The sequence below is a fragment of the Rhipicephalus sanguineus genome, chromosome 9 (genome assembly GCF_013339695.2).
Source record: "Rhipicephalus sanguineus isolate Rsan-2018 chromosome 9, BIME_Rsan_1.4, whole genome shotgun sequence".
Classification (NCBI taxonomy): domain Eukaryota; kingdom Metazoa; phylum Arthropoda; class Arachnida; order Ixodida; family Ixodidae; genus Rhipicephalus; species Rhipicephalus sanguineus.
Window position 1 is genome coordinate 108750824 of NC_051184.2, and position 72089 is coordinate 108822912.

The following is a 72089-nucleotide window of genomic DNA, read 5'->3' on the forward strand; positions in this document are numbered from 1 at the left end:
CGCAGTATGTACAGACGTAGTCTGCTTTGAAGGGTTTCTCTCTGTTTTCCAGTGCTTTCCTGAGAAAGTAGCCTTTATACAGTTATTTTTTTCTAAACCATAGAGCAGTATTACTGGCGCAATGGCTGCTCGAGGTGTTCGCACCAAATTGAAGCACGGGAACAGCGCACGCGCGTGCGCTCACCGCGGTACAGTGCGGCCGGTCGTCTGAGTGCGAGCGGCGCGGAGGCCATGCGAGCGGTTGAGTTACGTCGCTACTCCCTGCCGGGCGCCCTTTTACGGCGCGCCACCTAATCAGCGCTGGTCTCCCATTCTAGGTCACTCTAGCTTCCGTAGCCCAACGGCCCCGATTCAGTAACAGCCCCGTGTAAAAGCGGGCAGCATTTGTAGTGGTAGTTTAGGCTTTGTGACGGCGCCTGTTCATAACAATCCAGAATTTTATAGAAAGTTTCGCGTTCCTTACGGAAAAACCTTCGTTGCTTTACAGAGTCGAGCGCACTTTCAACCTGGACGCATATTCTGAGGAAAACGTTATGCAGCAAGCTTGCGCTGCAGTTACTGCTGAAATGGAAGACCAGTATTTGGTCGCTTCTACTTATCGACTCCATTGACGTTCAGTTAACTCTGTCGGTCAGCGTACTGCTCTTCCAAAGTTGAGCACGCAGTGCTGTAAATAGATATCCATTTTCGTAAAAAAAATAGAAAAGGGAAATTTTCAATGACAAATGTACTATCTATTTCTCAGCTTAGCAAGACTGCTTACCGCAGACCCGTAAGAGACCACATATCATTTTAAAGGAAATGACACCTGTATGCTAGCTAATGTTGCTGCATTGCATTTAGCATCTAGTGCACAAGACAAGAAACGAGCGAAAACCGACGAACACAGCGCCTGCCTTCGTCCTTTGTCACTTTGGGTTTGGTGTAGTGTCATAGATGGTGAAAACACTCTATATGGATTATATTTTAGATGCGAAGTATCTTAAAGGGCCCCTCACCAGGTTTGACAATTTTGAGCTAACGAGCGCAATGCATACACTGGGCGTTCACGATCACGTCTGCCAAAATTTGCAACGCTACGCGCCGCGGAAATGGGTCAAATTTCAAGGTCAACGCTGCTTGCCCTTCCTCTCGCGGGCGCGCGCTTTAGAGAATGAGGGGATGACGTACATGAGAAAATGGCCCTACGTAGATGGTAGTGCCGTGACGTCGCTCCTCTACGTAGACGACTGTGCTCTGACGTCGCCAACAGTAGCACGTGACACTGCGATAATTATTTGACACGACATGCGTAGTTTGTTTAATTTGTTGCTTGAATAGATTAGTAAAACTTGAGAGAAATAATGAAACACACAAAGGGAATGTGCGCGTCTTTTTCATTTTTTTTTCGTGAATTGCAGCGAGATGCGGGGCTGATGTGCGTCCCTTTTCCATGCGTTCCTGTCCCCGCGGTTAGCGCATCGAGCAGACGCCAGCCCTGGAAACGAAATTAATGCTCTGGCGCGTTCGAGCACTCATTATGCTCATTTATTCTAGCGCGTCCAAGTAAACGTTAATGCGGCACTGGTTCATGATACCGCCACTCTCGTGCCCGTACAAATGTCTCAACTTTCATGCCCGTCCCGCAGAAACAGGCAGTACACCACAGAGAACGCCGACAAAACGCCCATGGTCGCTACATAAAAAAAAAGGTAGCGGCCGTGCGACGCCGCTCGCGTGCTCGGGCTGGCTCGGGCACGTCATGCGCACGTGACCATGCATGCGCATGACGTGTTCATGCGTATATGACAAGTGAAGAGGGCAGGGAAGGGATTTGGCTTGCGAAGGCCACACGGGGCGAGTGGCAAGGGTTTCAAACTCGCCTCCTCGCATCATGGTTTCGCGCCGTTACAAATTATTGTTTTTCTCAGCTCGTAATGAACCGATTTGAAAAATTCTTGCGGCATACTGCTCTTCATTCGGCACAGAACAACTTCCAGCGTCTAACTAAAATTTGCTATGTGGCCTGGTGAGGGGCCCTTTAAGGTCGAGCTCAATCCGGCGGTGGTGGTGGTGGTGGTGTGCGGCGTGACCACCCTCACTGCGCATGCGCATACCCTCTCCACATACCTCCTCTCCACTTCCCCTCACCATTCCCCTTCCCCTCTACCCCTCTCCACTCACCCTCTCCCTTCCCCCTCTCCACATTCCCTTTCCACTTTCCCTCGCCACTTTCTCTTTCCATTTTCCTTTTCCACTTTCCCTCTCCCATCCCCATTTCCACTCTTCCTCTGAAACGCGGGCTAGACATGCCGAAATTCTCTCCTGCACAACGCCGCGATGAGCTCGAGCGCATGCGCGTCCCCTCCCCTTCTCTCTCCTCTCCTACGCTGCCCCCCCCCCTCTCGCGCGCCTGTCGACCGCGTTCCCCGCTCGCCCTGTGAGAATTAACGGCCAGGCTAGATGGAAGACACGACGCGCGTAGCGTTCCTCTTCGAGTTCCACGACGCGAGGTCGGTAGCCTGCCCAAAGAACGCCTCATGGTCGCCTCATGGTCTCCTTTAGCGGGAAATGGTGTAATTTTTGTAGCGTTAGCTACACTTGCCTAGCCGGAGCCGATTTCGCGTGGGTCATCATGAGCCGTGCTGCGCATGCGCGAGGATGAGTGCGGAGCCGGCATCTCACACGCTCTCCGCCAGCGCCACGCGCGGCTCGCCGCTGCTGGTGGCGGAGCGTGGGAGGAGTGGCGTCGTAGCCGGGCAGACAGACTGGCGCCGGCGCGCGCGGTTCGCCGCTGCTGCTCTGTGCATTAAAGAGGGGTGACGTCGTAGCCATGGCGCGCGCAGCTATTCGTCTTCGCTGTGTAGTCGCCGTCTGACAATGCGCTGGTGCCGCGTTATCCCCTCTGACTGGCAGGTGGGTAACGCCATGGAGAAGGAGAGCGCAAATGCTGCTCAACAGCGCAGAAGAGCCGAGAAGCTTATGTCATCGGATCCCGAAGTAGTTGCCTGGCAATTAGCGGTTCAGCGTACGAAGAATGAAAAGATGAAGGCTAGACGTGCTGCGGAGACACTGGAGGGAGGGGAGGAACGTCTAGCAAAGCGGCGTCGCCAGGATGCTGCGCGACGTGCCCGACCACCTCTGCAGCAGCAACAACAAGACGCCGTCGATGACGTCAAGGCTCGCCGATCGACTGTCTATACTGTGAAACTTAGCGAAAGCGCCAGTGCGACTCAGACCTTCGAGACGGACTTCGTAAACAATCCGTTTGGATACGTGTGCGACGTGTGAGAAAGACTATAACACATGAAAGACTTGACGCCGCTAAGAAGTGCCCTGCGTGAAACGTTGAGTTTAGTGGTGGCGCCTGAGTGGGGCGAAACCGTGGCGCGGGTTTGTAGAACGTGCAAGAACCTTCTTGTTAAGCAGAACAATCCGCTCTTTAGCGTACCAATCGGTATAGTTACCCGGCCATGCCGCCAGGTCTACCGGTTCTGAACGATGTGGCCGAATGTGTGTCATTGGAGCAGCAGCTAAGCATGACAATCAAGCTAATCCTAGACAATCTGGAAAGCTCAGAATAATCAGCTGAATCTTTGCTAACGCTACGTATATCCTGGCATAGCCGAGCTAAGCCACTGCAAATTTTTTGATGTCTACTTAAGGACGGTTTCTGTAGCAGCACAGCGAGCTTTGCGGAGCCTAAGCACACAGTATTTCACTACGCTGCTGCATGTAGTTCTCGGAAGTTGACCTGTGTCGATTACGAAGCACAAAAGAAAATATATTTCAAATTTACGTTCTTTTTATGTCTAAGATATTCTGCATTCTGAGAATGCATACCCCGTGAAAGGATGTTTGTTTCTTGCTGCTCTTAACTTTGGGGTGTCGATTTCGTGTTCTCCTTCCACCTTAAACTGGTGATGGCGAGGATGCGTTGCAGCGGGCACACATCGAAGCTTTCAAGCCAAGATGAGCGATTGGTAATTAGTTGATGTGTAATTAGCGAACAGGGATAAACGAAGACAGCGGTGCACTTCGCAACATTTTTTTTCCGTAAACAATTACGAAGAAATCACTAGTACAGATTGACACCACCAGTGCATATAGATGTCTCTCATCGCGATAGCCCCATTGGCGCTGGCAAGAAAATGCAATCGCAAACAGTACGCGAGAGAAAGGAGACATTTGGTAAGTTGCTTTGCGTACATGGTCGATATTTTCAGGTTGCTTATGGCGACTTATACAAAGACGTCCCAGATGGCGTAATGTGAAATCGGATGAATGAGCTTATGAAGGGAAGCGTTGCTATGAGAGTGATGAGAGCGCTTTACCGTGATACAATTACGAGTGCGATGCTTGCCTGTGCAAACCATGCACTCTTTTTTGTCATAGTGGAGGGGGCGCCGGCTACAGCACCAGACGCGTTCTTGTCGATTATGCGCTCGGCTACGTGTTCTAATCGTGCAAAACGAGAGTTTTTGACCACTGCAGAAATGACACACGTTATAAGCTGCCTCGCATAGATTGTCGGTATTTTCGGTTGCTCATTGTCGCGAATACAGAAATTTCGAAGACCTTTTTCTGTATACCGTCGAACGCGTCAGCATTTATTAGAGGAAGCTTTAATAAGTGAGCGATGAGAGCGCCCTTTACGAAGAATCTATTACCAATAGGATGCGTTGCCGGTGCAACGCGTCCTGTATTTATTTGAATTAGATAAGGTGCTGGCTCGTGGCACCTCGCACTTCCATGTCGATTATACGATAAGCAGAGTTCTCGTCACAGTGCAAGAACAGCGTTCTTGAACACCAGAGAGGTGGAGTGGGTTTTTCTTGCTTGGAATGCCGAACGCGAGACGCCCGCTCCCTACCGGCCGTAGCCAACGTTGCTTCTCCTGTCGTTGCCGACGCGTCGCCTGCAAACATAACGTGAGAATCTCGAGAATGTTATTGCAGCTACAATAGCCGATAAACGACAATACTGACCCTCTATGCAAAGAAATTCAGGAAACGGTTTGTTGCATTTACATAGAATTTTCCCGTGTGCAATTTATGCTTCGCGATCTTTTTTAGAGACACAAACACGGAGTGGCACTCTTCTTTTTCTTTTAAACACTTCTGGTCGAGAAGTTATCTGAGGCTTTCGATCTCGCACGAAAAGTCCTCTGAAAAATAAACGTAGGAGCTTCTAGTTCAAGTTCGGGAGAAGAATGAAAATAGAAAGGCAGGGAGGTTAGCGAGGACTGAAGACGGTCGGCAACCCTGACCCACGAAGGTGGAAATGTACGAAAAGTCACTGTTAGAGCCAACGTAACAACAGTTCCGCTTTTGCTATCATCTAGGCTAAATCAGCCCGGTATATCTGATATCGCAGCAGCGCTTTTGCTGCTTTCGGAAGTTTGATGAGCAGTCCCATGGCCCCAATATTTTCTCGATGGGGAAAGCGTTTTCGTCCACGTAATTGAGAGCAGTACGGATGTGAAGTGAAGGTTCTTGTTTGCGTGCTTCGGCAGTGCATTCGTTGGATTCAGGGCTGTCGGTCATCTCGATCTTAAATGAGTAGGCGTTGGTGAATGTGACGCCGAGACACAGGCGGTAAGGCACTATATGTTTCTTCCAGTAAGGACCAGCTAGCAGCCGCATTTGTAAAGAAAGGTCTAGAGAACAAAGTCGATGGTATGTGAACACCGATGTTTGCTACTTCTGCTGCGCTCCTCTGTGAGCTGCCTTAGGTTAACCAGCGTCAATTTTCGGCAAGGCCTAAAACAATGTTCCATTCTGCCTGTTTTTTTTTTCTGCTCGCTTCATTGGGGAGGTAGTTGCTGGAGATACCGCAGTGACTTCGCAGCCACTCAAACATTATGTCGTGTCGTTTTTTTTCAGTCGCACAGTGTCTCGTTCCTCGTATTTCTGACAAAAGTTGTTCAGAGGATGTGCGACAAAGTGCTGACGAAAGACATTGCAGAGGCGCGATTGAGTCGCGGAATACTGCCCATCGATTAGCCGGTTGTTGGTTGATGTAGTCGACTGCACCTTGCAGGACAATAAATTCCGAACCAGTCAATGTGCTCGCATGACGAATCTTGTAAGTTAGGTTGTTGTGTGGTGGTGCGATAACGGCCGCGCCGATGGAGGTGGTCTGGGTAACAAAGCCATTTGTGTAGACGGAAACTCTGCCAGCATAAAAGTGTGCAAACAGTACAGAGCTGCTTGCATGAAGGCCAAGAGCAAAAAGTCTTTCTGCATGTAACGTGCTTGTACGCTCAGTCCAGGATCGAAGGCACTGCAAGCTTTCTTCACCTCATCTACTTTCTCACTGCTTCCCAGAGCGGCCCATCTTTAAACACTGGACGAAGATGTATGAAGGTGTCATCACTTCACGTTATGTGACGCCATATGGTGCCGTCATCACGTGGTGAAGATGATTTTTTTTTCAACACTTATATTCACACTGACGCCGAGGAAGACCGACGCCGTCGGATAATTTTCGCGTTTGATGACCGGCCAAAGGCTTTCCTTTTAGAAATATTTTCCCGAAAACAGCCTCCCGGGCAGGCCATGGAGGACGGAGTAGGCCAGCGCGCGTAGAAGTTTAGCAGGGGAGCGAACTTGGGCGTGTTGGTTGAGCATGATGAAGCCACAGCGCAAGTAAGCAACAGGGACACAGGAAGGGAACACACACAGTGCTGACTTACAACAACATTTATTGAAGACACATTTCACATATATAAAGAGGATCAGCCAACCACTGCGCATGTCACGGCAGATAACCCTCTGGTCAACTTGGAAAATCAGAACGAAGAAATTGCAATTCCTTATTTGATAAAAAGATCGATGCCGAACAAACACATTTGTCACCCAACCTTTGAATCATCTCTGCCTCTATTATTTATCGGATTCTATGGTTACAAACGACGTCAGCTTCCTGAAAGACTGGTTTGCACGTGCAGTCATTACAAGGCAGAGCGAGAAGGCCTCCCTGTTCTTTCGTGACATTGCTGGCATGCTCTCGGGACCATTTTGTGATGCATCGGCCAGTTTGGCCAATGTAATGTTTACCACAACTTGGCGGTATAGAATAAACTACGCCTACTGCGCAATCTTGAAAAGGCGCTCGGTGTTTCTTTGCGCAAGAATCTTCTTCGTCGATAGCTCTGTCTCGTTGAGTTGACCTACACAAAGAGGCCAACGTAAGCGGCGCCGAGAAAGCAGTTGGAACGTGTGACTTCTGAGTGATTCGTTTGAGGTTGTGTGCCACCTTATGAATGTAAGGGATGGCCACTTTCTTCTTCCTGTTACTTGGTCGCGCCTGAGGTGGTCGCACCACTTTTTATAGTAGTCCTTCAACCACTGAAACTTGCAAATGCATGAGATTGCCCGCTAGAGATAATCGTTCAGATTGGAGCTGCACTGCATCTATCATTAAATTGGCGCGTGACTTTGACACAGCATTCTGAAACAAAAAAAAAAACGAGCTACACTTCAAGCGAGGCGTGTGTATTGGGTCGGCCATGCACCAGTTCTAAATGATTTACTTTTTGCAATTGTTGACAATGACCTGTTCAGAAGGATTGAACAGAGTTCTGTTAAAGAAATTTTTAGTTTGGTAGAGGACTACTGGATTTTATTTCAGTCTAACTGCGCCTCGCTTGAATGAGATGTTGCCGACATTCCTCATATGACTCGGGATTCCTTCATTCTTTTAAACATTACCCATGAACTTCCGGTTGTTGGAAAACTGCGTTTTCTTGATTTGATGTTGAATTTTGGAGCTGAGCGCGTATATCGGCGGTACGATCCTAGGCTCGGTAAGCCGCTACTAAGTTTTCGGTCAGTTCACTCCAAATTGTTGAAGTGTGGCTTGTTTTTGTTTCAGAAATGCTGTGTAAAAGTCATGTACCCATCTAATGATAGAGGCAGTGCAGCTCCAATTTGTACGCTTATCTCTAGCGGGCTATCCGATGCATCTGCAAGTTTCAGTAGCTGAAGGACTACTAAAAAACTGGGGCGACCACCTCAGGCGCGACCAAGTAATACGAATCAGAAAGTGGCCATCCCCTGCATTCATAAGGTGGCAGACATTCTCAAACGAATCGCTCAGAAGTCCCATGTTCCAACTGCTTTTTTGGCGCCGCTTAAGTTGGCCTCTTTGTGTAGGTCAACTCAACCAGACAGAGCTATCGACGTAGAAGATTCTTGCGCAAAGAAACACCGAGCGCCTTTTCAAGACTGCACAGTAGGCGTAGTTTATCCTATACCACTAAGTTGTCGTAAACATTACACCGGTCAAACGGGCCGACGTATCACTGAAAGGCCCCGAGAGCATGTCAACAATGTCACGAAAGAACAGGGAGGCCTTCTCGCTGTGCCTTGTAATGACTGCACGTGCAAACCAGTCTTTCAGGAAGCTGACGTGGTTTGTACACATAAATAAATATGTCCAAGAAATAAGTGAAGCAGAGATGATTCAAAGTTTGGGTGACAATTGAGTTAGTTCGGCGCCGAACTTTTTATCAATTAGTGATTGAAATTTCTTCCTTTTGCTTTTCCAAGTTGATCAGAAGGTTATATGCTATGACATGCGCAGTGGTTGGCTGATCCCTTGTATATATGTGAAATATTGTTTCAATAAATTTTGTTGTAAATCAGCGCTGTGTGTGTTCCCTTCCTGTGTCCCTTTTTTTACTTGCGCTGTGTGTTTCATCAAACTTTAGCAGCGATCGTGAGCTGATGACAGCGGCGCTTGCTTGAGCAGGCACGCTAATTTTTGTGGTGTATTGCCTTTTCAGTAACAGCCGGTGGTAACAGCTCAGGTCAGCGTCGGTTAGAGGGCTGTTATAACGCTGCTGCGCACAGTATGCTCTTCGGCATTTGCTATCCTAAGATGGGACGCAGGTATTTTGTTGAAACCTGCAAAAGCGGGCGCAAGTCTTGCACGGAAAAGGTGGAGCAAGAAATGAACGCACCCCACGTCCCCGCTCCGTGACTGCGATGCAGCGGGAGCGACGCGCGTCCCCGATTCCTTCGGAAACCGAAACGGCGGCAATTCGCTTGCCTGCTGCTAGACGCCGCCAGCTTGAAGTGGCTCTCCGTCAGCGTGATGTCGTCTGGTTGACTTTAGTGGCAGAATTGCACCTCCTAAGTGTTTCTGCCCGCGTGGTTTATAAGCAAGGAAAAGTAGCTGCAGCTCCTCAAAAAAATTGGGGGACCCTTAAGCTTCGCCTTTAATAGTTGAACGCGATAGCGAAATCCGGCCCCTAGTGCGCACTTCAACCACTAGGTGCATACTTATTAATTTGCATTGTTACACACACACGCACACAGACACACACACGCGCGCGCGCGCGAATGATACAGGTTTTCGATATAAATCACTTCCCTGTGCAAGAGTCGCATGGCTTCCGAGATATACGTCGCGCGCCCGCCATCTCGGAGGCAATGAAGAGTCGAGACATATTTCTCACAATGCCTCACAGATGGCAGCACAAGAGGGGGGGGAGGCGTGCACGCGTCTGCTTTTTGCGTGCCCCTGACGGCCAATGTCAGCGAACTTGGGACGGGCCACTGCGAGCAACGACGCTGCCTCTGGTCAGTGGACGGTGCGAATAATGGGGGTTCCTTTTCACAGGAGCTCGTGGAGGAGCTGGAGGAAGGCTCGCGTCGAAAAGCCGAATCTGCTCAGGAACACACCGTTGCCGAACTCCTCCATTGAATTCTGACGGTTCCCGAGAACTCGCAGCGTTCATTGCACATATAAACGCCCATCGCGTATGTCACAATTACCTAAAGGTGCGTCAAAAGCAATCGGGTCTGTAAGGCAGCTTGCGTGATCAACCATAAGGCGCTGCACAAGTGATACCTTGAAGGTCCCCTCCCTAGACCACATAGCGAATTTTAGTTAGACTCTGGAAGCTGTTGTGTGCCGAATGAAGAGCATTTTGCCGTAAGACTTATTCAAATCGGTTCATTATGAGCTGAGAAAAAAATCACAGCATATCAACGTGGTGAATGATGATGAGTGGGGCGAAGCTCCGGAGAGAATCATCGGTAAACCGTGAATGTTCTGTGTAACGCCCCATCAATCATCATATGAAGAGTGAGAAACACTGGGTGTATATTACAAACATGAAACTTTTATTTTTCTTCATTAGATGGTGCTCGGCTTGCATTGTCCCTTTATTATCACGGCTTTATGGTCCGTGAAGTGAAGGAACAGCGGTTCTTGTACGGGTTGCAACTGGAAATTAGAAAATACGAGGTCTATACACGTTCCTCGGATGGTCTTCTCTCCGCAGCCGTGCAGCTTGTCGAGCAGCTTCGGCTTCGCGGGCTCAAACGGCGGAATATGCTTCGCGGCGTCGACGTGGAGCTTCGGCCTCGCGGGCTCTCACCTCAGGATTCTGTCTGCGAGCGCGTGCTGCTGCCGCCTTCCGTGCCCTCCGTTCCGCAGCCTTCTCTTCCATCTGGCAACTCCGAGCTAAAGAGAAAGGGCGCCAAGAGGGAGACTCATGGCGCGTTACTTCTGAAATGTTGTCTTCGGGTGTCGTTGAAAACACGAGACGTAGTAAAGAAGAAAGAACGCCACACAGGCGAATACGCACGAGAGTGTCACTCGTCAACGTCGTCTTCTCCTTCTACTGCATACCAGAACGCGCGCAGTAAAGAAGAAAGAATGCCACACAGGCGAACACACACGAGAATCTCACTCGTCAACGTCTTCTTCTTGTTCTACTGCATACCAGAACGCGCGCTTCTCACGAACTAGAGGTGTCTACTACAAGCCTACAAACCTACAAACGGAGGATGGACAGACGCACGGCATAAGGAGCTTCGCTCTAAAACGATCATCTGTAGTGGCGCGAAACCATGATGCGAGGAGGCGAGCTGCAAATCCTTGGCACTCGCCCCGTGTAGCCTTCGTAAGCCAAATCCTTCCTTGTCCTCTTCGGCAGCGGAGCCAGAGGATAACATGATGCACACGCATGAACACGTCATGCGCATGCATGGTCTCATGTGCACGACGTGCCCGAGCAAGCCCGAGCACACGAGCGGCGTTGCACGGCCACTACCTTTCTTTTGATGTCGCGGCCGTGGGCGTTGTGTCGGCGTTCTCTGTGGAGTACTGCCTCTTTCTGCGGGATGGGTATGAAAGCTGCGACATTTGTACGGGCACGAAACTAGCGGTATTAAGAGCCAGTGCCGTATGAACATTTAGGTTAGACGCGGGAGAATAAATGAGCATAATGAGTGCTCGAACGCTCTAGAATATTACTTTCATTTTCAGGGATGGCGTCTGCACCATAGAGTTTCCTACAATACTTACTAGAGGGAACTCTGGCGCTAGTGTCTATGGGAGCTGCAACGCATGGCGCTTCAGCCAGCATGGGAATGATGGGTAGTACACGGATTTGTCTAAACTTCGTACTTTCGGCTCATTTGGCTGGGCGTCGCCTGCATCCGCTTTGTCGCAAGATAAAGTTCAGCAAACGTTCAACAGTTCCACTTCACCACTTAACATTTTAGGCTCACCAATTCAAATCTGGTCACGAAGTTCACAACGATCCATTCTTTTATCTGAAAGAAAACCAAAACACAGCAATAAACAAAGCCACAAGTGCGTTCGAAGCCCGCATGTACATAGACTAGGCAAATCCGTGTACTACCCCTCATTCCCATGGGGGCTGAACGATCGCAGCGCCAGAGTTCCCTCTAGTTAATTTTAGGAAACTCCATGGTCTGCTCGACGCGCTAACCGCCCAGACACGAACGCATGCGAAAGGAAGGCCCATTAGCCCCGCATCTCGCTGCAATTCACGGAAAAAAAAACGAAAAAGACGCAGACATTTCCTTTGTGTCTCATTATTTCTCTAAAGTTTTATTCATCTATTGAAGCAACAAATTGCACAAACCACACATGTGTTAAATAGCTATCGCAGTATCATGTGCTACTGTTGGCGACGTCAGAGCGCAGTCGAGTGCACAGCACTGCACTCTACGTAGGGCCATTCCATCGTGTACGGCATGCCCCCATTCTCTGGGCGCGCGCACGCGTGAAGAAGGGCAAGCAGCATTCAGCTTGAAATTTAAGGCATTTCCGCGGCGCGTAGCGTTGCAAAGTTTGGCAGACGTGATCGTGAAGGCCCAGTGTATGTTTCGCGCTCGTGATCTAAAAAATGTCAAACCTCGTGAGGGGCCCTTTTTATACCTGCCGGGCTGCGTTAGGAAGCGCTTCCTTTTCGCGGCGATAAGGTTAAGGAACGATTGCATTAAAGCATAGGGTTCGTTGGCAAAACACGGTAAGGTGCCGAAAAGCTAAGGGGGGGCAAATGATAAGTATACGATTAGTTTATGAATACAGGTGTAAATCCCGCGGAGAAGGAAACCTCGAGCGGCGATTAGACCAAGGAGGTCAACGCTCGTGCCATGGACGCACAAAGAGTGTTCGCTGCACAAACTCACGCGTCTGTGGCGGCGCAGCAAGGCTGTGCTTGCGTTCCAACGTGGTCGTTGCGTGGCTATGTTCAGACATGTTTCTGGGCTTGCGTTCCCTGCACGCTGACTGCCGCGATCCTCCTCTGTCACAGTGGTACAAAGAAAGTGACGTGGCCCTTCCTTAGCAATTTTTCGCAGTGAATAAAGAATCATGGGTGGCTCTTCTAACGCAAACGCCAAAGATCAGCGCATCTGGGGGAGGCGGAGCAAAAGGTTAGATAAAGCAAGAGCGGCCAACCTAACTCCGCTGGTCTTTGCCGTTTGCAATAGCAGACCCACGCTTAACTTTTTTAACATGAAAATGTTTTATGCCGAGGTCCACCAAGACTTTCATGACGTATTTTCGTCAGGAAATACGTCAGCAAAATAAGTGCCGTCAAATGGCAAAGAAAAAAATCTAAGAGAGAGTTCCGTTGATACGAGTCGAACTCATGAACTCTCGGTCGGCGACGATGGCTGCCTGGCGTTTAGCCCAGTGAGCGACCGCCAAACACATAACAGAGTCTACATGAACGTGCCTTTTATCTTTAACACTTTCCTCTCACAATGCTCTTGGACGGATGGATAGATGGGTGGATGGATGGATGGATGGATGGATGGATGGATGCTATGAGCGTCCCCTTTATAACGGTGCGGTGACATGTGTGCCACCAGGCTCGAAAAAAACAGAAAAAACGCGCCGTTGCTACGACTGTCCCGTTCACGCGTTTCCAATAAAAAGTATTTTCTTCAACGCTTTAACATACCGCGAGGTTGTGCCTTCAGCCCAGGCCTCGCTCATACCATCCATACATATAGAAAAACAGCTCTCTGACGTTGGCATGGCTGTCGCACTGCATTCCCCTCTCGGCCTGTGAGAATTAGCGGCCAGACTAGAGGGAAGACACGACGCGTGTAGCGTTTCTCTTGGCATTTAACGACGCTTTGAAGGAGAGCATATCGATTATCGGTGTTTACTATGTACTTCCTTATGACATATTTGCGCGGGATTCACCATATGCGGTGTCCATGTATGTGTGAAGAACATCAGCTACTGCAGGCTTAAATCATGATCATGGGCGTTAGTCGTTGGTATGGAGATGTGGCACTAGGTGTCAACGTGAGTGCGTCCACCATCAAGCGGTGTTATATCTGCCAAACAACAGTAGACATTGTAGAAGCTCTCATATACGAATGCTCTATAAACAATCAACTACTTCTGTGACGACACGTTTCGCTTTCGTGTTTTGCAGATTCCTATGACAGAGGAATAAGCCATCTTTTTTTCGGCAAGCCTGCCCGACCTAACGTGGTAGGAGGCCACCGGGCGCTAGATGCGTCTTTTAGAACTGTACATTCAGTTTTACCAAACAACCAAACCCCCCCTGTCATTTCTGTTGCTAAGATGTCCCGAGTCAAGAACAGCTGCCTAACTCGGGCGCAGGCGTGCAGGGTTTCTTGCGGTAGTCCCAGCCTTGTAGCTGCTGTCACCGCAATAATCGAGAGTCTTAGATAAGGCTTGGAATTTCTTATGCAAGATAGCCTCGTTTCATGTTTAAGTCAACAGCACTTTCAGTTTAAGAGTATAATCTCATAAAAAATTATCTCAGAAACTCGCGAAACAGTCGGTGCTAAAAACGAAGACCATTGTTCTGTGGGTCTTACTTATTCGGATCCAATGACTGTGATTAGGCTGCATTTTCATTCTGCCATTATGGCAAGAGATGACCGAGAAAAAAAATCACACCATATCCACGTGGTGAATGATGATGAGTGGGGCGAAGCGAACACGCGCTGCAGCACGGCGATGGCATTGGCGCGACCGTGGTCCTTCTTGATGGAAGATATTGTGACTAGATTGTTTGAGAACCACAATCTATTGCACACACCGCAACTATGGCCGAAACTGTTATCAAGGAAGCCCCGCTGGAAGCCCCGCTTCGGAAGCCCCGCTTCGGCCTCGGGGGCTCGAACGGTGGGGTCTTCTCGCCGCAGCCGTGCAGCTTGTCGAGCAGCTTCGGCTTCGCGGGCTCGAACGGTGGGGTCTTCTGGCCGCAGCCGTGCAGCTTGTTGAGCAGCTTCGGCCTCGGGGGCTCGGACGGCGGGGTCTTCTCGCCGCAGCCGTGCAGCTTGTCGAGCAGCTTCGGCTTCGCGGGCTCGAACGGCGGGGTCTTCTGGCCGCAGCCGTGCAGCTTGTTGAGCAGCTTCGGCCTCGGGGGCTCGGACGGCGGGGTCTTCTCGCCGCAGCCGTGCAGCTTGTCGAACAGCTTCGTCTTCGCGGGCTCGAACGGCGGGGTCTTCTCGCCGCAGCCGTGCAGCTTGTCGAGCAGCTTCGGCTTCGCGGGCTCGAACGGCCGGGTCTTCTCGCCGCAGCTGTACAGCTTTTGGAGCACCTTCAGCCTCACGGGCTCGAACGGCGGGGTCTTCTCGCCGCAGCCGTGCTTGTTGAGCAGCTTCGACCTCGCGGGCTCGAACGGCGGGGTCTTCTCGCCACAGCCGTGCAGCTTGTCGAGCACCTTCGGCCTCGCGCGCTCGAACGGCGGGGTCTTCTCGCCGCAGCCGTGCAGCTTGTCGAGCAGCTTCGGCCTCGCGGGCTCGAACGTGGGGTCTTCTCACCGCAGCCGTGCAGCTTGTCGAGCACCTTCGGCCTCGCGGGCTCGAACGGCGGGGTCTTCTCGCCGCAGCCGTGCAGCTTGTCGAGCAGCTTCGACTTCGCGGGCTCGAACGGCGGAATCTGCTTCGCGGCGTCGACGTGCAGTTTTAGCCTCGCGGGCTTTCACCTCAGGATTCTGTCTGCGAGCGCGCACTGCCGCCGCCTTCCGTGCCCTCCGTACCTTCCGTGCCTTGTCTTCCATCTGGCGACTCCGAGCTAAAGAGAAAGCGCGCCAAGAGGGAGCCTCATGGCGCGTTACTTCTGAAATGTTGTCTTCAGGTGTCGTTGAAAACACGAGGCGTAGTAAAGAAGAAAGAACGCCACAAAGGCGAATACGCACGAGAGTGTCAGTCGTCAACGTCGTCTTCTCCTTCTACTGCATACCAGAACGCGCGCAGTAAAGAAGAAAAAATGCCACACAGGCGAACACGTTCGAGAGTCCCACTCGTGAACGCCGTCTTCTTCTTCTACTGCATACCAGAACGCGCGCTTCTCACGAGCTAGAGGTGGCTACTACAACGCTAAAAACAAACGGAGGATGGACAGACCCACGGCGTAAGGAGCTTCGCCCCTAAATCTACTCTAAGGCGTCGCCCACGCAACCAAATCAAATATAAAATATACACCATCTCCCGTTAAAGGGAACCATGTGTGGATGCGCAGCAGCGTGGAGATGGTTAGCTTGAGCCTCTCTGCAGTCCGTGCCATTGGTGTCATCGTGGGATTCTTCAGCGAGGGAAGGAGAGCACGAGTGCCCCGCGTCTAGAGCCACAGAAGCAGAGGTGGCCATCGGCCGCTCGTGACGAGTCAAGACGCCGCAGGCGTGGCTGCTGCCTACTCATCGCAGGACAGAAGCGCGCGAGAGGGGGAGTGGAGAAAAAGAGGGGGAGAGGAGAGGAGGTGCGTGGAGAGGGCTTGCGCATGCGCACTAAGGGTGGTCACACTGCGCGCCACCACCACCACCGGTTTGAACTCCGCCATAAGATGCTTCGCATCTATAAAAACAAAGCAAGAATTGGGTAATGACCAGGGCACTATCTAATTTCCTTGGTAAGCAAAACGGCTTACAGTTCTCACATGAAGTAGCACTATGTGCTTCGTGCCCACAGAGGAAGACGTGTGTGCTCACTCCGCCACCATGCAACGCGGACAAGGGGTCTATCTGCATACTCTGCGGTTGACCGTCTTCCCGCTAACGCAATTCGTTGTTCTCATCTCACACCCCTTTAGGTCAAACCTTCTCTCCTTGGTGGATTACGTGTCCTCCTTCCCTTTCACCCTCTCACGAGGCTCCAGCCTTCCGCCTGGCCTCATGATCGTGGGTACAACACATTCACACGCTTACCATAAATTCATGTATTGCAAGTATGTGTGCGTAGCCTAGCGGTTATGACACTTGTATCCCTGGCCACGTGACCTGTTGTAGCGAACTACACTGGCACAGGATTCGCCAAGAGAGCTTCGCTATAAGAACAGACTTCATGTTCACTACAGATGTGCAGTGTGTTTCGCTAGCTTCGAATTCGGAACTCGAGACGCACCCTCCTGATAGGCCCTAGGGAAGATTGCTGCTGCCCGTGACGCCATCGCGTTCCCTGCCAAAATATTGTGAGTGTCTCGTGGAAGTTATTGCGCCTACGAAAGATGAACAAAGTCAATAGCGACTGTGTGTGCAACAAAATGTAGGAAGATGCTTGTTGCGTTGACGTAGGTTTTCCAGTTGAGCAATTACCGCTTGGCCATCCTTTTACTTTTAGCGATGAAACCCCTGGCTTCAATAAACCAGCTTCCTACGTACCTTTGGAATACAGAATATTCTATCGCTCTGGAATAAGTGAAAGCGTTACTTTAAAGTGCACCTTTGCACGCTGACTTGAACTGCTGCTAGGCTGGGGCTATAATAAGAGATGAACTTGTTTGCTTTGCAGGATAACTGAGCAAAGATTCGAGGTATTTCTTCCTGTATTATTTCCTTCATAAAATATGAAGAGTTTTCTTAAGAGGTATAGATGGGCAATTTCTGATAACCCTATTTCACAAATATCTGTATAAGCCGAAGGCGTTACTAGGAAAAGGTACATTGGAAAAGCACGTGTTGGATGCTCTAGCAAGGCTAAACGCGAAATAGCCTGTAAACTGACCACTTGCGATAGAAACATACGTGCAGAAGCTCTGCCCCTGTAGATTTCATTGTGCCGCCACAGAGACTTGTCACAGCTGTAGGCATATTATTACAGCCGCATCTGCAGCTTATTAGTGGACGGCACGTTATGTCAGTCGCTGTAGCCGGAAAAACGGACGCGCGGAAAGCATGCCATGGCAAACGCTATCATCACGCTTGCAGTAAAAGCAGTGTTCTACTTGGACGGCTACACAATGGCACTCGGAAAGTTTACTTCGACGTCGATTTATTTATTATTAATTTTTGTTTACATATACTGCTGTCTAATGTTTGAGACATTGCAGGAGTGGTTACAAGAAACGCGCAAAGAACAAAAAAAATTCGGCCGATCCCACGTACCGTGGGAGTCGATGTTATGCGAAGCATGCGGTGGGAAGGTCACTGTGGCGTAATTTTTTTACTGAACGAAACGTTACAAAATGACGCTAAAGATTTGTATAAACTTTATATGCACAGATATATGTTGAAGAGCCGCATATGTATTATATAACCAGTTGTTTACACCTGGATAACGCTGCCAACGGCAACGTGGGTACTACCAACACCAGAAGCGGTAAGCTGAAGTGCTAATACTTTTCCCTTGTGATGGAGAACGGAAGCACGTTTCACGAACCCGTGTGCATGTGTGGAAGAGGTTCTTGACAGTTCTTGAACAAGGTCATCATAATCGTTATCAGTGAGCACCAGTCATGACTTGTTATCGGATCTGATGGCGATCGCGGTAATGAGGGGGTCTATGTGTAGTCAAGTATGAGGTGAAAAGTGTTGCTTGTTGGGCAAGTTGGTACATGCTTAAATTCGACAAAAGCCACTAAAACGTCGAAAAAGGAAGAAAACTGAGAGGCAGGCGCAGAGACACAGTGAACACAGGGGTTGGCTCTAACAACTGACGTTTATTTCGAAAAAAACGCCTTCTCCTAAATCCGTACAGCGCATGCGCAAAAGCACCTCACTGAATCGCATCCCCAATCTTACCTACGCAAATCAGTTCTGTTCAGGAAATCGCACTCTTTCTTCGTCAAAAACACAGAAGCTGCGCTTATACATTTATCTGTACCAAGCTTCCAAATATTATACGCCTCAATGATTTCCTTTTGAAGTTGCGTCTTAGCCTTACCTAAAATGGAAACATTTTCAAATCGTCGTGTGCACCCGCAAAGCCTACAATGTATAGGAAGGTTTCCACCCGTGCCAGTGGGTAGAAGATTAGCATGCTCACGCAAACGAACCTTTATACATCGACCAGATTGTCCAATGTATAGCCTATCGCAACTCAAACGAACGCTATAAACCACACATGTGACACATGCGCAGTATTTTTTTTACATGTTTGATGTCGCATGTTCTGCTTTGCGTGCCGAGCTGCGCAGCTCTCCTACAAAGAGCTGCAAATTTGCTAGGTGCGAAACAGACCAACCTGATATCGTTTCTGGCAGCAACCTTTTTTCAATCTGTGCGAAATACCATGGACGTATGGCATAACCACAAAGGTTATTTTGCTTTTTGTCTTGAACATCACACTCACTCCTGTGTTTCAACTTTAAGCGCTTAAACAAAAATTCAGCTACAGTGGTGATGAAACTGTTAGGATAGCCTGCCGCCAAAAGCCTATTTTTCTGCTCAACAATGCTATCCTGCATTTTATGGATGGAACTCTTAGCCACGGCATTAGATAAGCAATAATTGGCAATAGCCCCTTTAACTAGTTTAGAGTGGGAACAATCATAGGGCAAAAGCGTCTTTTTAGTCCTTGGACTATACAACCAGCACACATGACCATGAGGATGAAAATATTACACCATTTGCCGCTAAAGGGAAGCATTAGGCGATGCGAAGCCGGAGCACTTGCACGACCGCGTTCCGTGGCGTTCTTTGGGCATGCTACCGACCTCGCGTTTTGGAACCCGAAGAGGAACGCTACGCGCATCTTGTCTTCCCTCTAGCCTGGCCGTTAATTCTCACAGGGCGAGCGGGGAACGCAGTCGGCAGGCGTGTGAGAGGGGGGCAGCCTAGGAGAGGAGAGAGAGGGGGAAGGGACGGGCATGCGCTGGTGTTCATCGCGTCGTTGCGCAGGACAGAATTTCGGCATGTCTAGCCCGCGTTTCAGAGGAAGAGTGGAAAGGGGAGGGGAGAGGAAAAGTGGAGAGGGGAAAGGGAGAGGGGATGTGGAGAGGGGGTGGGCAGAGGGTATGCGCATGCGCAGTAAGGGTGGTCACGCCGCACACCACCACCACCACCACCGGATTGAACTCCGCCATAAGATACTTCGCATCTAAAAAAGTGAGAGTCAAGTCTAGAAATGTAATGGAATTTTCTTGTGGTGCTTCGTGAGTGAAACGAAAATGTGTGCAGCATGATTGAAACACTGACAAGATGTCATTAATGACGCCCCAGAGAAAATCACTGTTCTTAATATTTAGAAGAACTAGAGAATCATCAACATATCTAAACACACGGGCAACTCGTTCATCATCAAGGCTGTCGCACAAGCGTCTGTCGAAATTAGCTAAGAAAATACTGCAAAGTACCGGAGCAACACACGCGGCCAGCTGCATCGTAGGAGTACAGTAAGCATGAGGTATAGTACAGCTGTTGGAAATCGTGAATGCCTTGGTCATTTCGCCGACAAATTATCTGTCGAGAGCTGCTGCTGAAAAACATATATTTACAGATGTTATTTACAGGGAGGGTGGGAGCGGTTCTTAAGGGGCCGCCTCGTACAAGCACTAGGTGGGCCGCGGCCCGGGCCCGCTCGACCAAGGCCCATTGGGCCGTCAGGTCAAAGTAGTCGAGCAGGGCTGCCTCCCAGTCCTCCCGCGAAGGGTTGGGTAGTGGGGTAAGGTCTGGGTTTTTTTGGTAAGCCCACACCATTTGGAAAATGTCACAGGAATTTTCCTCACAATGCGGGCACTTCGCCGTGCAAGCGGGGTCGAAGTGTTTGATAATTGCCGGGCACAATAAAGTTTTGGTATAAAGGCGAAGGAGGATTTGCTCCTCCGCCTTCGTGAGGCCTTTACAGGGTTTTGGATAGATATTATGGCCGGATTTATAAAATTGTGTGACCTCCTTAAAGGTGTAGGCGGGATTGGGTTCGAGGTCCGGATCGGTAGGGGGCGAGGATGGTGCCCGGAGAGTGAGTGCGCGGGCAGCGGCGTCGGCCGTCTCATTACCATCGAGGCCCGTGTGAGCCGAAGCCCATATGATCGTTCGGTGCGCGGGGGCACCTAGGTAGCTGCTGTTCTGCAAAATTTTATAGGCAAAGCACAGAATGTATCCCTGTTCTATATTGCGACAGGCACCCCTTGAGTCGGTGATGACGACCGTTGAGTCCTGATCTGCGGCGGCTAGTGTGATGGCAATCTCCTACGCGTGCGTAATGTTATGTGCACGGAAGGTGAGTCCGTTTACAGCGGTGTTTTGGTGGACGACCGCAGCCGTGTACCAACCCCCGTGGTGTGGGCCGGAGGCGTCCACGTAGAATACTCTGAATTTGTGGCCGTAGTGTCGGCGAAGGCTTCCGCCCGCGCGAGGCGTCGGCCACTGTGGCCGTCTCGGGTCATGTTAGCCGGAAGAGGGCGCGCATGCAGGGAGTATCGCCAAATTTCTGGAATCTGTACGCGCTCTTCCGTATGTATTGAATGATTGATGTTTAGTCGGGCAAGGACGCGGCGACCCGACGGTGTTTTAGAAAGTCTAGTATATTGTTTAGTCAAGTGCGCCTCTCGAAGCCCCTTGAAGGTGTTCACCATTCCCAGGTCCAGAAGGCGCTGGTTAGAGGTGCTGACAGGAAGGTCGAGGGCGCGCTTGTACATTTTGCGGAGAATGACTTCGAGTGCATTCTCGTCGAATTTGCGTAGGTGGAGGTATGGAACCGAGTACAGGACTCGGCTGGTTACGAATGCATGCGCCAGCCGCAAGGCGTCTTTGCATCGTAACCCCCCGCGCTTGTTGGAAACCCGGCGGACCATCCGGCCCACCTGGTCCCCCACCTCACACAATTTGGCCAATGTTGTGTCTGCTCTGCGATTTTTATGTATAAAGAGCCCCAGTACTCTAATCTCGTCGCGTTCGGGTATGGGTCCGCTGTGAAGGGAGAGGTCAATTTTTGTGGTGCACTTTCGGGATGGGCGTATGTGCACGAATTCCGATTTGGACGGGGAGCACTGAAGGCCGCAGCGACGGGCATAGTTATCCACGATGTTTCCACGTTTGACGCCCATATGGTGATGTCGTCGGCATAGAGCGCATGCTGTATGCCTTCGACTTTCGCCAGCTGAGCGGGGAGTCTCATCATTGCCAGATTGAATAGGAAGGGCGAGAGGACCGCTCCCTGCGGGGTCCCTCTCGTGCCTAATCGGTAAGGGCCGTGCTCAGTGTCCTGAATCCGAATGTATGATTGTCGGTCAGTGAGGAATTGTTTATTATAGTTGAAGGTGTTGTGGCCGCAATCCACCTGTGAGAGATGCGTTAGAATAATTTCGTGGGTCACGTTATCAAAGGCCCCCTTCAGATCCAAAGCGAGCACAACTTTGTCATTCAGGGGATACTCGAGTGGATCGAGGATCTCATGATCGAGTTGAAGCAAGACATCCTGCGCGGACCGGTGTGGGCGGAACCCGAACATGATGTCTGCAAATGCATTTTTGGTCTCCAGGAACGCGGACAACCTGTCGCGCACCATCGTCTCCATTAATTTTCCCACACAAGAAGTAAGGGAGATGGGGCGGAGGTTGTCCGTGTTAATGGCTTTGCCCGCTTTGGGTATGAAGGTGACCAGGGCGGTCTTCCACTCAATTGGTAGGGTTGTTTCCCCGATCCAAATGGAGTTGATGTAGGCAAGGAGCATGGTGTAGGCCGAGTCAGGAAGATTGGCAAGTAATTTCACGGCAATTTTATCCCGTCGCGGTGCCGTACCTCGCCTCATTTTTGCTAGGGCCGCCTTCAGGTCGTGTAACTGGACCAGTTGATCCAGCTCCGCGTTCTCGGTACCTGCATGCGAGTACGCCGGCCCTCGCTAGTCTTGCTGTGTGCATCGATATTGGTCTCGGAGTGTACATGCCAATTTTGCCGTGTCTCCGTCGAAGCTGTGAAACGCTCGTTGCAGATGTTTTTGTGTCTCTGTTCGAGTTTGCGTCGGATCAATTAAGGCGCGGAAGAGGCGCCACGTACTCCGGCTGGACATTTGTCGAGCGGCCGTGTTGCAACGGTCCACCCAGTTAGAGTCAGCGAGCTGGGCCGCGTACTCTGCTGCTGGCTGGGTGAGCTCAGCGATGCGAATTTTGAGCTGCCGATTGTGTTTTTGCCGGCGCCATCGGCGGACGAGGCTGCGCCGGGCCGCCCAGAGGTGAAGGAGGTGGTTATCCACCGCCGGAGTCGCCTCCGAGAGTTTAATTTGTGTTTCTGTGGAGCGAAGAGTGGAAACCAGTTGCTGGGACCAAGCATGGTATCCTTGCTCCTCAATGGGTGTCGAATTGGCGTATATTTGCCGAAACTTCGGGTAATCGGGTAATTTTGCCTCTCCGTAGGGTCTTGCCAAAGGATGAGTGCGAATGGTGGTGTTGAGTATGCAGTGGTCGCTGCCGAGGGTCTCCTCGGTGTTGACCCAATCCGCATACTGGATGTGATTTGTTAGGGTAAGGTCCGGACAGGTGTCCCGGGTCACGGAGTTAGCCACGCGAGTTGGGTAGGCAGGGTCGGTGTGAAGAGTTAGGCCCAGCGTGGACATAAGTTCCGCCAGCTTACGTCCACGTCTCTCCTCACGCGCATACCCCCAAAGTGTGCTGGGGGCATTAAAATCACCCACGATCACCAGAGGATCCCTGCCTGCAGCCTTTAAGGCGCGGCTAAAAAGGTCTGCGAATGTGATGTTGGTTAGTCTTGGTGAACAATAAATGTTTAGCATGTGCAGTGGCGGGTCCTGTTTACGCAGCGGAAGGAGTGTCACCATCACGTACGAGAAATCTGGCTTAAGGTCAAGATCAACTACGTTGGCCGTATAACTTTTGTGAACGCAGATGCAGGATAAAGGGTCCTGCTGAAACGTAGTATAATATGTGAGTGTGGCAGCACTCCCTGGCTCCTGGAGGGCTACCACAGCAGGAAGGTTTTGAAATGCTGCGAGGAAAAGCCGGAGGTTGGCCCGCTTGGTGTGAGCCTTAAAGCCCCGACAATTCGACTGGGTGATTTGGATGGCGGTGACCGTATTGGATCGCGGGGGTTTCCGACTTCTAAGGGTGCCCGCCATGGTCAGTGGTGTTAACGATCGATTGTGGTGGCGGCGCTCCCGAGCCAGCACTCGCGGGGAGGGGGGTGTCCTCAAATCCGGAGATGGAGCAGCTGTCGTCATCCTCAAATTCGATTTGTCGTCGAGGCGTCTTAAGGTACCGGCCAGACACGTCCTTAATTGGGCCGGCTCGTTTGGTGAAGCGAGCAACTTGTTGGGCTATCAGGGTTAGGATGGTCTCTGTCATTTTAGCAATGGCGGCATTTACGGCCGCTGAGATTTGAGTTTCGAGGACAGTTATACGGCTGTCCATACGGACCTCAAGGGTGTTAACACGAGCCTCGAGTGCGGCTACCGCGTCCGTTGGCGCCGCCCCGGTCTCACTCTCCATTACCTCTACTGCGGGGGGAGGGGGAGAGGAGACTAGTTGGGTCTGTTTGGCCTCGACTGCCGCTAGTCTTTTCTGTAACGCTTCGATTTGTGCCTGGAGCTTGGCAATAATATTTTGGTCAGCGTTAGGTGATGAAGATGGGATGATAGGGGGGGATGAGGAGGCAGCTCTACCCGTACCACCCACCTTGTTTCCATTTTTGACGGCGTTGGCCCATGACCCGGCCTCGCCGCACGGTTGCGCCATCGGCTGCTTCCCGGTTCCGCCATGCGGTGGGGTCGACGGCTGCTTCCCGATTCCTCCAGTATGAGAAGCAGGCTTGTCTGTCTTGGCGACCTCCCGGTGCGGTGGCTCACTGGGAGTCTGATGTTTGCGTCGTTTCTTGGACGCCCTTTTGGACTTTCCGCCCTGGTGTGCGGCCACCTTGGAATTACGGTACTTGGCCGTACACGCACGAGAGTTTGTGGCGTGTGCTCCACCACACACAGAACAAGCGGGTACACATTCATGAGGGGCCCGCATCCCCTCCTCCACAAGCGGAACCTGCTGTCCACACAGGCCACATGTATCCGGTCTTGGGTTGGGACAAGTGTCCATCCGATGGCCGACGGCACCGCACTTTCCGCAGGCCGGGATGGTCCGGTAGTAGGGTTTGACGGGGATCAGCATTGTGTCGTAGTGAGCAAAGCGTGGCTTCTCCTTTCCAGCGAAGGTCACACGCGCCTTGTTCGACGTTCAAAATTTACGCACCTCGACGATGGTGCCAGACCTCCAGCGTTAGCTCTCTCGGAGCGTCTCCGTCGTGTCTGTGTTGCGGACTACGATGACTCCATGGCAGACATTGCTACCATCTTGTCGCAGGTACCCGTTGAGCAGAACCTGCCTGTGCTCGATGTTTACCGCGAAGTCCCCGATGATTTTGTCCGCCGTGTCAGAGTCCGGGGTGTGAATAACGATCAAATTTTGCTCTCTCGATGGAATAACTGTCAACGTCTCAGCTCGCTCGGGCCCGAGGTATGCCTTAAACGCGGTCCCGTACCAGTTCTCTGAGAAAGCATCATGCAATGAGATGCACTCTCGTGGCTTTACGACAATTACATAGTCGCCAGGATTCGGTTTTGGAAACGGGCGAGGCTTCCATTTAGTGAGAACCTTGCCCTTGCGTCCCACAGCGCGCGAAGCGAGAGGCTGCGTCTCGTCAGCTGGCGTACCGGATGCCGGGGCAGCGGCGGACGTCGTCTTCTTGGCGTTGGCTTGCAAGCGGCGTTCAACCGCGTCATTGAGAGCTTGGCTCCGAAACCTTGGTGAAGAAGCAGAATTTGGCGTTTCGGAAGTCGTAATCGTCTCCCACGTCATGGCATGTGGGTCGTATCCACGCTGGGTGAGCGTAGCGTCCATGTTGCCTCGGAAAGCCGGCCCCACGCCACCCGGCGTCGGCGTCGCCGTTTGGCTTAACGGCGTCGCCTACGTGGTCGGGTGTTGATCGGCCGTAAAGTTGTTAAAAACTGGCCCACCTGGATGACACTGGTATCCACGTGTTGCCTGCGAGTCGCCGAAACGATTGATGCTGGTATTGACGGGGTACCGTGAAATTGCCCGTGGTTCCAGCCGAAAATCAGCGGAGCCGAAGCGCAGCACGTCCTACATCATCGCGCGCTTGCAGCGCCCTCCCTGCGGTAGCCCGGCCGCAATTTTTCTTCCGGCGAGCGCGTAGGTGGGGAACGCGGTGTTCCAGGCAGGTGACCCAGGCGCGCGTCGCAGAGCTATTTTAGGGGCGAAGCTCCTTAAGGCGGCACCCGTTCGTCCCTCGTACTCGTAGTCGTTGTAGTCGTAGTGCGTAACCAGTCTTACGCTTTGACCTCCAAGGTGGTGCCGGTGGGAGAATTTTCCTGTGCGTTGTTGAACAATAAAAAATTAGCAGCGTGCGCGTTAACTAAAAGCCGAATTCTTCTGTCTCTCATTCCCATTAGCAGCTATTGTTTACCTCCAAGGTAGTGCCTGGTGAGATTTCTCCTGTGCGTGATTAAACAATAAAAATTTTGTTCAAAACGCCATTGATTGATGAAATAAACCAACGAAAGACGCCAGATGTTTTGTAAAAGCAAAACGAAAGAACGCCAGATGTTTCTAAAGCAAAACGAAAAGACGCCAGCTGCTTAACGAAAGACGCCAGATGTTTTCTAAAGCAATGGTTTTCTAAACAATTAAAATTCACAGCGTACATGTAAAATTAAGTTAGCTGCAAGTCGTCATAATTCATCGAACCTTTAGTATAAACGCGCCCGATCTCACGTCGGTGATGATGTACTGGGCAGAATTCACGGAAGATTCACGGTTTACCGAGGAACCTCCGCAGCATCGCCCACTCATCATCATTCACTCCGTGGATATGCTGTGATTTTTGGTTCGATTAGCGTGATGCTATGAGCGAGGCCGACGCTTTTACGACGCTTGCGTTAAGGTCTCCACCTCGCGGTGTGTTAAGGCATTGACAAAATTGCACTTCTATTGAAAACGCGCCGAATGGGACGAACGTGTAACGCGTTGCAGGTACTAATCGCGAAAGCCCCAATAATGACGAATTATTATACTTTGCCGCTCTTAGAGGGCAACACCACCCCGCCGACCGGGAGAGTGGTAGATATAAAAGGCGCGTTTGTAAAGCCTCCAGAGTCTGCGACTGTGGCGCAGTGGATAGGGCGCCCGGCATCTGTTGTGGCGGACCGAGCGGTCGTTGTTTCGATGCCCGTTGACGGAACTTTTTGAACACGAAAGTGTTTTATGCCGGGGTCCACCAAGTACATCCGTCACGGATATGACGCTGATAAAATGGACGCCAACGAGGTGAGAAAAAAACCAAGTAAAGGATACGCCGCTGGGAATCGAACCCACGACGTTGCGGCTGCGACGGCAAGCGCCCGAGGCCCTACCGATTAAGCTAACTCGGGAGACGCTATGCACGGCGCGAACGCGCCTTATATCTTTCACACATTCTCTTTCGCGGTGGGCGGAGCTAAAGACTTTAGGCGGAGCGGGGCGGTGCCGCCGTCTGTGAGATGTGAAAAGAAGTAATGCTTCACGACCGACACTAGCGCTTACTCCGAGATTGCACGCGACATCGGAGGTCATGGTTAAAGCGTCTGGATACCAGAGAGGTAGACTGGCCGCGCTGGCGTCGCCGAGGCACCCTTGACGCAGTTACGTTAAGTTGCGTTCTTTGCCTTTGACTTCGCGTTAGCGTGCGTCCGCCCATCGGAGTAGTGCAGCTTCCACGTGCACCAACGGGATTTCTCTGCCGCCGACTGCTTCAATTGCGAGAGCACCGACTAACAAAACTGCTGCAATATGCGTTGCAGAAAGGACGCAATTTCGACGGGCGAATGTCGTGCCTTGGTGGAGCGAGAGCAGCGCCTGCGAGACAGAGGCCAGCGGGACGCACGCGTTTGCGGCTCAGGCTACGATCCTCTACCTCCCGTGTTGCTGAAGAGCAGTGTGTGTTATGTATGCATGAGCACAGGCGTCGGCTACCCATTACTAGAAAGCGCACACCGTGCCGTTTCTCTCCTTAATTCACGACGCTTTGAAGAAGTGCACACCGGGTACCAGTGTTGATTATGAGCGTTTTGATATCATCCTTACGCGGGATTCACGATTCGCTGTGTCCAAATATATGTTCACACCGTCAGCTACCACAACGGTTTAATCATGATCATGGGCGTTAGTCGTCGCGATAGAGACATGCTGTCAACATGGATGCATCCACGTCAAACGGTGCTATAGCTGCCAAACACGAATAGACAATGTACAAGCTCTCATATATCACTACACAATAAGCACTACTTCTGTGAAGCTACGTTTCTCTTTTGTGTTATACCGATTCCTATGATGGAGGGATCAGCTAAGTTTTTTCTTTGGCATCTGAACGTGTACATTTTTTCGACGTCATTTCCGTGACGGAAATACGTCACTGAAGTCTTGGTGGACCCCGGCATAAAACACTTTCGCGTTAAAGGATGCCTCTCGTTTGAAGGCACCACCAAAACTTGTCGACCGCCCTTGACGAGCCGCCGCGTTTCATCGTACCCAATGGAACGCATCGCGCGCTGAGGGATGGATTTCACCTTTTATAACAATAATAATTGTTGGGGCTTAGCGTCCCAGTTCCACGATTTGATTATGAAAGACGCCGTAGTAGAGGGCTCCGGTAATTTTGACCATCTGGGAATCATTAACGTGACCTAAATCTGAGTACACGGGCCGCAAACAAAAGAAAGAAAGCACAGTAGTACATCCAGCGCGCACAGGCCCAGCTTCCATTGCCTCCAATTAGTCGATAGGGTGAGAGCTGCTGTACTTTAAAGCGAAGCTTGTGCTCACCCGCTATGGAAGTAGAGTAGCATGCCAGCGGTACACAGACGCCGGCGAAAATCTCTGTTTTCCTAATAGAGAGTATATTTCTCTCTCTCTCTCTCTCTCTCTCTCTAGTGATGGCGATGTTCTAGGCAACCCTCCTCACCAACAAACTCTCCGCTCCCACACCTGGCGCGTATCAAAGAAAGTATAGGTAAAACAAAATAAACGTTCTTACTAATGCTGCGGTTTCGACCCGGTTCCCCCCGGTTCTAAAGCGAGTGTCTTGACCACTATGCCACGCGCCCATGCTTGTTCAGTGCAAGCTGAACTGAAGCATACGAATGCAATGTACCGAAGGTGCAAAAAGAACAACAACAAATGGGAATCAGTAAACTGGATGTGGGCGCTTCATTGATATATTTCTTGGACTTAAAGCTATATCCTGGACTACGCGTAAAGTCGATATCAGAAATTGCACATTTGAGGAAGACTCTGACTTCGATAAAATTTAATTCCTAACCCGCGTTCCCGTGATTGCGCGGTGATCCTTTCGTTGGACCGTTCAGGATGCTCACGAACGCTGTAAGGAACACGAAAGACGCCACGCCGATTCCACCCGACGACAACATTCCGGGGACGGGCGCTACCTATAAAGAAAGAAAGAAAGAAAGAATGAAAGGAGGAAAGAAAGAAGGGCACTACATCAGGCGCGCATTCGCCAAGGTTCGCTTGCAGCCATTTGACCGATAGGTCAAAGGTTTCTGATTTTATTTTTTATCTCAAACATTCCCTGTCGCCTTAAATTTCGAATGACTCCACATTAAGGTCGTAATATGTGGGTTAGGGCTCTCAGAAAAAATTGCCCCCACCTCCCCGAAGGGAATCGTGAGGAAATGCGAATGCATTTCTTGCGCCGAGAGTACACGGCGTAGTCATTTTAATGGCGTAAAGCTGGACACATCGACGCGCTCAAGTGTCTTCCTTTTGGGCGCCTCTTTCAACGAACGCTTCCTACGTGCGTTCGTAATCACCTCAGGGATGTTGCCACCGCCTTCAATGCAGCACAAACGGGTTTACAACGCGCTGTTTTCAGGCTGTGCCAAGGCAGCACAAACGCTACAAACACGTTTCAAACGCACTGCATTGAGGATGTGGCGCAGGGAGGAGAGAGAGCGAACGGCGAGAGAACGAGCGGCGAAGCGCTGCACCTACCCTCTCCTACACTCTCTCCACACACGCGGGAGCTCAGCCGACCTCCCGGTATGCGAGCGCCCTCATACGACAGAGCGCGCTCCTCCTCTCCACTCGTTCTCCGCTACTCCGCCCGCACCACCTGTTCCGGTTGCTACGGGCGAGGATAAGCGCGCGCGTCCGCAGCTGTTGCTATGGGAGAGGGAGTGAGAGCAGAGAGGCGCGCGGACACCGACCAACGCCTGACATAGCCCGACTAAGAAATGCATTCGCATTTAAAAAAAAAATTGGGGGACCCTTAAGCTTCGCCTTTAACAGTTGAACGCGATAGCGAAATCCGGCACCTAGTGCGCACTTCAACCACTAAGTGCATACTTATTAATGTGTATTGTTACACACACACACGCACGCACGCGCGCGAATTTTACAGGCTTTCGATCTAAAGCAAGTGTCGCATGGCCTCCAAGATATACGCCGCGCGCCGGCCCTCTCGGATGTTATGAAAAGTCGAGACATATTTCTCACAATGACTCACAGATGGCAGCACATTATCTAGCGTTTGCTGCGTTGGCTTGATATGTTTTCCTCTAGATGGACATCATCATCATCATCAGCCTGTCTACGCCCACTGCAGGGCAAAGGCCTCTCCCATGTTCCGCCAATCAACCCGGCCCTGTGCTTTCTGCTGCCACGTAATACCTGCAAACTTCTTAATCTCATCTACCCACCTAATTTTCTGTCTCCCCCTCACGCGTTTGCCATCTCTTGGAATCCAGTCAGTTACCCTTAATGACCACCGGTTATCCTGCCGACGTGCTACGTGCCCGGCCCATATCCATTTTTTTGGCAGCTGTGGTGGCGGAACCGACGGTCGCTACAACTTTCATCTTGTGCATTTCGCAGGAAGGCGGTTCCGGGTTTGTTGAAGATTGCGAAGCAAGGCTAGGCGGCGCCGTTACAGCCAGCCAGTGTATCTACACCCCGCCTTATCTCCACGTGTGCGCCGCATCCAGACCGCGCAACAGGAACAAGCTCTTCGCTGGCTACCTCACCTGACGTAGACAAGTGCAGGGAACTATAAGTTCAGCGGACAGCACCCCTACCGCTTTTGGCAGCTGTGGTGGCGGAACCGACGGTCGCTACAACTTTCATCTTGTGCATTTCGCAGGAAGGCGGTTCCGGGTTTGTTGAAGATTGCGAAGCAAGGCTAGGCGGCGCCGTTGCAGCCAGCCAGTGTATCTACACCCCGCCTTATCTCCACGTGTGCGCCGCATCCAGACCGCGCAACAGGAACAAGCTCTTCGCTGGCTACCTCACCTGACGTAGACAAGTGCAGGGAACTATAAGTTCAGCAGACAGCACCCCTACCGCTTTTGGCAGCTGTGGTGGCGGAACCGACGGTCGCTACAACTTTCATCTTGTGCATTTCGCAGGTTGGTGCAACTGCAGGAATCTGCCCCTTTTCTGAATTTTGAACCCGCTACCTCAGCTGCTGCCACAATAATGTCGAAAGAACTTGTTAAGCTTTTTGATGAAATGAAGCGAGAGTTCAAGCAAGAAATGCGCGAGTTTCGTGAAGGTTTAGAACGGGAGCTAAGGAAAGATATCAGGGAAATCAAAACTAGCCTTGGCTATATTAATGAGATGTTTGAAGAGATGCGAAAATCCGTGATGCAGGTGCAGCAGGAAAATTGTGAATTAAAAGAGTCTGTAAAAGCCTTGCAAGGCGAACGTGACTCTCTGAATTCAGTGCTGAAAGCACAAGAAAGTAGGCTTGTGCAAATTAAGCAATACAGCCGACGCCAAATATTGAACTGAAAGGAGTGCCACTGATTCCCGCTGAAAATACTTTGGATGTACTGAAGAAGGTTGGAGCGGCAATAGCTATGCCTTTGAATGACAGTAATGTAGAAGCTTGCCACCGCTTACAATCTACGGGCAACGCGCCGGCCCCGATAATTGTTCAGTTTGTGCGGCGGGCAGCACGTGACACTTTTCTTGCAAAGGCAAGAAAACAGAAACTGTCCTCGGAGGACATTGGCTTAGAACCAAAAGCTCCGATATTTATTAATGAGCACCTGTGCACGGCCACAAAGCATCTCTTCGGTGCAGCGAACGCACAACGCAAACAATGTGGTTGGAAGTACGCGTGGACTAAGAACGGGAAAATTTTTGTGCGCAAGTCTGATGGAACTCCTGTCATTTCTATCACTCATGCTGATGACTTAGGCAAAATTCTGTAGCGATACTGAATATACCCACTTGTAGACTAGACTAGATTGTGGTCTTCAAACCATCCGAAATCAAACAGCTTAGTTACGCAAAGAAGTCAGTCATGACGTTCTTTCACCAAAACGTGCGATCACTTGTCAATAAGGACGATGAAATGACGTCAATGTTAGAAAATTTTGGATTGAAGTTCACAGCTGTAATGTTAACAGAAACTTGGTATCAAAGAACGTCATCTACCTTTCGCCCTCCTGGTTATCACTGCTACTTTAAAAATCGTGAAACTAAGCGCGGTGGCGGCGTTGCCCTTCTGATTAAGGAAGACATACTTGCTGAGCATGTGCCGGAATTAACAGATGTGAACCCTGACTATGAAGTGCTAACTATGAGAAGTCGTGGTAATTTGTTCTGTGTTTGTTATAGACCAGCCTCAGATGATTTCAAGCAGTTTATAAGTTTTCTTGATCGTTTCTTTGCTTTTGCTTCAGAGTATAACCTTGAATTCGTTATCGGTGGTGATCTTAATGTGAACATGCTTTCGCCTACTTGTCAGCAAAAAGAACTTTGTTCGATTATGGTTTCTAGTGGTGCCTGCAATATGATCACTAGTCCGACGCGTATTTCCCTAGATGGTGACTCATTGTTGGATGTTTTCATCACAAATATTAATCAGACTTTAATAACGGCTGATGTGATTCATACATGCATTAGTGATCATCATGGTATATTCATGTCAGAAAAAACGAACTTTCTAAAAGCAAACCTTTGCAAACACGCAGTATTCAGACAATTACGTCACGTGAGCTCGATTCATTTCGACGAGCTATCAGCGAAGAAAGCTGGAGTCCTGTCTAGGAATCAGATGACATTGCCTATACTACTTTCATAAATACATTTACCTCCCTTTACAGAGCGAACTTCCCAATCAAGAAAATAAGTAAGCCTAAAAAGGCACGTAAGCCTCGGATCACTTCCAGGCTGTTAAAAATGATACAACATAAAAATGCCCTCTACGCAAAATTTGTGAAAACTAGAGATGCATTATTGCTAGCAGAATTCAAATCATATAGGAACCAGCTTACATCTATGTTAAAGGGTGCAAAAGATTCTTACTATATCAATTTATTTTGTGACGAAAAGACGCAGACATCGGCAGCACTTTGGCACAAGTTAAACGCGCTTCTTCACCCAAGCAGTGCACCAGCTATCTCAAATATCATCTTAAGCGAAGGGAAAGAGCTATCAGGGGAAGCACTCGCAGATGCCTTTAACTGTGTGTTTGCACCCACAGATCGCGCAGATAACATCACCACAGCTTCTTATGTTAGCGATACGTTAACACGGAACGAAAACCCCGATTCAATTTTCTTTTCTCCAACTAGTTGTCAAGAAGTCTTTTCTTATCTCCACTCAATGAAAAATAGCAAAACTAAAGATGCTGATGGAATCCAAATTGTTCCCGTGAAATATGTCCTTGACATGATAACTCCAGTCGTCACTCACATTTATAATATCATTTTGTCCAGTGGCGTTTTCCCTAAACTGATGCAAGTTGCACGTGTAGTGCCAATATACAAAAAAGGCGATAAGAACATTTTAAGCAATTATCGTCCTATATCTATCCTACCGATATTCTCAAAAGGTATAGAAAAAATAATGCACTTTCGTTTGACGTCGTATTTCAGTAAGCACAACCTTCTTTGTGACTTTCAACATGGGTTCAGGAAACATCGCTCAACAGAAACGGCGCTAACTACCCAAAAAGAAATTATCATAGAATCATTAAATAACAAGGAATTCATTATAGGTGTATACATAGACTTTTCGAAAGCATTTGACCTCATTGATCATGCTATTCTTCTACTAAAGCTCCAGAAATATGGTGTCCGTGGAACAGCTCACGACCTCATTCATTCATACCTTACACACAGGGTACAATATGTAGATATCAGCACTGCAAATCTACCGAGCGGCCTGTTAAAAAAGGAGTACCCCAAGGAAGCGTACTAGGGCCCTTATTGTTTTCTATATACGTTAACGACATCGTACATATAACAGATAAAGCGCAGTTTGTCGCATACGCTGACGATACAACAGTATTTATTCCAGGAACAGTTGAAAGTGAGTTAGAAGAAACAACCAATCAAGTTTTAAAAGAGATAAAAACTTGGGCCGACATGAATCGCTTGATAATAAACTCAGGGAAAACAAAAGCAATATTGTATCGATCCAAAGGGGAAAAAAAATATCAAAACCATTGTTTGTTCATCTTGATAATGAGTTGATAGAGTTTGTCACCAATGTAAAAACTCTTGGTGTTTGAACAAGTCAAATGCAAAACATTTGACTTGGAACGAACATACGGAATACATACGATCAAAAATGTCTAGCGCTGTTGGTGTCATAGCAAGAGTGCGACACATGCTCCCTGTTAAAGTTAAAATTCTTCTGTATAATTCTCTGGTATCGTCTCATTTGGAGTATTGCAGTGTTGTGTGGTGTACCACTGGTATCACAAATCTAAAAAAGTTGCATATGCTCCAAAAGAGAGCTATCCGTTATATAGCAAATGTACCTTTCCTTTATTCTACGGTTGAACTTTTTCCTAAATATGATATTATGCCTGTATTTAGTTTATATGACTACAGGTTAACCCTGATGTACCGGTGTTTCCTGCGAAATAAAGAAAACTACATTGTCACTTTAGCAAAGCTGAAAGAAAATAGGTATACCAAGGATACCAGATTCAAGGAACGGTGGGCTGTACCCACCTCCTGGGCATACGGTTGCACGCAGTCATTGAGTTACACAGTGCCTAAACTATTCAATCTAGTTTTAAATGATGACTTCGATCCTTCAGTAGTACCTAATAAAGATATCAAGCATTACTGTATGGGCAAGATCACCTCAGAATTACATAGCACGCAGGAATGAACTTACGCTCTATTTTCATTTTTTTGTGATGTGTTAAACGATGTGTTTCTTATTTTTGCAATGTACCGATATATGTATCCATTCAGTTTCATGTTTGCGTCGAGTGTGTAATAGTTCGTTGTTTTGTTAGCTAAAGTGTAGCTACTACTTCTTTTAACTATTGTATAAATGTTCACTTTGATTAACTATTGTACTTTAAGTGTTCAGTTGCACTTATTTTTATGAATGTCCACTGCACTGCCATGTAATAGGGAGTCGGGAACCTTGTCAAGCCACCTGTGTGGCTTTTAGTCCCGTCCCCTCCTTTTTTGACAAAGGAAATAAAGACTAATTCATTCATTCATTCATTCATTTCTTCTTCTTGATTTCAAGTATGATGTCATTAACCCCCGTTTGTTCCCTGACACACTCTGCTCTCTTCCTGTCTCTTAAGGTTACAGCTATCATTTTCCTTTCCATCGCTCGCTGCGTCGTCCTCAATTTAAGTTGAACCCTTTTTGTAAGTCTCCAGGTTTCTGCTCCGTAGGTAAGTACCGGTAAGATGCAGCTGTTATATACCTTCCTCTTGAGGGATAGTGGTAGATTACCATTCATGATTTGATAATGCTTGCCGAATGAGCCCCAACCCATCCTTATTCTTCTAGTTATTTCACTCTCATGGTTCGGCTCCGCGGTTACTACCTGTCCTAAGTAGACGTACTCCTTTACAACTTCCAGTGTCTCGCCACCTATCGCAAAGCGCTGTTCTCTACCAAGATTGTTCCACATTACTTTAGTTTTATGCATATTAATTTTCAGACCTACTCTTCTACTTTCCGTATCCAGTTCAGTAATCATGAGCTGCAATTCGTCTCCCGCGTTACTCATCAATGCAATGTCATCAGCGAAACTCTTATCCCTAGCTCTTCCCAATCTAGGGCCCTGAAAACCTCCTGTAAACACGCGGTGAATAACATTGGAGAGATCGTGTCTCCCTGCCGTACGCCCTTCTTTATTGGGATTCTGTCGCTTTCTTTATGGAGGACTATAGTGGCTGTGGACCCGCTGTAGATTTCTTCCATTATGTTTATATAGGCTTTGTCGATGCCTTGATTCCGCAGTGCCTGCATGACTGCTGATGTCTCCACCGAATCAAATGCCTTCTCGTAATCTATGAAGGCTATGTATAGGGGTTGCTTGTATTCCGCGCATTTCTCTATCACCTGATTGATAGTATGAATATGGTCTATTGTTGAGAATCCTGTACGAAATCCTGCCTGGTCCCTTGGTTGATTGAACTCCAATGTCGTATTAATTGTGTTAGCAATTACTTTTGTAAATAGCTTGTAGACAACCGACAGTAAGCTTATGGGCCTGTAATTTTTCAGGTCTGGACATATGGACATAGTTGTCCATTTTCAGAGCTGTTTGAAAGTTCGTGTGTGTATTTAGCGGCGATGGCTGCACTATCCCGGCGTTTTTCGACGTAGTTTGATGGCCTCGCGAATGCGCCTACCGTATGGGCTCGTTTTCGTCGTGACACCTGCCGAACAAAATGCGTCGAGACTCCTTTCACTACATGACATTTATGTAGTGTTTTTGTCCGAAGCAGCTGCAAGCAACATCGTGGCTTTGTGGTAAGACACCTGCTTGCCTGCAGGTGATAGAGAAATGCGCGGAATACAACCAACCCCTATACATAGCCTTCATAGATTACGAGAAGGCATTTGATTCGGTGGAGACATCAGCAGTCATGCAGGCACTGCGGAATCAAGGCATCGACGAAGCCTATATAAACATAATGGAAGAAATCTACAGCGGATCCACAGCCACTATAGTCCTCCATAAAGAAAGCGACAGAATCCCAATAAAGAAGGGCGTACGGCAGGGAGACACGGTCTCTCCAATGTTATTCACCGCGTGTTTACAGGAGGTTTTCAGGGCCCTAGAATGGGAAGAGCTAGGGATAAGAGTTAATGGAGAGTATCTCAGTAACCTACGATTCGCTGATGACATTGCATTGATGAGTAACGCGGGAGACGAATTGCAGCTCATGATTACTGAACTGGATACGGAAAGTAGAAGAGTAGGTCTGAAAATTAATATACATAAAACTAAAGTAATGTGGAACAATCTTGGTAGAAAACAGCGCTTTGCGATAGGTGGCGAGACACTGGAAGTTGTAAAGGAGTACGTCTACTTAGGACAGGTAGTAACCGCGGAGCCGAACCATGAGAGTGAAATAACTAGAAGAATAAGGATGGGTTGGGGCTCATTCGGCAAGCATTATCAAATCATGAATGGTAATCTACCACTATCCCTCAAGAGGAAGGTATATAACAGCTGCATCTTACCGGTACTTACCTACGGAGCAGAAACCTGGAGACTTACAAATAGGGTTCAACTTAAATTGAGGACGACGCAGCGAGCGATGGAAGGGAAAATGATAGGTGTAACCTTAAGAGACAGGAAGAGAGCAGAGTGTGTCAGGGAACAAACGGGGGTTAATGACATCATAGTTGAAATCAAGAAGAAGAAATGGATATGGGCCGGGCACGTAGCACGTCGGCAGGATAACCGGTGGTCATTAAGGGTAACTGACTGGATTCCAAGAGATGGCAAACGCGTGAGGGGGCGACAGAAAATTAGGTGGGTAGATGAGATTAAGAAGTTTGCAGGTATTACGTGGCAGCAGAAAGCACAGGACCGGGTTGATTGGCGGAACATGGGAGAGGCCTTTGCCCTGCAGTGGGCGTAGACAGGCTGATGATGATGATGACCTGCTTGCCACGCGAACGGCCCGGGTTCGATCCTCATTGGGACCGAAGATTTTATCGTTTATTTTATTTGCTACTTTCTCGATTTTTCGCTCACGGATGATTTTTCGCTCACAACCAACGGTGCCGACGCCGACAGCGGAATTTCTGCGACACGAGCTCTCTAACGCTACCGCGTTAAAACACAAGGCGAGCGGGTCCGCAGCGAACTCTTCTCTGCGACTGAACCCCTCCTGCCGTTTCTTTATGCCAACTGCTTTGCGTAAGCACAGCTCACGGGCGCAAGCGGACAGCTTTTGTGGTGGCAGTAAGAGCGTTTGCGGTGGCGTTTGTGCTGCCCGTAACACTCTAGAATTTCACTTAAAGTATTGCGTTTCTTACGGAAAACAGCTGGTTGCTTGCCATAGTTTAGGGTACTTTCATATTAGGCTCATAACTTCAGAAAAAAACTACGTAAGAAACTTGCGCGAAAGTGGATGCTGAAACTGAAGAGCAGTCAGTCTTCGCTGCTATTCATTTGATTCGATTGACAGTTCGTCGTCGTTCTTTCGAAAACTCGAGCTGCACAAGGGACAGCTTACTGTTCTCACGCAGTGCTGTAAATGGACCGCCACATTTCTAACGAAATAAATAGGAGAACGCTTAATGACAAGCGTACTAATTTCCTAGACAAGTGGGAGTACATAGTGTTTTAAATTAATTAACGTAAGCTTGGCAATGTTGGTATATTCTGTTTCAGCATCCAGCACACAAGACGAGGATGGAGTGGAAACCGACGAAGACAGGCCCAGTCTTCGTCGGCTGTCGCTCGGTCCTTGCTTTTTCTTTGGCGTATTGGATGCTGAAAACACAATAAATGGTTGATCATTAGTTTTATACATGGCGACAACTTTCTGTGGCAGCACAGCCAACTCTACCGAGCCGAAGCGCGCACTTCTTTCACTACGCAGCTGCATGTAGACTTCGAAAGTAATTCTTTATAGATTACGAAGCATAAAGGAATAATTAGTAGCTATATTTTGTCCTTTCTACGTTCAATATTTTTTGCATTGCGAGAAAGCTTATCTGGTGAGGGTTTTTCGTCCTTTTGCTGTTTCTTGTTTTCAGGCGTCGATTTCGCGCTTTGCTGCCCCTTAACAACGATGGCGCCGATGCGTTGAAGCAGGGACACTTCGAAGTATATAAGCGAGTGTGAGCGACTGTTCACGAGTTGATATGTATCGAAGAGAAAAAAGAAAAAAAAACACGAAAATGCATTCCGAAACCCTTTGTCGTCCGCATACGATAACGTATAAAGGATTTGTACTGTACGCAATTGAGACCACCAGTGGAAATGAATCTCTCTCTTCGCGATAGCCACATTTACGCCGTCCACCTGATAGTTTTCAGCAAGACCAGCAGCTTGAAGGCATAAGTGCGATGAGCAAATGTACATGAAAAAAATGACGCGTTTGATAAATCGCTTTGCTTACATGATCTGTATTTCCGGTTCGTCATTGTCGCTGATACAAACACGCCGAAGATGGCGCAGTGTAACACTGCGATGAGAGCCCTTTACCATGATACAATTACCAGCATGCTTCGACTGTGCATCGCTTCCTCTATTTTTTTTTTTTTTTTCAAAATATACGAGGCGCTTAACTTGTGACGGACGCCTTGATGTCGATGATACGGTTTGCAGCGTGCCTTTCACCGTGCCAAAAAAAAAAGAAACAAAAAAGGGGGGGAGGGGCATGTACGCATTGCGGGGTGAAGAATGAGGAAACAGCGGAGCCAGTGGCACTGCCCTCCACCTTGACCTCCTCTTCACCATAAGCTAGACCGATATGCCATGGCATATGCGGGCGCTCACAATGCAAAGAAACTTAGAAAATGGTTTGTTGTTTTCACGTATAATTTTCAGTTCAGTAATTCCCGGTTTGTGGTTGTCTGTTTTTTTCCCAAGTAAAACCGCTGGATTTAATAAAACAGCTTCCTACGTCCCTTCGGAGTGCAGAAAATTCTATACCCGTCAGAGTGCTCTAGCGCAGGCATTCTAAAATTTTTCGGCCTTGGTGAATCTTAACGGCTGTTCGAGGGTGCCACGGTACCCCTAAATTTTTATTGAGCATGTAGATATTCGAAAGCTAGCGGTGGAGGGGGGGGAGGGGGGCGATAAGGCCTTTTGACGCGCGCAACCACACTGCTGCGGTGACCTGTTCTGTTTTCTTTAATATCGAAGGCCATCGCCGTTGATGCAAAACAGTCGATAATGCATAGACTTGCGATGTCCCCCGAGTCGAGTGAAGCGCCCGCCGACCATGCACTTCAGGCACCGCGCATCGTAAGCAATGTGTTCCCACAATCAAAGCGCCAGATGTACAGAGGCCGGTTTTATTTTTCACAAAACAAAATTTCGCGTTAAAGGCGACGCAATAAATGCGATAGCAACAAATTTGAATGTCACAGGAAGAACGGCAAGCAGATAGAGACTTGCTGAGCGCTGCTCAAGCACAAAGGAGGCTGGACAAGGAAACACACAAGGCGAGTGCGAACTAACAACTTTGACTGCTCGACAGTTGCAGCGCCCTGCTCAAACACAGAAAATAGGGCACAAAAACCACGCAGAGGTATACATAGGACCAGCGCGAACTGTCAGAGTTGTTACTTCAACTAACCCCTACTTTGGTTCTTCTAGCTAGCAGATGACTCCTTTCGCAAACGCGGCCGCTGCAGCGAGCAAAGTGACTGTGCGGTCCATAGGTTTAACGCACACTTTGCAGTGAAAGCAAAAGACGTACAAAACTCCCCCTCAAGAGATAATTGCGGGAGCACGGTCGAACACGTCCTGTATGTCAAAGTACGAGTTGAAGGCGCACATTCGAACTCCCGCGAAACGCGAGAGAATTATAGAATTGGCGACCCAAGAAATGTTTGAGCCGCCAGGACACATGCGCATAACGCAAGCCACTCTCGGACTCTTGCGTTCGCGTTGTCCCAAGACCCTGCAACGCCCTCCTTTGGGCGGCAAAAAAACCGCGGAGCGCGCGACCTCAAGAGAAGAAAATAAAGACGGCGTTGGCAGTGGCACGTGAATCCACGACTCGCGTTCCCAACAGGCGTCTATTCTGGTCACAAAGATAAAACTTCATTTGGCTCTAGTTGGTGCATATTTCTGAGGCTGAAATTACAGCGCCAACGCAACTTTTTAGGGCTTCTTACTTCTTCTTTACTTGTTTGTCCCTGCACCCACCTGAATATAATTGCATGTCTTTGCGTATCCACTACACTATCATCCTTATAACGCGTTTTGGTTTAGAGCTATTGTTATGTGCACATGTGCGGCAAGTTTGCCTTGGGCTTATACAGGGTGTTTCAGCTGAACAGCACCAAGTATTAAAAAAATAAACAGAGGTGCTACGCATCTCCAATTAGTGCATTATTGTTCTGAGGCATATAGAGCACGTCAGAATATTTTTTTCCAATCCGCCAGGCTCGGTAATTAACAAAGATTCCTTAATGAATTTTTAAATACTAACTCCAGACAAACGTTTTCAGTACAAAAATTGTAGGGCTTGTTCGGAAACATTGAATTTTTTAATCTATGCTAAATTAACTCCACTGCTTAAATTTTTTTCCGACCATTCCTTAAACCGCGCGATTTAAAAAAAAATAGCACGTGACTGCCGCCTAACGCGCGGCGCTTTTAGTGCCCTCAAATGTAAGTTGAACGAATTATCAAAGGCTGTTCCGCGCACGAAGGTCGATTGAGCAGGCTACCGGTGAATGCGATGACCGCCAAATGACGATATAGGCGTGCCATGTAACAAAAAACGCCAGGCCTGCGCGGAAAGCGCAGCACAGTCACAGCGAAAGCTGGAAGAGCGGCATTTCTAGAGCCCGTTATAAAGTATCTTGTGGCTACTTATACAAGCACATTAGCAATGTACCCACTACGCCACAAATCATAATTTTTGAGAAGTTGGGAAGCACCCACCACGACATTATTCGTTATTTTGCGGAGAAGCGAGGTACCATCTGTGAGGCATTATGTGCACTTTATTATTGCAATGGTTGATGACGATGAAGAATTATGGCTGAGCCCTTTGTAATGGGTTGGAAGCTTTAAACGACCCACTAGTTACGTAATTCATATTGTGTGACGCCGGGACGTTATTTAACACTCCCACCGCGCTTTATAACATACGTTAACCGGAGAAACGGAGAGCGAGAGAGAGAAGGAATTAACTTTATTGAGTGCCTGAGGAAATGGATCGTGGGAGCCTTATGGGCTTCCTTGGCAACCAATAGAAGTGCACTTGCCAGAAACCCACTACGCTATAAATCATCATAATTTTTGTGAAGTAGGGAAGCAGCCCATATGCATTTTTTCGTCATTCTGCGGAGAACCATGGTACTCGCTGAACACCTGCAAGGCATATTATGTGCACTTTGCTGATGCTGTGGCTGATGACGATGAACAATTATCGTAGAGGCCTTTGTAATGGGTTGGAAGCACTCAACAACCCACTCGTTGCGCAATTTGCATTGTGTGACGCCCGGTTACAGAATTCGTGTTTGTGTGACGCCGGGTTGTTATTTTACTCTTCTACCACGCTACAATACATATGTTAATGTGGTTCCTTCCCGACAAGAAGCCTGTATAGGGTCTTTTTGCAACGCACTTTCAAGCACCGGCATGGCCCCGAGGCAGAACAGTGCGCTCCCACGCAGAGGACCCAGGTTCGAACCTCGTTTCATCCTGGACATTTTTTTCTTATTTCCTTTATTTTCTTATTTCGTGCGATAGTGGTTACGGACACCGGCGGCGGCGGACAACTACGGCGCCAAAAACGGCCGTTGAAATGATCTCATAACAGCTTTCGCTGTAAAAAAAACGCCAGGCCTGCGCTGAAACCGCAGCACAGTCACAGCGAAAGCTGGAAGAGCGGCGTTTCTAGAGCCCGTTGTAAGCTCTCTTGGGGCGACAATACAAATACTCTAGAAAGGTACCCACTACGCCATAAATCACAATTTTTGTGAAGTTGGGAAGCACCTACTAAGCCATTATTCATCATTCTGAGGAGAAGCGAGGCATCAGCTGCACGTCTATAAGTGATTAAGTGTACTTTGTGGACGCGACATGTGATGACGATGAAGAATTATGTCTCAGCCCTTTGTAATCTGCCGAATTCATTATTCTTTCCTTTCTTCGGGTCGACGCTGCCGATGTTGGTTTTTAAAAATGTCTGTTCTCGACGTTCTTTGGTAGATATAAACTATCAATCACCTGTGGCGCGTACCCGTACGCCACGGGCCGTGGTATACGGATATGGGCCATACGTGCCTGGAGGAAAGGGTTTGACGAAGTACGCGACAGGATTTTCACGTCATTCATGCCATGACCAGACAATCATATTCGAGAAGTCCTCTTACCCTCCCATGCTTATCTTGGTCTACAACAAGTTAAGCACGTGATCACGAGAGCGTAGGCGGCTAGATAGATAGATAGATAGATAGATAGATAGATAGATAGATAGATAGATAGATAGATAGATAGATAGATAGATAGATAGATAGATAGATAGATAGATAGATAGATAGATAGATAGATAAATGGAAACGCCCAAAGTGCCAAAGGGTGGCTAGGAAATGCTTCCCATTTAATAAATGTTGAAGCTGCAAAAATTTGGATGCGCCGTAAGAGACGGTGGGTGAAGACTGGCATGCTAGCAGTGAGATTTAGGTTAGAAAGAATATTACATTCTTCCTCTTTATATTACATGATATATGAACATGTAAACATTCGTAACAAGTGAAGGGTTCTAAAGGAACCCTGTTCAAGAGGTAAATAGGCAGACTATCAGCGTTTCGGGCGAAACAGGTAACCTTGCATTTACTGAAGTTTACTTGAATAAATAATATATGTGTTCCGTTGGCGCAGCAACCATATCTACCGTGTGTCCGCCACGATTTCACTTGAAGCTTCAGTGCCACGTTGCTTGCGCGGAAAATTACGTGACCGCGAATATTACTTGCGCTTATATTGATGATTAGGAACACAAAGATAAAAATATCACGAAGAAATCTTGCAGTTGCGCCTGATCTATTCAAGCGCTTACCTAAACGAAAGTTTTGATATTTTGGCATCAAAGGTCCGGTTGCGAAGGTTTCTATCAAAGTTCCTACTTTTGTGTTTAATTAATAATGTTCAGTGTTTAATGTTCATTTGAAAGAAGTCTGGGAAACATTCGGATCCATTAGGGAAACTTCCTGTGCGCCGAAATCGCGGCGCAGGAAGATGCGTTTGCCGGCACTTTTGCTAGATGGCGCCACCATTTCACTTGCGTTCGAGATCGTGGCCGATTACGCGTCTTCTGAATGAGTTGTGAGTTTCATTGCGTCGTCGTCTGAGCTTTCTGCAGAAACGTATTTGCAATTCTACTTCACGTGATCTCGCCTTTATTATTTACGATAAAAACTGTATACCACCGTCAAGTCTAGCACGCGTCTGAGGGTCTGGTATGTCTCGCACGGCAGTATTATGGCCGCAATTGCAGTGCCGTTGTGGTCGGAAATTCTAATGCACGGGCGCTATGGGGAACGTTTCCATTAGTATCTACACTAACTCCATGCGGTCAGCATTGATCCAACAGGGTAAATGCTCCTGTATTTTTCCTTTATCTCACACCTTCCCTGTCGCCTTGAATATCGAACAGCGCCACATAAAGATCGTAATAATTGAGATGGCATCGGGGCTCTTGCAAGCTGAGGCTCTGAGAAAAAAAAATGGAACGCATCTCCACGAAGTGAATGATGATGAATGGGTGAAGCTAGGTCCTAAGGTCCATGATGTCTACGTTGTAGTCGCCGACTAGTATAAAGGGTTTGTAGTTGCAGGAGTTTTATATGGTTCTGTCACAATTATGATTGATATTAGTGTACTGTTCAACCTTCTTTTGTATCTCACATATGTTACCCGAGCGCTGCCTCATATAATGCAAACTGAATGGCATAAAGTGACATAAGGTGTCGACGACAAAGCTCGGTCTTCAGATCCATAATGTGCGCGTCGAAATCGCCGACTATTATAAAGGGTTCATGCTTCTAGGTGTTTTATATTGTTCTGTCACAATTATATGATTGATATTAGTCTTTTGTTAAACCCTTCTTAGGGGATTTCACACGGTGCTGTGCCGTGAGCACGGACACCACACAACGGACAAGCCGTGACTCTAAAGTGCTTCGCCCTCAAAACACAAGGCGAGGAAGACTTTTCCTTGGCGCGAGCGCACGCTCAATATGTTACAGATGGCTATGGTAGGTTTTACAAAGCGGACGGTCGTCAATGGAACTACGGACAAAGCCCAGCGCGAAAGCTGCTTCGCATCTAAAATCAAGCAACGGAGTTATCTTAACACAGATTGAAAAATTCGATGTTTCTGAACAAGCGCGACAACTTTTGTCTTGAAAATGTTTCTCTAGAGTTACTAGTTGAAATGATCATTGAGCACCAAAGTGGTAAAGTGGGCATGTTGGTATTCCATGTTTATGAAGGGTAAAAGCGCACTGGAGACAAACACACAATGAAGGCACACACACGCACACACATAGCGCTACTTTCAACAGTTTCTTTTTGTGATACCGACGCTACCTATAGGGCAAAACCATGAGCACATCTGCTGCGCAGAAGTCACAGCAACATTACAAAGCATCAAAACGGACACCAAGGAAATCAAATTCTTTTTTCGTCAGCGCGATAGAAGGCATACTAACACACCTGTCACCCAACTTGTCAATCTCTCGTGCTTCGATTATCTCGCGTGTATCTCACGATTATCTCACGGCGCCAAAAAGTTGGAAAGGCTGTGCAAGATTACGACGAGGAATGCAAATGAAAATTGGGGGTGCAAAACTAGTAACAAAAATAAGTTTGTTGATTGCGTCGAGTGTGTGGTTATTGCCTGCCGCTATCTTGTGGTCGCAGCTACGTCGGACAAACCGGTCGTTGCTTGAATGACCGGCTGCGTGAGCATCATTACAATGTTAGAAACGTGGCAGGTGGGTTCTTAGCAATACATTGTGAGAAGTCTGGTTGTATGCCTTTGTTCGAGACGTGCAGAGTTCTGTCTAGAAATAGAAATCAGGTTACACGTGTGATAATCGAAGCAGGAGAGATTGAAAAGTTGGGTGACAGGTCTGTTAGTATGCCTTCTATCGCGCTGACGAAAAAGGAATTCAATTTCCTTGGTGTCCGTTTTGATGCTTTGTAATGTTGCTGTTACTTCTGCGCAGCAGATGTGCTTATGGTTTTGCCCTATAAGTAGCGTCGAGATCACAAAAATTAACAGTTGAAAGTAGCGCTATGTGTGCGTGTGTGTGCCTTCATTGTGTGTTCGTCTCCAGTGCGCTTTTACCCTTCTTAAACATTCATTAAGCAATCTTTTTTAATTGCTGGGCTTGGCGGAATAAAAAAAATATTCGTACGTTCTTTATATCACTCACAACAATATTGCGCTAATTGCAGACACGTAGCGCCCATGCCTAATGTTTTAATACTTAGTGCTCGGACTTTAATACTTAGTGCTTGGAATCCCCACAAACGCCCGTGTTTGTGGGGATTCAAGCAGGAAGTTTACCTCGCAGGTCTGTTCCTTAAAGCTCGCTTTTCCTTGGAATACCTTACACAGTCTCGCGCAAGATACTATATAAGGATCTACTAACTATGCTCTTCCCGCCTCTGTTGTACCATTCATTGTACTCCGATCTTGTGGCCACGATGTGTTAAAATGTGTGCGCACAATGTATATTGCTCTCAATTAAAAATATTCTTCTATAAGCTCCACTTTGATGCACTGCCGGTGAAAACATCGTTAAAAAGAAAACGTATTTTTGTTTCTTCTGTTAACTCCCATCTACCCGGGAACGGTAAGAACAGACAATGGTAAATGAGAGAGCTTTACGGAAAACCGACCAAGGCAGCGGTGACCCGACGAATGAAAAGAATAAAAATTAGGATCCTAGCAGGAATCGAACCAAAGCATTCTGCGTGGCAGTCAGGTATTAAATCACAGAGCCACTCCAGGGCCGTAAAGTGGTTTGGAAAAACAGCCTATGCAGGCATAATGTCGGTGCAACGTCAACTGTGTTTGTGGTGCTGGCTGTCTAATTTCTCACCTTCCCTGTCGCCTTTATTAACGAACAGCGCCACATAAAGATCGTAATATTTGGGACCTGGACGGCATCGGGTCTTTTGCAAGCTGAGGCTCTCAGAAAAAAAAAAATGGAACGCATCTCCACGATGTGTATGATGACGAATGGGCGAAGCTAGGTCCTAAGATCCATAATCTCTACGTTGTAGTCGCCGACTAGCATAAAGGGTTTGTAGTTGCAGGAGTTTTATATGGTTCTGTCACAATTATGATTGATAATAGTGTACTGTTCAACCTTCTTTTGTATCCCACATATCTTACCCGAGCGTTCCCTCATATAATGTAAATTGAATGGCATAAAGTGACATAAGGAGTCGACGACAAAGCTCGGTCCTCAGATCCATAATGTGTGCGTTGAAGTCACCGACTAGTACAAAGGGTTCGTGCTTGTAGGTGTTTCATATTCTTTCGTCATAAATATGATTGTTGTTCGTCTATTGTAACCCTTTTTTGATTCACATACTCACATATGTTTCGACTATAGCATCGGTTTTCTAGCCCCCATGACAGTGAACAGTGAGCGTCGATGACTAAGCTAGGTCCAAAGGTCCATAATGTCTACGTTGAAATCACCGACTAATATAAAGGGTTCATGCTTCTAGGTGTTATACATATACACTGCTACGTATCCTTCGATACAGGCGTCATATCAGATTAAAGTCTGTGGTTGCATTGTTGGCTCCGTTTTTATAGCAGTCTAATAAACATTACAATTTTATTGCTATGATTCAGCAAGCTATATTGAAGCTTTGCTCGACCTTGATGGAATAGATTAACGAATGTTACATGTGATATTGACATCATTGCACCATAAAGTGCACCTACTTTCGATAATACTGACGTATGTACTCTAACGCGAGGGCCGACGTTACGTTGCACCATAAGTTACGCTTTAAACGCGAGTGCTGTTGACGTGTCTGGTAAGCCTACATATGCACATAGCTACTAAGTACAGCATAAAAGTACTCGCTGACTGCTTCGCCTGAAATCTATTCCCACAACGGGTGGGATCTGCCGAATTCATTATTCTTTCCTTTCTTCGGGTCGACGCTGCCGATGTTGGTTTTTAAAAATGTCTGTTCTCGACGTTCTTTGGTAGATATAAACTATCAATCACCTGTGGCGCGTACCCGTACGCCACGGGCCGTGGTATACGGATATGGGCCATACGTGCCTGGAGGAAAGGGTTTGACGAAGTACGCGACAGGATTTTCACGTCATTCATGCCATGACCAGACAATCATATTCGAGAAGTCCTCTTACCCTCCCATGCTTATCTTGGTCTACAACAAGTTAAGCACGTGATCACGAGAGCGTAGGCGGCTAGATAGATAGATAGATAGATAGATAGATAGATAGATAGATAGATAGATAGATAGATAGATAGATAGATAGATAGATAGATAGATAGATAGATAGATAGATAGATAGATAGATAGATAGATAGATAAATGGAAACGCCCAAAGTGCCAAAGGGTGGCTAGGAAATGCTTCCCATTTAATAAATGTTGAAGCTGCAAAAATTTGGATGCGCCGTAAGAGACGGTGGGTGAAGACTGGCATGCTAGCAGTGAGATTTAGGTTAGAAAGAATATTACATTCTTCCTCTTTATATTACATGATATATGAACATGTAAACATTCGTAACAAGTGAAGGGTTCAAGAGGTAAATAGGCAGACTATCAGCGTTTCGGGCGAAACAAGTAACTTTGCATTTACTGATGTTTACTTGAATAAATAATATATGTGTTCTGTTGGCGCAGTAACCATATCTACCGTGTGTCCGCCATGATTTCACTTGAAGCTTCAGTGCCACGTTGCTTGCGCGGGAAATTACGTGAGCGCGAATATTACTTGCGCTTATATTGATGATTAGGAACACAAAGATAAAAATATCACGAAGAAATCTTGCAGTCGCGCCTGATCTATTCAAGCGCTTACCTAAACGAAAGTTTTGATATTTTGGCATCAAAGGTCCGGTTGCGAAGGTTTCTATCAAAGTTCCTACTTTTGTGTTTAATGAATAATGTTCAGTGTTTAATGTTCATTTGAAAGAAGTCTGGGAAACATTCGGATCCATTAAGGAAACTTCCTGTGCGCCGAAATCGTGGCGCAGGAAGATCCGTTTGCCGGCACTTTTGCTAGATGGCGCCACCATTTCACTTGCGTTCGAGATCGTGGCCGATTACGCGTCTTCTGAATGAGTTGTGAGTTTCATTGCGTCGTCGTCTGAGCTTTCTGCAGAAACGTATTTGCAACTCTACTTCACGTGATCTCGCCTTTATTATTTACGATAAAAACTGTATACCACCGTCAAGTCTAGCACGCGTCTGAGGGTCTGGTATGTCTCGCACGGCAGTATTATGGCCGCAATTGCAGTGCCGTTGTGGTCGGAAATTCTAATGCACGGGCGCTATGGGGAACGTTTCCATGAGCATCTACACTAACTCCATGCGGTCAGCATTGATCCAACAGGGTAAATGCTCCTGTATTTTTCCTTTTATCTCACACCTTCCCTGTCGCCTTGAATATCGAACAGCGCCACATAAAGATCGTAATAATTGAGATGGCATCGGGGCTCTTGCAAGCTGAGGCTCTGAGAAAAAAAAATGGAACGCATCTCCACGAAGTGAATGATGATGAATGGGTGAAGCTAGGTCCTAAGGTCCATGATGTCTACGTTGTAGTCGCCGACTAGTATAAAGGGTTTGTAGTTGCAGGAGTTTTATATGGTTCTGTCACAATTATGATTGATATTAGTGTACTGTTCAACCTTCTTTTGTATCTCACATATGTTAACCGAGCGCTGCCTCATATAATGTAAACTGAATGGCATAAAGTGACACAAGGTGTTGACGACAAAGCTCGGTTCTCATATGCATAATGTGCGCGTCGAAATCGCAGACTAGTACAAAGGGTTTGTGCTTGTAGGTGTTATATATTCTTTCGTCACAATTATAATTGTTGTTCGTCTATTGTAACCCTTTTTTCATTCACATATTCACATATGTTTTGACTGTAGCATCAGTTTTCTAACCACCATGACAGCGGGCAGTGAGCATCGACGACAAAGCTAGGTCCTAAGGTCCATAATGTCTACGTTGAAGTCGCCGTCTATTATAAAGGGTTCATGCTTCTAGGTGTTTTATATTGTTCTGTCACAATTATATCATTGATATAAGTCTTTCGTTCAACCCTTCTTAGGGGATTTCACACGGTGCTGTGCCGTGAGCACGGACACCACACAACGGACAAGCCGTGACCCTAAAGTGCTTCGCCCTCAAAACACAAGGCGAGCGGATCTGCAGCGCAATTTTTCTAAATTTCATATAAACCCCACCTTCCGTTTCTCTAGCGCAAGTGCCCCAGAATCAGCAACTGCCCTTTGCTGAGCCGTGCTTCCAACTAGGGCCGCACAAGTTCAGTCTTTTCCTCTCCTTAACCTCTCCTCCTCCACGTGCCATGGGCGTAAGCCGGCGCCCATTGTAGTGGTAGTCCCGGCCTTTCCACGCTATCTCCTTGCAACAATAGAAAATTTTAGGTAAGGTTTCGCGTTTCGTACGTCAAATCACCTCGTTGCTTCTGATAGTCGAGCGAACTTTCAAATTAAAAGCATATTCTGATGAAAAAAGTTTTACAACAAATTTGCGCCAGAGTTATTTTGAAATAGTAGACCAGCGTTTTGTCGCGCCTTTTTAATTCGGCTGCACTGACGCTCTTGGGGTGCTTTCCCTCTCTCGTTGCAGCGATAACTGGGACATCTTACTGCTTTCCCAAAGTTCAACACGCAGTGCTCTATATAGACAGACTTCTTCCTAAAAAAATAAAAAGGAAGACGTTTATAGGCCATGGTACAATTTAATTTCCCAGTGTACCAAGTCCAGGGAGTCGTAACAGACCAGATAGTGTAAATGAACTAACGTAAGCTTGGTAATGTTGGTATATTCCATTTTTACATCGTGTGCACAACATAAGACGCACACTTAGTGAAAAGCTATGTAAACATCGGCCGTCTTCGTCGGTTGTCACTATGTCCTTGTCTTGTGTTGTGCGTTGTGCGAAAACACACTAAAGAGTTCAACATTTGTGCCATACCTGGCGATTACTTTCAGAGGCATAGGAGCTAACTTTGCTTAGCCTAAGCACCGACGCTTTCACTGAGCTGCTGCAAGTAGTCCTCCAAAGTAAATCTTTCTAGATTACGTAGTGGCAAGAAAAAAGTAGGCATATCTCTTTTTTTTAAGGTCAATATTCGTTTACATTTTGAGAAAGTTTGTCTCATCAAGAATTCTCGGGTTATTAGCTGTTTCCAGTCTGCGTTGTCGATATCGCGTTTTCATGCCCCCTTCAACAACAACGCCGATGGGATGCAGCAGGTGCGCATAGAAGCCTGTAAGCGACCATGAACAATTTTTCATGAATTGATAAGTAATATCGAACAGGAAGAAACGAAGACATGGGTGCGTCCGGACGGAGTCTCCTGTCGCGTCCAAAGCTTCCGTGGCATCCATAATATGTTCTTGATTGTAAGCTATCATCTGTTTGCTGCGTGCGTTGCCGTAACTTATTAGCGTATCCGCCAGCACGCAGCCCTTAGTAGAATGACGGAAGCGTTGACAGCCATCACATCGTGGTGTTCCGTAGTTACGACAGATGTACCCAACCTTATGACAGCGTAAACAAAGTGGAGGCAGGCCAGGAATCCGTACGAGGCTTTGAACTCCTCAGACAGCAAGACTGCGTGGAACGTCTCCCACACGTACTCCAATAGCAAGGGACAGTACCACATCTTGATTCAGAGTTCGCATTTCTTCCATCTTCTCTACTATCCAGCTTTTCACTGATACTGACGTGTCTCTCGAATGTAGGTGTCGTCCCAACGTTCAGGAAGCGCTACAAGTTTATTTTGTGAATCACAAGGCATCGTCGACTTTTTACGAGAAATCCACCGCGTGTCACCAGCTCTGTTTTTGTCAGCGTTGACTAGACTCTTACAATTCACACATGTGACATTTGAAATGAGCTTATCGAACTGAAATGAGTCGTATCGACGAAGGCATTATAACAGGTAATGAAGTTAAAATGTTAGCGTATGCAGATGACGTAACATCTTATACGTAGATAAACCAAGTGTTTAATGTACGATATGTACAATCGAAAAACTTCGTATTGGATCAGGAGCCCCTTTATAGTCCACTAAGGGTTAATTATTATGGTTTTGCTCCTGGTAGAATACGCGACATCCGTTCACATGGATTGATAGCACTGGCATCCTACCAAATAGCATTGGCGTGTTACTAGATGGACCGATTATCAGTGTTCGTTAATAGGAAGAGCGGGTACCGATGAGTGAACGACGGGCGCAGGCATTTCTTCCACTCCTGCTTTCAATACTCCGGAGAGCTAAAGCGTGTGATACATTTTAAACAACAAAGCTTCAGTATGCATTACAAATTCCGCTTTCTTGGAAATCATTGCTGCGGAAATCGGCAACGTGCGCAAGGGTTCTGAACGGTGAATTTACAACCACCCGTTTGCTGCACGAAGCCACAAGAAAACCTATACGGATTTCTCATAGCGAAAGTTTCTTAGTTGCTAAAATATATCTCGTAGTCCGGGGATCGAACCCCTGAGTAACGCCTTCGCTGGGTGGTCGCACTACCCCCTGAGCCAACCAGGAAGCTAGCAATTGGCAGTGCGAGGGCGAATTCATCGATAACTCCAAGCACATAGACGCTGGAATAAAATGTGTATATGTGCTTCGAACCTTGCCACCTTTCCTAAGCAACCCAGTATCAACTTGCCTGTAATAGGGCACTTTATGTTAGCCCTCGTATTTCTCTTAGAAGTGCTTGCCCGCTTCATGTCAGTGCGTGAATATTTGGTTTTCGTTTTGTGCCATACTGCGTTTTGTTACAATGGGCATTCCAATAAATATTATCATAATGAAAACGAAGTAGGCCTGGTAGATATGACACTCGGATCGTGGTGCCTCGGTTCAAGCTCCAGCCCCATTAACCTACTTTCCCCCCTCTTATCCTTTAGTTTCTTCCGCAACTCCATAGATGGCACCAGGGGTTCACTTCAATGCTTCAAAATGCTTCAGTACACTTTAGTCTTCGCACTGCTCTCTTCTTTTCTAGTGAGCCATTTCTGGACATTAGCCCCGGTGAGGTTAAGGAAGCATGCATGCAAGTGCATCGCCCTGTTGGAACGCTTTCACTACGTTCCGAATCTTACTAACCGCCCACTACATCCAAATGCGAACATTCATTGTATCATGTTATACCTTTGTGACTCGGACAGTAATGAGTGTGTTGAGCAAAAGGTCTTTTTCCCGAAAAATAGCTTCACTTGCATACGCACGGCATGGGGTAATCTGCATTCCAGAAGCGGTCTTTTCCGCATTGGTCGACCTCCGCTCGTACGTCCACCTTTTGGAATGTTTGCGCGATCCTCGACCAATACGGTGCTGCAAAAACACTCATTGATTTATGGAACGCGTACAATTAAGGTTGCTCCTCTGGTACATGCCGCTTGTGGAAATGATTTTTTTTTAATTCCGAAGCATTTCTTAGCGAACCTTTGGCACTTTGAGAATTTGCATCTATCTATCTATCTATCTATCTATCTATCTATCTATCTATCTATCTATCTATCTATCTATCTATCTATCTATCTATCTATCTATCTATCTATCTACGAGAGCACCCAGCCGCCTACGTCTGGGAGCTCTCATGATGGCCTCCTTAACTTGCACAGCAAAATTGGAATGGGAGGTTAAGAGGATTTGACGAATATGACTGTCAGGTCATGACATGAATAACGTGAAAATTCTGTAGCGTACGTCGTAAAATCCTTTCCTGCAGACACGTGTGGCACATACCCGTTTCCCACGGGCCGCGGTGTACGGGTATGCGCCACAGGTGGCACATGCCACATCACTAGCCAGGTGGCATTTTATTGAGACGTGACACTAGGCAGGCTAGTAGTCCCATGACACTTCATTAGTAACGTGAGTAGTCACGTGACCTGTTGTCAGGCAACGTACTGTTTTGATGTGACACTAATATCACATGATTCACGTAATACTCAGGTGAGTATACGTGACATCAATGTGCATGCGCAGCTGACACTATTTATGCCAATTCGTGTATAGGTCTCGCGGAGCAGGTCTGACGCAGATGTGTCCTTAACGGTTGCTAGGAGACGTGAGGCACTCCGGGGCGGTTTTCTGCTGACTCCAATGTTTTTACTGCCGGCCTAAGCAGCCCCGTTGTTAGTACAGTCAGTAGAGTTTTCTGTTTCAATTAAAGGATTATGTGGGATACATACGCTAGCGAGGCAGAACATCAATTAAAATAAGGGCCAAATTACTGTCACGATAAATAATAAAACAATTATTGAGTCCGTCGAAAGACTGTAAGCAGCTGGGATCATTGCGGCACTTGGCAGAGCAGATATCAGCGACGCCCTTGTAAGTGGCCTCTGAGATACGCTTTGGGAGAGCGACTAATCCAGGGAATTCGCCATCATTTGCCGTCCGTCTCTAGCGGCCAACTGCCCTGAGTCACCAATAGCGCCGTGCTCCTCTATTTTTCTGTGCCTGGGCGAAGGAGCGGAGCGCAATGGGAACCGACCGTCGGCGTTAGTGCGGCTTTTAGCCGCCGAGCGCCGCCACCATAGTAGTCCCGCCGTCGCGTCGACGCTCGCGGAAACGAATGCCATGGCTGCATTAGAAGCTGCTATATGGCTCAGTTTTGTAGCGTTAGCTACGCTTGCCTAGCCGGAGCAGGTTTCGCGTGGGTCATCATGAGCCGTGCTGCGCATGCGCGATGATGAGTGCGGAGCCGGCATCTCACGCGCACGCCGCGCGCGGCTCGCCACGGCTGGTGGCGGAGAGCGGGAGGAGTGGTGTCGTATCCGGGCAGACAGATTGGCGCCGGCGCGCGCGACTCGCCGCTGCTGCTCTGCGCATTCGAGAGGGGTGACGTCGTAGCCATGGCGGCGCGCAGCTATTCGCCTTCGCTGTGCAGCCGCCGTCTGACAATGCGCTGGTGCCGCTTGATGGCGCTTCTGACTAGCGTTTGCTAGAGTCACTGTATAAGCTACCTTTAGGTAGCAGAGTTGCGCATAGGTCTGGCTAGCAACCACAGCTATGCGGTGAAGTCGCACTTCGTTTTTGCAGGCGACATGCCTACCATGTCGCCGAATAACAAGTCTGGCGTGTCGAAGACCGGCGATAAACATCGGCTATCGATGGCTTGTGGTTATTCAGTTCGCTGCAGCGGCGGCGGTGAGAAATAAAAAAAAAATGGCCCAAGCGGCAGCTTCTCCGCAATGCATGGTTGCTAGCGGCGTTGGAAGACAGATGCGCAACTCTGCTACCTAAAGGTAGCATATACAGTACCTCTAGCGTTTGCAGGCGGGTAACGCCATGGAGAAGGAGAGGGCAAATGCTGCTCAACAGCGCAGAAGAGCCGAGAAGCTTATGTCACCGGATGCCGAAGTATTTGCCTGGCAATTAGCGGTTCAGAGTAGGAAGAATGAACAGAGGAAGGTTAAACGTGCTGCGGAGACACTGGAGGGAAGGGAGGAACGTCTAGCAAAGCGGCGTCGCCAGGATGCTGAGCGACGTGCCCGACCACCTCTGCATCAGCAACAACAAGAAGCCGTCGATGACGTCAAGGCTCGCCGAACTGCCTATAGTGTGAAACTTAGCGAAAGCGCCAGTGCGACTCGGACCTTCGAGACGGACTTCGTAAACAATCCGTTTGGATACGTGTGCGACGTGTGTGAAAGGCTATGGCACATGAATGACTTGACGCCCCTAAGTAGTGCCATGCGTGAAACGTTGAGTTTAGTGGCGGCGCCTGAGTGGGGTGAAACCGTGGCGCGGGTTTGTACAACGTGCAAGAACTTTCTCGTTAAGCAGAACATACCGCTCTTTAGCGTTACCAATGGGTATCGTTACCCGGCCATGCCGCCAGGTCTACCGGTTCTGAACGATGTGGCGGAATGTGTGTCATTGGAGCAGCACTAAGCATGACAATCAAGCTAATCCTAGACAATCTGGAAAGCTCAGAAGAATCAGCTGAACTTTTGCTAACGCTACATATATCCTGGCATAGCCGAGCTAAGCCACTGCAATTTTTTTGGCTGTATTCGCGTTGTTTAAAGTATAATGAAAACTTCCAAACTGGAATTATGAAGCACTTGTCGTTCTGGGCAACCAGGCCATTTCGGAGGCATGTGTCTTTCGCGGCTATTTCATCGAGACGCTCGCGCGTCGTCTGCTAGCCCGATACCACAGAGCGCATGCAATGATGCGCGGGAAATTGTTTTGTCACCGTTACGTTCCCTTGACTGAAAGTCGGCTTTTGAGTGTCTGAAAGTCGGTTTTCGAAAGCACCATTTGCCAAGAGCTAATACTGAAAGCTTGGGCGCTTAAAGTTCCCCGATGCGTGCTACCGTCTACTGGTGTAGCACACTATAGGGAACCCAAGCTCAAGTTTGCGGCGCGACGACAGCGCCGCGCCAGCCGCGCTGCGGCTCTGTCGGAAAGCTCTGAACCTTCGCGCGGCCGACTCAGCCCCTTTCACGGTAGCGTAGCGCACGTGCGCACGCGTTCTTCTCTCGGTGCGGGTAACTGGGAGGCCGTCAGCTGGGTACGTTGAACCGAGAGGCTTGCTGTGCGAAGCTGCGCATTTCCACGATGGCAGAAGCGACCCCGCGGAAGCGCAAGCGTGGTCCGAAGTATTGCGGTTTAGTGGCCAGCCACAACAGTGCAGACAAGGCACACGATTCACGTGGTAAACTGTATCGGTTCCCGGGCGTGTCGCACGAGAAATAAAGGCGGCAAGCGTGGATAGCTGACAGCGCTGTATCGCCTTCTGTTTTGGCTGTCTGAGATCATCGCTTTCGTTCGTTCCGACTACCTGAATCGGTAAGTAACGGGGCGCATGCACCCAGCGACTACAGTAATGATTACTCGCTGTCTTCTCGCATTGTTAAAGTCCAGTTACGGTTGTAGGTGAAGCAACTTTGTGTTTTGTTTCCCCGTGCTCGTGAGACCTACCGTCGTTGTTGAACGTTCACATTCGCGTTATACCGTTAGCGTTGCGCGGTTGGTTGAATTCAACTGAACTCCGCACATTGTCAGAAGTTCGGCGCCTGCATTTCACGCGTCGGCAAGGCTGCTTTATCACGCCGGAACAGACGTCTGTGCATTTTCAGCAAGCTTTGACATCGTTCTGCAGGTTTGCTTTGTTTTTGTCACTTTATTGGGGTGATATATATTTAAGCCGCTAAATATAACTGACACATAATACATGCTTTGCAATTGCAACCTTGAAGTAACCACCATCTGACCTTGTGCGATTTTCTAGCCGCGTTCACGCAACAGGTTTTCTACGCCTGTCAAGCCGGTATCATAAAAAGAGACTGCAAGCATGAACGCGAAAGCCGAAAAAACGCGGCGAGCAGTTCATCTTGCTTCACAGTGGTTGAAGCTCAGCTAGCTTCCTCGCGTCTTAATCGGCGGGTGATTCTCCAGCGGCACGGAGGACTTGACTCTAACCTTCTCAGGAAGCAGTGCCATGGCCGTATAATCTTTTTTTCGCACGCCGCAAACGTTTGTTCAAGAAAGTACACGGCTGCTACTGTAAGCATGCCATATCAAAACAACAATCATATGATTCGTAGTCCACGCCGCAGAACATCGATAGCGTGTACGGCTTCATTTCGGAGTGCATGTGGACCATTATTCATCTTTAACGTGACAGAATGAGACTTACCTCGAGGTATACGTGCTACACGGTGTAATCGCGACTTGGGATATGCATTTCGCTTTGAGTCTGGCGGGGTTGTCGTCGATCGTCTGCTCTTCACCGTTAACGTGATTTACGAGCCTTCCTCATTTTATCAAGTTCGCTTTGCGGAAGTGCCAGTCAAGCTTGAAAATCCTTTTGAAGCCGCAATGCAAGCGGTACATTGCGAGGCGCCAAAAGTGCACCGCGAGAGCTCTGCACGTGCACAGAAGCGAGCAGCAACGCGGTGGAGAGAAGGGAAAACGCGCGCTGCTAACACCCCAGTTTCTGTTTTTCTGCCAGAGATGGCGCTGCCTGTCAAGAGCAGCAGCGCCGCTAAGCGTTGCTTGGGAAGCCTATACGCAAGCCTACGCAAGACTGCTTCCAGGGATATACGCGATCGCCCGCTCCCTTCGTAAAGCTTTTGAGAATTACGTTTGTTGCCTACGGGAGAAAGCAACAGCTTGTGCCAGAAAAAGAACTATGCCAAGTGATTCCGCCATTTCAGAGCTTAAAGCAGTTAAATCGTGGTGCTCCGAAAAACAAACAAAAACAGCTACATATGCCGCGCGCTTCCTGCAAAACTGACCAATGTGTGTGAACAGACGCTGTCGTTCAAGTATAAAGTCGTAGTGCCGACTCTCAACTTGAGCCAATCTGAAAAACATGAAAAAAAATCACAGCATATCCACGGAGTGAATGATGATGAGTGGGCGAAGCTGCGGAGGTTCATCGGTAAACCGGGAATCTTCCGTGAATTCTGCCCAGTACATCATCACCGACGTGAGATCGGGCACGTTTATACTAAAGGATCGATGAGAGTTATGACGACTTGCAGCTCACTTTAATTTTACATGTACGCTGTGACTTTTCATTGTTTAATCACGCACAGGAGAAATCGCACACACGCACTACCTTGGAGGTCAAAATCCAGTGCCTATATATACGGGGTGGTCAGTGAACGGTTGTGCAGCGCGAGCGGTCGGTTTTTAGGGGCGAAGCTCCTTAAGGCGGCACCCGTTCGTCCCTCGTAGTCGTAGTCGTAGTGCGTAACCAGTCTTACGCTTTGACCTCCAAGGTGGTGCCGGTGGGAGATTTTTCCTGTGCGTTGTTGAACAATAAAAAATTCGCAGCGGTAGCTAAAAGCCAACTTCTTCTGTCTCTCATTCCCATTTGCAGCCATTCTTTACCCCCAAGGTAGTGCCTGGTGAGATTTCTCCTGTGCGTGATTAAACAATAAAAATTTTGTTCAAAACGCCGTTGATTGATGAAATAAACCAACGAAAGACGCCAGATGTTTTGTAAAAGCAAAACGGAAGAACGCCAGATGTTTCTAAAGCAAAACAAAAAGACGCCAGCTGCTAACGAAAGACGCCAGATGTTTTCTAAAGCGATGGTTTTCTAAACAATGAAAATTCACAGCGTACATGTAAAATTAAAGTGAGCTGCAAGTCGTCATAACTCATCGAACCTTTAGTATAAACGCGCCCGATCTCACGTCGGTGATGATGTACTGGGCAGAATTCACGGAAGATTCACGGTTTACCGATGAACCTCCGCAGCTTCGCCCACTCATCATCGTTCACTCCGTGGATATGCTGTGATTTTTTTCAATCAAGACGCTGCCGCGACGCTGCCTCGCGACGCTGCCTGCGTCGGCGCCGCTGCGCCGCGAGGCAAGATAGGGGGGGGGGGTACTGTAGGAGAGGAGAAAGAGGGGGAAGTAGGAGAGGAGAGGGCGATACATATCACGTACTGTCGCAGCGCATTGTCTTTAGGGAGCCTTCATGTGTGCACGCCCCCTCCGTTTTTAAGACTGGTTATGGGATAGGGGAAGTGGAGAGGGGTATGGGAGAGGGAAAGTGGGGAGGAGAAGGGGAGAGGGTGAATGAAGAGGGAAAGAGGGAGGGGTAGAGGACATGGGGAATGGTGAGGGGGAGTGGAGAGGGTATGCGCATGCGCAGTAAGGGTGGTCACGCCGCACACCACCACCACCGGACAGATACTGCCCTTTAGTGCCGGCTGCCGGGAGATACGCCGGACAACGGAGGCGTGACAAGGTTAGACTAAGAGCACCTACGCCCCTAAAATGGTGCGGCCTGTTGTCAGTTGCTTGAGCTCGTCTTTGTATTTGTCGACGGGTTGTTGTAGCCTCAGTATCTGGCTCCTCAGGTATCTTTTAGGGGCGAAGCTCCTTAAAGCGGCACCCGTTCGCCCCTCGTAGTGGGTAACTAGTCGTAACGCTAGTACCAGATCTTCACCTCCAAGGTGGTGCCGGTGGGAGATTTCTCCTGTGCGTTGTTGAACAATAAAAAATTCGCAGCGTGCGCGTTAACTAAAAGCCGAATTCTTCTGTCTCTCATTCCCCATTAGCAGCCATTGGCATGTTCCAGTAGGAAACGTTAGTAGAAGTGTAAGTGTTAGCTAAAAGCCGACTTCTTCTGTCTTTCATTCCCATTAGCAGCCATTGTTTACCTCCAAGGTCGTGCCTGGTGAGATTTCTCCTGTGCGTGATTAAACAATAAAAATTGTGTTCAAAACGTTTGATTGATGAAATAAAGCAAGGAAAGACGTCAGATGTTTTCTAAAAGCAAAACGAAAGAACGCCACATGTTTCTAAAGCAAAACGAAAAGACGCCAGCTGCTTAACGAAAGGCGCCAGATGTTTTCTAAAGCAATGGTTTTCTAAACAATGAAAATTCACAGCGTACATGTAAAATTAAAGTGAGCTGCAAGTCGTCATAACTCTCATTGAACCTTTAGTATAAATGCGCCCGATCTCACGTCGGTGATGATGTACTGAGCAGAATTCACGGAAGATTCACGGTTTACTTATGAACCTCCGCAGCTTCGCCGACTCATCATCATTCACTCCGTGGATATGCTGTGATTTTCTTTTCTCTTCCATTTGCCCTTTTCGGTAGTGAGCAAAGTATAGAGGCCGAATGGCTCTCGATCTGGACGCTTTTGTCGCATGGGGCAGCCTGCTCAGCCTTGTGCACTTATTTATTGTGACACTGTACATAATGATTGTCGATTGTTTCTCCGGTAGCGCATGTGGTGTCCTTAGGCTCCGATTCTTCAGCTTCGGGACCTGTCAGCGCTGCATGCATATGGCGGCGATCACGAGGCACCGTTCCTACTGGTGATACACGCATTCGTTGAATGTTCGGACGCAACACGGTCACGTTTAAGTATACTTGTCATGCTTGGTTCAGTTGTTTTCTTGGGCTGCAAACATGAAGGGTAGTCCGCAAAGAGTGACGCTACTGCATCCTTCTTAAGCCGCCACTTCTTATATTCTGTGAAATCTTCGCGTCGTAAACGACGGCTGCATATTCTAGTGTAGTTTGAAGATGTATTAGGAGTCCAATTATCCCGCCTAATTACTGCAAGCCAACTCAACCGAACGCCAGCGGCTGCTAGAATTTCATGGAATGACAGCCGAACAGTGTATTAAGGCGAAAGCCTTATATGCCTCATCGAACGCGAAAACTGCCCGTCGTGGGCGTCAGCACGAGTGATGCAAAAATAATTCTGTGACGTCATATGATGACGTAAAATTGTGTGACATCATCTTGACGTCACATAACGTGACGTCGTCATATTACATCTTCGCTTGGTCAAAATGGGCCGATCACGGAGGCAGTGCATGCATCCGCTGACGTGCAGAAAGCTTGCACTGCCTCCGGTCCTTGAGGCTGTAAGAAAACCACGTTAGGCGCATAAATATCTCGGAGGGAGGCAGGGAATGTTCAATGCATTGGCTGGAAGAAAAAGAAGAAGATGTCTTCCGCCTTTCAGTCGGCTTAGATGAATGCATAAGGGACCCTGTTAGATTTTTTCTTTATCAGTGAAGGAAAAAAAAGACAATCGTGATTTCTTTCAGTTTCTTTTGTAGAGTGGAACACAACAGTATGACATACTAAGGCATCGGGGCGGATGCAATAGCCCGAAATAGAAAATAAAACGTGAATACTATCAAACTCGAGTGCAAGTATCGAACCGGCAGCATGGCCTGACAGGCTGCTGGCGGAATACGTACAGCGAGGATTGTAAGACAGGCGAACATGCGGCATCTGCATTCTTTGCTGTTTCGCATTTACATTCAAGTGGGTATAGTCTGGATGATTGTTGAAAACATGAGTTCATCCATGATGCAATGAAAGACCAGCTAGCATCTTTTTATTGCCACCACGGTTAGAGCGTGATGGAAAGAGCGCACCGCTATGTTCGCGTTTCTTTCCATCCCCCTGTACCCGTGAAAGCCTGCGAGAAGCACAAATGCAATTAAACTCGGATGCAAACACGAATTCGTGATCTTCGTGATACGGGCGGCCGTTGAGCGTAGTATACCGTCCTACTCTAGTGAGAGCTTAATGATCTCCCATTGTTGAGAACGCAGGACTCTAAATCGACAACCACTTTCCTAAAATAATTATAACGAAGAAGGAAGACGCTTAATGGCAAGGGTACTATTTAATTTCCCGGCTAAGCAGGACAACTTATCGCAGACTACTAGTAGGCTACGTAGTACTTTACACGAAAAATTACACCATCTCCCGTTAATGGGGAGCATGAGGCGATGCGAACCAGCGTTTCTTCATGTCGAGCCCGCGTTTCATCCGTAGCAGCGTCCCGCAGACATTGCCGTTTTCTCTTGGCTTCCCTAGCCCGGAGCTCGGGGTGGGCTTGCCGACGTTTACGTTACGCTTCGGCGCGTATAGCCTTCCGCTGCTCCACCAGCTGTTCCGCGATCACGGCAGGCGTTAAGGTATTACTGCAACTGGCGCCGACGTTGACATTGAAACTCATGACACCGGCGAAGCCAGCGCAGTGACTGAGCGTGTGTACGACCTAACGCGAGTCTTTTATCTAAACAAGGAGAGGGAGTGGACATGAGGAAAGGGGAGAGGGAAATGAGAAAAGGGGATCGGCGGAGTGGAGAGGAGGAGAGGGGTTTGGGGAAAGGGGAGAGGGGGAAATGGGAGAGGTGGAGATGGAGTGGAGAGGGGGAGAGGGGAAGTGCAGAGGAGGTACATGGAGAGGGTTTGCGCATGCGCAGTAAGGGGGGTCACGCCGCACACCGTTTGAGCTCCGCCATAAGATGCTTCGCATCTAAACACAACTGGGAATCAGTGAACTTGCTGCGGTCGCTTCATTTAAATATTACAGCGTTGGTGAATTTAAGGCAATCTCCTCGACAACGCGTATAGTGGATATCAGAAATGGCACATTTGAGGAACATTCCGACATCGATAAAATTTAATTCCTAACCCGCGTTTCCATGATCGCGCGCTGGGCCGTTCGTTCGCTAGAGGCTGACGAACGCTGAAAGAAACATGAAAGACGCCAGGCCGATTCTTCGCGAAGACAGCTTTCCGGGGATGGTCGCTACCTATAATGAAAGAAAGAAAGAAAGAAAGAAAGAAAGAAAGAAGGGAAGAAAGAGAAAAACAAAGAAAGAAAAAGAAAAGCAGTACGCCAGGCGCGCATTCACCAAGCTCCGCTTGCTGCCATTTTCCCGATAGGTGAAGGGATCCCGATTTTATTCTTTATCTCAAGCCTTCCATCTGGACTTCAATTTAGAATGACCCAACAATAAGGTCGTAATATGTGGGCTAAGGCTTTCAGAAAGAACTGAAGGCGAGTGGGTCCGCAGCGAAACTACGTAAGCTCTGCGTAAGCAAGAGCTCACGTGCGCAAGCAGACAGCTTTTGTGGTGGTAGTAACCGCGTTTGTGGTGGCCTTTGTGCTGCCCGTAACAATGTAGAATTTTACTTAAGGTTTTGCGTTTCTTCCGGAAAAAGGCTCCGTTGCATGTCATAGTTTAGGGTACTTTTATTTTAAGCGCATAACTTCAGAAAAAAAATTTATGGAAGAAACTTGCACCTCTGTTTATGCTAAAACAAGACCATGGGAGATGTCGATCCTATTTATTTGGCTCCAATGAGAGGTGCACTGCACGCTACTCTAACCTGCATCTGTACACGGGACAGCTTACTGCTCTCCTACAGTAGAGCACGCGGTGCTGTAAATCGGCCGCCATATTCCTAAAGAAATAAATAGGAGAATTCTTAATGACAAGCATGCTATCTAAATTCCTAGAGAGGCTTAGATAGCCTTCCTAGATAGGCTTAACACAGTAACGGAACCGAGTACATAGTGTTTTAAATGAATCAGCATAAGCTTGGCAATGTTGGTATGTTCCATTCCAGAATCTAGCGCCCAAGACAATGATGGAGTGAAAACCGTCGAAGACAGGAGCTGTCTTCGTCGGCTGTCACTCGGTCCTTGTCTTTTGTTGTGTGTGTTGGATGCTGAAAACACACTAAGTTGTTTACCATTTGTTTTACACCTGGCGACAACGTTTCGTAACAGCACAGCCTACTCTGCCGTGCCGAAGCGTACATTTTTTCGTTACGCGGCTACATGTAGCCCTCGAAAGTATTTGTTACTAGATTACGTAGCGAAAAATGGAAAACCTTATAGCTATTTTTTTCCATGTTATGTTCAATAGTTCTTGCCTTGCGAGAAAGCTTATCCCATGGGGGGTTCTCGTCTTTTTGCTGTTTCTGGTTTTCCGGCGTCGATTTGGCGCTTTGCTGCCCCCTTAACAACGATGGCGAAGATGGGTTGAAGTAGGCACAGTTCGAAGTTTGTCAGCGAGTGCAGGCGACTGTTCATGCGTTAATAAGTATTCATCCAACAGAAAAAAAATACACCACGATGCATTCCGAAATATTTTGTTGTTCGGAAGTTATAACGTGCAAAGTATTTGTATTGCACGCAATGGAGACCACCAATTCAAATGGATTGCGATAGCCATTGACGCCGGTCACCTGGTAGGTTTCAGCAAGACCACCAGCCTAAAGGTAAAACTGTGATTAGCAAAAGTACATCACAGAAATGACACATTCGTTAAATTGCTTTCCTTATATGGTCAGTATTTTCGGTTCCTCGTTGTCGCTGATACAAACACCTCGAAGATGGCGTAGTGTAACCCGGCGATGAGGGCGCTTTACCATGACACAATTACCAGCATGCTTCGTCTGTGCATCGCGTCCTCTATTTTAGATGCGAAGTATCTTATGGCGGAGTTCAATCCGGTGGTGGTGGTGGTGGTGGTGTGTGCCGTGACCGCCCTTACTGCGCATGCGCATACCCTCTCCACTCCCCCTCTCCCCTTCCCATCTCCACATCCCCTCTCCACTTTCCCTCTCCCCCTCTCCACTTCCCCTCTCCCGTCCCCCTTTCCACTCTTCCTCTCAAACGCGGGCTACACATGCCGAAATTCTATCCTGCGCAACGCCGCGATGAGCACCAGCGCATGCGCGTCCCCTCCCCCTCTCTCTCCTCTCCTACGCTGCCCCCCTCTTGCACGCCTGCCGACTGCGTTCCTCGCTCGCCCTGTGAGAATTAACGGCCAGGCTAAGAGAAGACAAGGCGCGCGTAGCGTTCCTCTTCGCGTTCCACGACGCGAGGTCGGCAGCATGCCCAAAGAACGCCAACGGAACGCGATCGTGCAAGTGCTCCGGCTTCGCATCGCCTCATGGTCCCCTTTAGCGGGAAATTGTGTAATTTTTATATATGGAAGGAGCTAGCCTGTGACGGACGCGTTGATGTTGATTATATGGTTTACAGCGTGCCATTGTCTGTGCAAAAAAAGAGCTTCACGTGCAGACGCTCACGGTTAGTGATACGGTTTCAAGAAGTGATCTGTTCGTCACTGGTCCATGCTATCACGTACGTACCTTTTTCGGATGCTTGTGCGAACGCCGACGAATCGCACGTGGCACAAAAAAATTCAGCAAATCCCACGTACCGCGGAAATCGATGTTATGCGAAGCATGCGCGGGATGATGGCTGGCGTAATTTCTCACATTGAGCGAAACGTTACGGAATGACGCTACAGAAACGTGGAAGCGGTATATACGGACACTCATATACATTTGAAGAGTCGCATACGTATTTATAACCAGTTGTTTACAGTCGCGTAACGATGCCAACAGCAAGATGGGTGTTACCAACACCAGACGCAGTAAGCTGATATGTAGTGCTTATGTTCTTCAATACTGAATAGCGCGAATACGAACAGGACAAAGAAGGAACATAGATGCACAGGACAAGCACAGGACCAGGTCTAAGTGTAGTGAAGTGCTAGGTATAGTGCAGATGGTGGAAATCCTAGATGCCTCTTACGATGAAATGATGTATGATGCCTCCTGGCCTGGACGTGGCAGCGAGGTCTTTTCATGCCCTGTCCACATCCAAGCCGTCTTTCACGCAGTATAAGGACCCGGCGTTGTTGGGTCTTGTTAAGTCAGTCTTGAAGTTACCGGTAACGATGAGACGCCTGGTAGGCTCGGCAAGGTATTTGTAGGGAATCATTCAGCGCGGTTTTATTGTAATCCACGTGGTCCAATTGCGGACCACGTGGACGAGTGGATGGTAGTTGAGCGTCTTCCAGGAGTGTTCTGTCTTCAACTCCCTCACTTTCCGTGAGTCCACCGCGGTGGTGTAGCGGTTACGGTGTTCGGCTGCTAACCCGAAGGTCGCGGGTTCGATCCCGGCCGCGCAGGTGGCATTTGGATGGAGGCAAAATTCTAGATGCCCGAATACTATGCAATCTCTGTGCGCGTAAAGAATACCTGACTGTCAAAATTCCCGGTCCCTTCGCTACGGCGCCTCTCATAATCATATCGTGGATTTGGGACATAAAACCCCAAGAATTATTATTATCACTTTCATTGCGTGTCAATGTGTGTGTTCGCCGTCACTGTGTTGGTTGAGACTCTGTATCACCTGTGGCTCATACCCGCATAACATGAACCCTGACATACGGGTATGTGCCACACGTGATTGAGAGAAAGGGTTTCATGACGTACGCGACAGGTATTTTGCGTTATTAAATGCGAAGCATTTCTTAGCGAACCTCTGGCACTTTGAGCGTTTTTATCTACGTATCTATCTATCTATCTATCTAGCCGCCTACGTCTGGGTGCTCTCATGATCGCCTCCTTAACTTAGTGTAGACCAACATTTGCATGGGAGAGTAAGAGGACTTGACGAATATGATTGCCGGGTCATGACATGAATGACGTTAAAATCCTGTCGCGTACGTCGTCAAACCCTTTCCACTAGACACGTGTTGCACATACCCGTTTACCATGGGCGGCGGTGTACGGGTATGCGCCACAGGTGATTGACAGTTTATATCTACCCAGGAACGGCGATAACAGACATTGGTAACTTAAGTGCGAGAACGTTCAGAAAAACCAACATCGGCAGCGTTGACTCAAGGAATGGAAAGAATGAAAATTAGGATCCCAGCAGGAATCGAACCCAAGCATTATGCGTGGCAATCAGGTATTCTACCACTGAGCCACGCGAGGTCTATAAACTGGTTTGGAAAAACAGCCTACGCAGGCGTAGTATTGGTGCAATGTCAATTGTGGTTGTGGTGCTGGCTATCTAATTTTACAAGAAAGCAATAAACACTACGTGATACTCCTACGATACGTACTCCTACGATACAGGCGTAATATCAGATTAACGTCTGTAGTTCCAGTGTTGGCTCCGCTTTTATAGCAGTCTAATAAACATTACGTTTGTATTCCTATGATTCAGCAAGCTATACTGAAGCATTGCTAGACCCCGGAGGAATACATTAACGAAAGTTACATATGATATCCACATCACCACACCGTAAAGTGCACTTCGTCCACCAGAACGGCGCAGTGCCCTCTTCATTTCTTACGAGGCTGGGCGATGGCCTCATGCTGACCGAGGATGATGCCAGATTGATTGACAGCCCCTTTGGAGACTACGCTACGTAGGCCACATACACCCAGGTAGTCTACGAATACGACAAACACCATCCACTGATGTTGGTCTACGTAGTACTATCCAGGCCTACCAGCCTCGACGGCCTACACCTTACCAACGCGATGGGTGGCTTCAGGTTCCGACATGTCGCCGGCTCTGTCGTCAGACAATTTGTCGACGAAATGACCGAGGCATCCATGAATTCCAACAGCTCTACTATACCCATAATTCACTACACACGGACCCCTCGTCGCCACGATCACGTCCGGATCCTATAGCAAGTCATTACCAGCTGCTGGTGCTCAGTGATCATGGTGATGATGCCCTTGTTCAAGAACTGTCAAGAACTTCTTGCACACATTTACACGGGTTCGTGAAACGTGCGTGCGTTCTCGAGACACTTATTAGCATTACATATCAGCTTACTGCTTCTGGTGTTGGTAATACCCGCGTTGCATACCTAACCTTAACAACTGGTTATATAACACGTATGCGGCTCTTCAACATAGATATGTGTGCGTATATAATTTATACAAATCTTTAGCGTCATTTTGTAACGTGTCGCTCAGTAAAAACATGGATGATCCCTCTGTCATAGGAATCGGTATAACACGAAAGTGAAACGTGTCTTCACAGACGTAGTTGAGCGTTTGTTGCGCTGCCAGCGAGGGGTCTTTAAGTTCGATTTCTAGTGGCGGAACTTTTTCTTCTGCTTTTTTTTTCTTTGCCTACTGTTAGTCTTTATATTTTACAACGTCATATCCGTGACGGAAATACGTCAGCGGAGACGTGGTGGACCCCGGCATAAAACACTTTCGTGTTAAAAAGCTACGCCACAGTCCCCTACCCGCCGCATGCTTCGCATAACATCGACTCCCACGGTACGTGGTATCTGCCGAATTTTCATGTCATTGCCAGTGAATCGTGTTCGTCATACGCTGGTCCCTTGCTATGCCAAATGTGGTATATTACAAGTTATGGAGACGACCAGGAGAGCGCCCACACATGGCCGCTAGATAGATAGATAGATAGAAAGATAGATAGATAGATAGATAGATAGATAGATAGATAGATAGATAGATAGATAGATAGATAGATAGATAGATAGATAGATAGATAGATAGATAGATAGATAGATAGATAGATAGATAGATAGATAGATAGATAGATAGATAGATAGAAACGGCCGAAGTGCCTGAGGTTCGCTAAGAAATGCTTCGCATTTAAAGAAAGTAAAAAAATGGGGTGGGAGGCGGCTGATACTCACTTGCGGTGCGAAGAATGAGGAAACAGCGGAGCCGGTGGCGCCCCCCTCCACCTTTCCTTCGTCTTCAGCCTCACTTCCCATACCCTCCTCTTCACCATGACTTGTGCTGTCGTAACGGCGCCGGAGGTCGCGCTAGTGATTAGCTAGACCTAAAGTCACTGTAGCGGGAAAAGTACCGCATTCGTTTTCTCTTCGCCGCTGCGCTCTTTCGGCGGCTTCGCCACTTACAGGCTCCAGCTCGCTCGTCTCGCTACTGTCTCCCGGCCGCCGGCGCACGGCGCTTTGGAGGGAGATTGTTTTTATAGCCTCTGAAAAAACGTGCAGTGCACTGGAAATAATGGGTAGTGGGGATCTGGCTTGGAAGGAGAAGACGACAACGAGATTATTCATAAAAGCTACGTTTCGGTGTTGTCCCGATTGTCATCTCTCGCTGCTCGGCTCTACCATCTGAGGGCTTGGTCACCCAGAACGCCTCGTGACATTTGGTGGAGCTGCGGGTTACTTCCAGACCTGGAACTCCGAAACCGGACGATCCCTCCCGTGCCAACCATGCCTGACGATGCTGGGCAGAGCAGTATTCCCCAGGCGTCACCTGCAGTCGTCTGTTCAGGTACGCCACGCCAACGAGACCCTCCCATCTTCAGTGGAGCTGAAGATCAAGACGTGGACTATTGGTTGTCATTGTACGACAAAGTCAGCGTCTCTAATAAATGGAATGACGCGGATAAACTCAGCTTCGTCAGCTTCTACCTCTCCGGAGTCGCCAACGTTTGGTTCCACAACCACGAATCAGAGTTTCCCACCTGGACAGCATTCAAAGCTAGACTTCAAGAAGTATTCGGTCGCCCCGCCGTCCGCAAGCTTCGGGCTGAGCAACAGCTGCGCAGTCGTGCTCAACAAAAAGGTGAAAACTTCACCAGCTACATAGAAGATGTAGTTGACATTTGCCGGCGCATTAACCCGTCCTTGACCGAAGACGAGAAGATAAGGAATATCCTGGAAGGCATAGAGGACGACGCCTTCCAAATGCTCTTGGCGAAAAACCCACAGACGGTCAACGAAGTGATTACACTATGCCAGAGCTACGAAGAACTGCGCAAACAACGGCTTTCCACACGACGAGCTCTAATACCAGACGGAACGCTTTCGGCTTTAACAAACAGTGCATGTGCTGTTGCTTCCGACTCGTCGTTCCTCGACCAGGTCAAGCAATTTGTTCGGGAAGAAGTCGCGTGCCAGCTGTCTCTTCTGCCAGCCGCCCAAGCGTCTGAATCGCTCCTGACTCCCGAGATCCGTCAAGTCATACACGAACAAGTCGCAGGCATCGTACCACTTGCTCATCAGCCGGCTCCAGTGACAGCTCCGCTTACGTACGCTGCAGCCGCCGCCAAGCCGAGGCCGCCGTCTGCGGCTGTGCAATACGCACCTACGCCCACCTTCTCTTCACCTTTACCGCGACCGCAAACTATACGCCGACAAGAAACTACGGTCCACCACCGCAGCCCCTTCACCCGGCTCGGCAATACCTCGCTGAATGTGCGGCCCCTGTTTTCAATCCGTGGCGCACCCAAGACAACCGGCCCATCTGTTTCTTATGCGGATGTGCTGGCCATGTAGCACGATTCTGCCGCCGCCGTGCTTGGTATTCCGACTCTGCACGACCACAAAGCAATGGTCCGGACTACACTTACCGTTCGGCTCCTGCCGGTCCACACTTCGACGCCGCGCCTTCTTCCCGAGGCTACAGTACTCGTCGGTCTCCATCCCCTCGTCGACGTTCTCTGTCTCCCCTCATCCGCCGACCTGAAGCTGTCCACGAGGAAAACTGAATGACGCAGTTCCGGAGGCAAGAACTGCGATATCTGCGAACTGCGCAAGCCTCATTTATTCCCGACCAATGTAATTGTCGTTTTTGCCGAAGGTATTGCCGTTCATGCGCTTGTCGATACGGGAGCAGCGGTGTCAGTTATTTCTGACCAGCTTCGTCTTAAGCTCAGAAAAGTCACGACGCCGTTTTCTGCGATTTCGCTACGTACAGCAAGCGCCGAGCCGATTGACCCATTGGGAGCGTGCACCGTCCGGGTTTCTATAGACGATGCCCTGTACCACATCGAGTTTGTCGTTCTGCCTCGCTGCTCTCATGCCATGATTTTAGGCTGGAACTTCCTGTCATCTCATGATGCCGTTATCGATTGCGCCCGTGCTGAACTTTCGCTGTCTCCATTCGGCGGCAACATTTTCGAAGATTCCTCCGGCGCCTCTTCTCGGATGTTAGTCGCCAGCGACACCGACGTTCCTCCTTTCTCTTCCACCCTTGTACCCGTATCCTGCGCTGCATTTTCGGACTCCACAGTTCTTTTCACACCGTCGAAGCTTGCTACTCACCGTCATCCTTTCTTGCTCCCTTTTGCCCTTCTTACCGTTCGACAGGGTGTCAGCGCTCTTTATGTTGTGAACATGTTTTCTTGTCCTGCTACCTTGCACCACGCTGAGTGTCTCGGTCATGCTGACGAACTTGACCAAAGCTTTGCTTATACTGTGCCTGACAACCCGGCTTCTGTCGAGGTTGACGCCGTCGGTGTTGACGCTACTCCTGCGGAGCCGTCTCGTGCAGTCGCGTTTTCTCGGTGCATTGACCCCAACCTCACTACGAGTCAGCACGCCCAGATTGTGGCCCTCTTTAACCGCTTTCGGACATCATTCGACCTACAACAAGCTCGTTTAGGCCGCACTTCCACAGTTGTCCACCACATCGACACCGGAGACAATGCGCCATTGCGCCAACGGCCGTATCGTGTGTCAGCAACGGAGCGCCGCGTCATCGACGAGCACGTAGGCGACATGCTCAAACGCGGCGTCATACAACCTTCGAACAGTCCCTGGGCCTCTCCTGTAGTGCTGGTCAGGAAGAAGGATGGCACCATTCGGTTTTGTCGTCGACTCAACAAGATAACCCGTCGACTCAACAAGATAACCCGTAAGGATGTTTATCCTCTACCACGTATTGACGACGCTCTAGACTGCCTCCAAGGCTCCGAATTCTTCTCGTCCATCGACTTACGGTCCGTATACTGGCAGGTCCCGGTGGCTGAGACAGACCGCCCGAAGACTGCGTTCGTCACCCCTGACGGTTTATATGAGTTTACCGTCATGCCCTTCGGTCTGTGCAATGCGCCTGCAACGTTTGAAAGAATGATGGATAACATTCTACGCGGACTTAAGTGGCAAGTCTGCCTTTGTTATCTCGACGACATTGTCATATTTTCACCGGACTTTCAATCCCATCTACTTCGACTTGAACGCGTCCTGACATGCATTGCCAACGCGGGCCTCCAGCTCAATTTGAAGAAGTGTCGCTTTGCAGCTCGGCAGCTAGTCATTCTCGGCCATGTCGTGTCAAAAGATGGGGTGCTCCCTGATCCGTCCAAACTTCAAGCTGTTGCTGAGTTCCCGCGGCCAAACACCTTGAAAGAACTTCGCAGCTTCATCGGGTTAAGCTCGTACTTTCACCGCTTCATCCGCAACTTCGCGACCATCACCCTTTGACAAAGCTTCTTCGTGCGGACCACAACCTTTCAACCTGGTCACCAAGTTGCGAGGCCGCGTTTAATACGCTGCGTCATCTCCTGAC

At 48.5% G+C, this 72089-nt stretch overlaps 1 pseudogene; it reads right to left on the reverse strand.

Annotated features, from left to right (window-relative positions):
* Positions 1-23514: 23514 nt before the first annotated feature.
* LOC125759962 (uncharacterized) lies at positions 23515-25299 on the reverse strand (annotated as a pseudogene).
* Between the last annotated feature and the right edge of the window lie 46790 nt (positions 25300-72089).